Source organism: Pseudonaja textilis, chromosome 3 (assembly GCF_049901715.1).
Source record: "Pseudonaja textilis isolate UNSWEBS1 chromosome 3, rPseTex1.2, whole genome shotgun sequence".
NCBI classification, from domain to species: domain Eukaryota; kingdom Metazoa; phylum Chordata; class Lepidosauria; order Squamata; family Elapidae; genus Pseudonaja; species Pseudonaja textilis.
In genome coordinates this window covers 124,989,440-125,061,528 of record NC_141992.1, presented here as the reverse complement: position 1 = coordinate 125,061,528, position 72,089 = coordinate 124,989,440, and the positions used below count along the sequence as shown (strand labels likewise).

The 72,089-nt window shown below is 37.8% G+C and overlaps 1 long non-coding RNA gene across 1 annotated transcript; it reads right to left on the bottom strand.

The window, feature by feature from the left end:
• Window positions 1-17,774: 17,774 nt before the first annotated feature.
• Window positions 17,775-62,639, bottom strand: LOC148126313 (uncharacterized). The gene is made up of 4 exons (XR_015743083.1): window positions 62,065-62,639; window positions 61,804-61,941; window positions 24,240-24,285; window positions 17,775-18,430 (listed from the first exon to the last, which is right to left on the bottom strand). It is a non-coding gene; the product is annotated as an uncharacterized LOC148126313 (long non-coding RNA).
• Between the last annotated feature and the right edge of the window lie 9,450 nt (window positions 62,640-72,089).

Sequence of the window (72,089 nt, the reverse complement as noted above, 5' to 3'; positions counted from 1 at the left end):
TTGGTCTTAATGCAAATGGTACCCATCTGGCTTTAACCCTGACTGGAGCTACGTTGTGGTTTAAACTAAATGACATAGGGGTCCCACGGTACTTGCCTAAAGTTCCGTCGAATATGTCATGGAATTCTTCCATTAGGCTTTTTTCCCAGTTGGTCATGGTAACGTTGTTGATTCCTGTCACTTCGATTCCGAGCGGTTTGAACCTTTCCAAACCGAGTAGGTTGGGGCGATCTCTGTCTACGATGGTTAATGTGAGAACTTCGGTGTGCCTTTTAAAGTTCATTGTGAAATGTCCCAGTCCCACTACTGGTATTTTGTTGCCTTGGTAGTCTTTGATGATCAGGCTTTGCTTTTCAAGTTCTCTTCATTTAATGTCGGGTATCAAACTTTTTATTGTGTTCCATGACACCATTGATAAGTACGATCCAGAGTCTACTTCCATTTCACATGGCTTGCCTTCAATCAGGACATTGATTCGAACCTTCCTGGTGTTTGTTGTTCTGGCCATCCCAATTGTGATAGTTTGGTGCATTTCTTCCCTTTCATCCAGCCATTGACTTTTTCCGTCTCGGCTCCAATGTTTTCCAGTTGATCTATCTGTGTTCCTGGGGTGTCGGTGGGGGGTAATTGCCTTGCCTTCTTGGATTATAGCTCTTTTTGTTTCGGCATACCCTCGCAATGTGCCCCTGTTTCTCACAATGCCAGCAGGTGGCATCCAGGAATCTACACTCTGATCTTGGGTGCTTTCCGCTGTAACCTGCACACTGGAACTTGGCTTTTCTACTTCGTCTCTCTCTCCGGTTCCTTTCCGAGAAAAGCCTGTTTACTTCCTCGTCTTCGTCTTCTGAATCGGAGGGTGATTCGATGTCTTCATGGTGTGAAGTTGCGGCAGCGTGCTTCGGGGTTCCTTCTGTCTTTTTCTCTTTGTTTGTGCTTGGGCTGCCTGTTGTATTCATCTGCTTCATTTTTGCTGCAGATTTCTTTGCGGCTTCAGTGGCGGTTGCTTCTGTGATGGCTTCATTCGCAGTGATGTTGGGTCTGTTTAGCAGTTTGCTCTGTAGGGTTGCATCTCGTAGTCCTAGGACTATGCAATCCCTCATGGCTTTGTCCATGTTGAGGAACTCGCATGCCCCCCCAATGTCTCTTAATGCTGCTACGAAGTCCCCAATGCTCTCGCCTTCTAGTTGGTCGCGCTTGTAAAACTCGTGCCTTCTAATGAGGTTGGATACGGCTGGTGCATAGTGATTTCTCAGCATTCGATTTAGGTCTGGCCATGCCATCTGTTTAACATCGTTTGGTCTTGCTAATGCCTTGGCCATTTTGAAAACAGTCAGACCGCAATGCGTTAGGAATACAGCACTCTTCCTGTGGTGGGTGATTCCTTGCAGTTCGTTGCTTTCTAAAAACATCAGGAACCTGTCGATGTATGATTCCAAGTCTTCTTCGGCTGGGTTGAACGGTGCGGGTGGTGAATTCTTGCCGGCCATCTCGTGGCTCCTCGACTATCGTTGCTACGTGCTTACGGTCCTTGTCTCTTTGAATCCCACCTTCGTCACCAGTTTTCTGTCACCAACAAAAGAGACTCGCAGACCGGAGTTGAATTCAGCTCTTTTAATAATAACCAGTAACTTCAACTGTAGTCAAGCTGCGGCAGCCCCTTTTATAGCAGCTGCTCGCGGCTCGCAACCAATGGCATCTATTCAAACTTCCCGCCACTTAGGCAACCAATTAGATACTCGCGTTATAAGCCAATAGCTCATTGTGTTTATTAGCCAATAGGAACATCAACTTAGAAGTCTCTATTTGAATACACTACAAAACCGAACAGAGAACGCTAAGAAGAGATGGTTAATTAATCTAGAATATATTCCTAAACAAAGCCCTTTCATCATGGGTGAGTCACCTGGGTTCAAAAATGTCTTTTTTGAAGGATGGAAATCATACTTTCCCAATTCAATGGTAAACCTTCAACACAGAAAATGCTATTTCCTCAGCAAATTTTTGGTGGAAAACAAAATTAATTGATATATTTTGATAGACACAACACACCTAAAACACATCTATAAATATTTTTAAAAGGTATGGGGGATGGCTTAGCATTTGATTCTCATACCCTTAGATGATTAGGCAATATTTATATTGAATGATATTGTTACCTCACCCAGTATCAAAGTAAAAAACTTTTTTTGCCAAAATTAAAAAAAAAATCAACATTCCTTGCATTAGATCATGTGCTTTTCTGTGGAGCCTTTGGTGCTCTCTGAGCTTGTTGCACTGATGATGATACCTAGTTTGGTAATGAAATGTCAAAAAGAAAAGCATCAAGCTCAGAGAATGCCAAGGACCCAACAGTTCAATCCTGAGCAAATATTCTCTTCTATCAGTAATGTGCATTCTGCATTTTGTACTTTGTTTGGCTTAAAGTGACCTAATACCAAACACATTTTTAGGAGATCCAGTGTTTATATTTAAGTTGACCTCGGAGAGTTTTGAAAAATAGATGCTGTGAGTACCATTTTTAAACATTTCCACCTGTTCATACTACATGGTTTGCCAGTGTCACTCATTGTAGGATCTCCCTGCAGAAATTGTAAAACGAATGTTCAAATATTCAAAACAGGCTTAAGCTCTTTCTGCCATGTTGATTCAACAGGAAGTGATGGCATGCTCTGAAAACTGAGCATTAACTGCCTTGAATTTACTAAAATTAATCTCAATCATAGCAAATACAGCGGCTTGAAATATTTTCAATTAAAATCAGTTCCATTTGATATAAATTACTATTATTACACAGTGAAAGAAACACTGAAAAGGCTTCCTAGGTTGTTTTATTCATGCTGCTCTTACTGTCAGTTCTCCTCTAACTGCAATTTCATAAAATTGCCTTTAGTTATTTAAAATTTTATCAGGAAGTTTCTTTTTAAAAACAAGGAGGAGTAAAGCTAATGTATAAATCTTTCATTTGAAAAACAGCCCAGTGAAGCTACTGGATCATATCATCCGCAGAGTCAAGGGGTATGCTTTATCATTTAAACCAGCAGTAAAACTGATAAACTGAAATTAATCATTTATATGGCATTGACTTTGCTAAAAATATACTAATAATAAATGAATAAATTCAACTATTAGTATTTATTAATGTATTAATATTAATAAATATGTTTAAAGCAACTTAATAGACAATAACTTCAGGAACTCTCTTTACTCATTTCAATTATTTATGTTAAACACTACATATTTGCTTTTTTGATAATCTGTTTCTTTTCCCCACAGTGCTGTAACGAGATATGATACTTATCTGAAGAACAGGAGCAAGAGATTCAACCAAGGCAATGATCAGATAAAATAAATCTGAATCCAATGCAGGAAAGTAAGTTGAAGATGCATTTCAGATCCTCCTTAATTCTCTTGAATGTACAAGAGGGATTGAGAAAGCAAGTTAAATGTGCAAGTTAGTGTTACTTGTATTTAGTGAAACATTTAGATCAGTTATATGGTTTTTAGAATAAAAAATGGCTTTACAATAAAGAATAAAGAGAAAAGAGAAAGCAAAACAAAAAATAAACAGAAAATAGAAAATCAAGCAAAATTTATAATATATGTAGAAATCAGCTCAATTTGTAAACAGCATTGAAATGCTATGTTTGATAGAGAATTAGTTGCAAGGCAAAGATTAAAGATATAACATTAATGTAAGATGTTACATTCAGAATTGCAGTGTCACTCCCTCTATAAAAAATGAAGGGGGGATATCAGTTATTTAGTTATTCATAAAATGTCAGATTCCAAATTTGTAGCAGAATCAGATTGAGTGATCCCTTAACCATTACACCAAAGTGGCTCTCAATAAAGTTGTTATAGTTTATATTTTTAGTTTGAGCTCATCACAGAGTGTACATTGAATAGCAGTCAAGATTATACTTTTATTGTAAATGCTGAAAATATGATATCTTCATTTTTTTAAAAAAGCAAAAAACAAAGCAAGAATTTTCCATGATGTCAGAAGGTTTAGACATACTAACTTTCTAATTGTGTTTAGAATAATTGTGGAACTTGATCACTCGAATTTCCATCAAGGAATATAAAATAAAGTCCATGCTCATTAATATAACTTAAAGTCAGGAAAGTTAATCTCCATTATTTAATCCTAATCTAAAACTTGGAGCCCACCCTTCCCATATATATATATTTATCAATCTGTATAAAATACATTAACCATATTAAAATGGAAAACCCTCTATGTGTGTGTGTGTGTGTGTGTGTGTGCGCGCGCACGCATGCGCGTGTGTGTGTGTGTGTACATGCATGAATATATCAAAGTATTCTATTATAACAAAAAAATTGGAATCAAACATGTACATCAAGCACCATCTATCTACCAATTATGCTCCCAATATCCTTGGTTTATGTTATTCAATAAATATTATTTAAAAGTGTAATGGGAATTAAGACTCAATTTAGGAGACATCAAAGTTCTGATATATGTAGTCTTGCATATTGAAAACTTCTTTAATTTGATTCTTTTTTTCCCATTAGGAAAAAAATAAAATCCAGCCACGAACATATGCTATAAAAGTATTCTAAACAACTTTTCTATTTCTGGAGTAGTTATTAAAAAATAAAGTCTCAAAACTTGTATAAATTGAAAATTATTTAATAAAATTATATTTAAATTGCATGTGTAAAAAATAGAACATATTGTTCTTGCAATGGCATGAATGGATATTGCAATATTTCCCTATATTACAGATACTTATCCAATCAATTAAGAATTGAAATACTAAGAAATAATCAAGCTGGGAATAAGTCTGATATGAAATTAAAAATAAACCAACATTATATTCCTGTTGTGAAGGATTTAAAAGTTGCCATAAACTGTTATATATAATGTCCTAGCACTCTCCATGCATTCAAATTAAAATTAGCTGTAAAAGTGTTATGATTTGACAAAGTTTCCAAGCCTTTATTAAATTCTGTTTCTATGAATATGAAATTTCATATATATTTCAAAAAAAATATTACTACACACTTAGTTTGAAACCTTTCCCATTATAGAAAACTACAAATATAAAGATTGCCATTTTATTTGGCAGTGAAGATTTGATTTGTCCACATAATTTTCATTAGTATCCCCTGAATACTTCCCCAGATACCTCTCCAGATGTTAATTCATAAGGTGACCAACTTTTTACAATGAAAAGGACACAAATAAATTGAAAAAAACAAAACAAAAAACAAAGCCACCTGTGTACAGTGCACTCTTGTGTGCGGCACACTCTTGTGCATGGTGCACTCTTGTGCATGGAGCACTCTCTCAAAACAATTCTCCTGTGTGGAGCGCATGTGTCTCATTATCGTGTCTCGCCACACTGTACTGAGCCTTGACGAATCGTCATGTCAAATACAAATACATCACATCACACACAACGGATCGGATCGGCATCGATCAAATACAGAGATTTACAGATTAGTCTTCAAATATAAAAAAGGGGGACATGTAGGAGGACACTTTTTGAGGGAGGACAGAACTCAGAAAAGGAGGACTGTTCTCCTTAAAGGAGGACAGTTGGTCACCTTATAATTCAGAGGAAGTTCCAGGCAGGTGAGAGGGAAGTTGGTCAATGACTCCAAGCAGCTACCTGAGAACAATTTGGCTAAAGCTGAAGTTGCAGCAAGACAGCCCTGAGGCTTCAGATGGGGAAAGCAAGCAGCTGCAGCAGGTAAGTAATGAGGAAGAGGAACTGACTTCTGTGTCTGATCCAAGAACACACCGGGCAGAGAAAAGGCAGAAGCAGGGAAGGTCAGCCATATTATTTGTGAGGAGGCAGCCTCGCCCTCTCCAGGCTGCACCAGAAGCTGGCTATTTAGCATAGTAGACAGATGGAAATGATGCTGGGAACAATGTGTTCATTTTCTTGCTATGTGTTCTTACCTTGAACTTTGGATTGTGTCTCTTCAGTTATGGCTTTACCCTGCCTTGCCTTGCCTTTGCCTGTGGACTTGTCTTGTCTTGTAGACTTGCCTTTGTCTTGGGACTGGCCTTGTCTTTGCTTTGTGAACTAGTGTTGGCTTCATTTAAGTAGCCTGGAAAAAATGTGTGTCTGTGTGTGTGTGTGTGTGTGTGTTTATGAGCAGGACAGCACACAGCATCACATTGCTAATTCTATTTTCATTTTTTTAAGCTGAATACTTACGAACGTTTCCCTTGTATTGTTATTCTGCATGTTTGTATATGTGTATCCTATCAAATAAAAATATTGAGCAAATTTGACAAGGAGGGGAGGAGGAGGAGAATGGGGAGGAGGAAATCATAAGCTTACCTTAAATTTAGAGGGAAAAGGTGATTCAGCCTGACAACTTTCATTAAATATTAACACTTGTTTCATTCATTTCTGTCCTCCATTGTTTTCAGAAGGGAATAGAAAACCCAGTTTTCAATTCCAACTTACATTTGGAAATGTTTCTGGGCACCCATATTTATGCTGCTGTCTCTTTAACGTATCCCTTAAGTTCAGTGCCCATCATAGATGCTTACTCTTCTGAAACAATACCATATGATTTGAAAAGCCTTTTAAATGTTTTTATACAAATTCCATCTGTGTCAGTTTTTTGGTTCTTAAGGTTTCTAAAGCAAGAACAACTGAAAAAAAAAGAGGCTGGTATAACTTAGTAATGCAGATAATTGAACTATCTGACATACAGCTTATTGTGCATATGTTCCTCAGTTTCTCTTAGAATGGACATAATCATTCTTGTTGCATTCAAATATTGCTTTGCAATCTCAGTTACATCCTCATGAGGCAGATTGCTGTAAAGAGTTGTTTCTTATTAATTAATAAGGATATCTTTTACTCATTGTTTCATGATATCCACAGTGAAACTCTTTGATAGGCAAAGTGAATAAAGAATAATAAAAGTTAAATTACTTATTTGTAATGCTATCTAGCTAGTTTGCACTTCAGAAGTCCCAATGGAGAAGAAGAATCACATGTCTGTCTTTAATCCTTCTTTTCATTCTTTTCAATTATTAAAACGACAATTTATTTAATTTTGTTTAGTTGATTAGCTGATATTTCACATTAAAAATAATCTGTGTTGTGATCCATCTTATTTGTTTTAAGTTTATTTTGTTGATATAAGACTGACTAACAGATCAGAAGCTACATTTTGTTTCATGTGATAGTTCTTTCACATTTATTGTTCTGTGAATATATTAAAAGTAAAATCCAGGTAATTAATTAATATCACTTTCTTGTGAGATTAATAACTTTTCCCTCTGTCTACTTGCAAGGCAGAAGACTTTGACAAATAGGGCAGTAGAGATTCTTTGTAATAAGATAACAAGATGCTTCTTTTAAAGTTGTTTATGTGTTTGGATGGATTAATACCTATTTTAAAGAGGAATGATTTCCTCAATCTTTCTTTGAGACTGATGTAGCCCAAAGGTCTTTGCATAAAACTTATTGACTGAATGGTAATAAAAGCATGCATCTTCTAGACAAATTTTGCTAGTGGCTGATGTCCTTTGACACATGTGTAAATATGAAAAATATGATTGACCACTTATACTTCCTTATACTGAATATAAGGAAGATATAACTATTTTGAGCAAATTAAGTTTTGTGAAGATCACTAAACAATATGATAATTTGAGTCTTCTTAACAAACATTTATCAAGACTGAGCCTTCTTTATGCAAAACTTGGGCTCTGTTCCTGACCAATGGCCTACCCATAGGTAGTAAACTTTACTGGTAAAGTTCCAAAATATATTGCGCTAGTGAAAAAGTAATATCTAGCATACCAATTGGGAGGGGAGAATCATATTTAAGGCACATATTATTCTATTGCTAATAATAGTAATCTAGGAGAGAGCCTTATTAATTGTGGAAAAACCACCATACTGTTTTTGAAGCTATGCTTAAACACCTTCAATCATTCAGTTTCATAAACTTTTTTTTTTAAAGGACACACTCATTGTTTAACTAAATTACATTGACCTTATAAGTTTAAAATCAACTTTTTGTTCACCTTTAGAGAAAAAACGTGGTAGAAATTGTTCCATTCATCCATAGATTACAAGTTACTTTGTTTAAGTGCTGCATGTAGACAACTGCATAGGTTAGATATCATGCTAGCAACCATCCTTCTGAAGGTATCTCAGTTCAGAAAGTAGTGAAACATGACTCTATTCTAGCCCCATTTCAGCATTTCAATGGTTACCTCTTTAACCACAGCATAATTTCACTTACAAAGCCTAATGATAGACAATTGTGGTTCCCCCCCCCCCCCTTCAAGATGATGATGTGGTCATTCTCTCTCTCTAAATCAGGCTAGCTTTAAAAGAAGTACACAGGCCCTCCTTTAGTATAAGCAAGATAGATTCATAAACTAGGTTAATACTGAAACCATAAAGGGTTTTAAGGGACAGAAACCACAAACATTAATGGTAGATTAATGGGGGTTTCTTTTCAAGATGGCTGTGCACATAGATGTTGTGGCTAACTGCTCCTTCTTTCAGTGTATGGTGTGTATGATTCTGTGTGTGTTTTGGATCCTTTCCTTGACTGAATCCTGTGGGGCAAGGAGCATCTATAGTTGGCAAGTCTTGTTAAAAATTGGACTGAAATGTGAAAAGGCTATTACAGACTAGTTTATATATTCTCATAACATACCAAAGGAGGCAGCTAGGCCCCTGGGGGAACCATGGATCACTATCCCTGTAGGAAGGAGGAAGAGGCGGAGAAAGAGGAACAGGAAGAGGAGGAGAGGATGCCATGCTGGGATTTTCTTTAGGCTGAGTAAGTTTCCACACAAGCCTTCAATTCCAAGTATATTTCTTACCAATGCAAGATCTCTGACTAACAAAATGAATGAATTAAGGCTACAGATTGCAAAGATTAAATTCATCAAGAACTGCTGTATTTTGCTAATCACAGAAACTTGGCTTCATTCACTCATTCCAGATGCAGCTGTTGATCTGGAAGGCTACATAGCTCACAGGCAGGACAGGAGTAGAGATTCTGGCAAGATCAAAGGGGGAGGTTTAAGCTTTTACGTGAATAAAAGCTGGTGTATCAATAAAAAGACTGTAGATAGCCACTGCTCCATAGATCTGGAGTATATGACTCTTAAATGTAGACCCATATATCTTCTGCGGGAATTCAGCATGGTTTTGATTACTGCAGTCTATGTCCCACCTGATGCCAATACTACCATAGCTTTGGGATTCTTATGTAACATTGTTAATAATCATCAGAATAAGTATCCTGATGCTGTGCATATCATAGCGGGGGACTTTAATCAAGCTGATTTATAAGAAGTGCTCCCTAAATTCTATCAGCATGTTAAGTGTGCTTCTAGAGGAGCAAACATATTGGACAAAGAATATACCAACATTAAACATGACTATAAGGTTATACAATTACCACATTTGGGACAATCAGACCATATGTCACTGCTTTTATCAACAGCATACATCCCTCTTAGGAGACGGGTTCTCCCTATAATAAAGACAGTGAAATCTTGGCCAGAAGATGCTTCTCAACAACTTCAGGATTGTTTTGAGAGCACAAATTGGGACATCTTTTACCACCCTGACCTAGAGGTGCACACTGCAACTGTTTTGTGCTATATCAAACACTGCACAAATACTATCACTGTGGATAAACATATGAGGATCTATCCCAATCAGAAACCCTGGATGACCAAGAAAGTCCAGGGCTTCTTGCATGACAGGACCAAGGCCTTTAGGTCCAGTGATGAGGCAAGATACAGTGTTGCCAGAGCTAATCTGAAGAAAGGTATTTGGAAGGCCAAGACTGAGTATAAGAGGAAGATTGAGGATAATTTTTATAGCAATAACATGAGGCAGGTTTGGCGAGGGATTCAACAAATTACAAACTATCAACCAACAAATGTCATCCCTGCTGAGGGGAATACTGGCAGATGAACTGAATTATTTATTTGCTCACTTTGAAGTGGAGACATCAGAGACAGATAAAATACAACCACCATCCAATTGTAGCCCCCACCTCATGTGGAGGAACAGGAGGTGAGGAGCATTCTGAGGGCTATGGACCCTAGAAAGGCTGCCGGTCCTGATGGTATCACTGGCCAAGTGCTTAAAGACTGTGCTGATCAGTTGGCTGGAGTCTTTACCAGGATTTTCAATCGGTCTTTATCCCAGGCCACTATTCCATCTTGTTTGAAGGCTTCCACCATTGTTCCGCTGCCAAAGAAGTTCCCTATCAATAACCTCAATGATTACAGACCAGTGGCACTCACTCCTATAATTATGAAGTGCTTTGAGAAATTGGTCTGCTGGCACATCATTTCTGGTCTTCTGCCTACATTTGATAAACACCAGTTTGAATACAGAAAAAATAGATCTACAGAAGATGCTATAGCCATCACTCTTCACACTGCTCTGACTCATCTAGAATGGGGGGGGGGGGTATGTGAGGATGCTTTTCGTGGATTTTAGTTCTGCATTTAACACAATTCTTCCACACTAGTGTCTAAACTTCTGGACCTTGGGCTTTCTAATTCAATCTGCTTTTGGATTATGGATTTCATATCTGACCACTCACAAAGGTTCAGATTAGGTAATCATACCTCTTCAGCCCTTATTCTTAACACTGGTACACCACAGGGTTGCGTGTTGAGTCCTTTACTCTATACTCTTTATGTGCATGACTGCATGCCCACTCACGCTAGTAATACTATTGTTCAATTTGCAGATGATACAACAGTGGTGACTCATCTCTGGGGGGATGAGTCTGCCTACCAAGATGAAGTGGACCAGTTGCTTTCATGGTGTGGAGACAATAACTTGGTCCTCAACACCAATAAGACCAAGGAGCTTATAGTGGACTATAGAAGGAACAGTTCAGACATCCAGCCCTTGCTTATAAATGGAGACCGAGTGGAGCAAGTGGCCAGTTTTAAGTTTCTGGGTGTTACCCTAAAAGCGGACCTGACCTGGGGTGCCCACATTGCAGCTCTGGTCAAAAGGGCCTAGCAGAGATTATACTACCTGAGACTTCTCAGAAAACAACAACTGAATGAAAAACTGCTGGTGACCTTCTACTGATACACCATAGAGAGCATTTTAACATACTGCACCTCTGTATGGTTTACCAATTGCACAGTGGCAGATAGGAAAGCACTCCAGAAGGTTAATGTCACTGCCCAGAAGATCATTGGTTGCCCTCTCCCCTCTTTGGAAGAGCCTTATAACTCCCGCTGCCTTAAGAAAGTTCAAAACATTCTCAAAAAACCATCTCATCCTGGGAACCCATTTTTTGAACTATTACCATCTGGCAGATGGTACAGAATAATAAAAACAAGGACAAATAGGCTGAAAAACCATCTTCTATCCCAGGGCAGTAGCTCTTTTGAATTCTGCTGTATAGTGCAGTGTTGATGTAGTGTCGGGGATTTTCGGTTCAATGTGTGAAGGGTGAAAGATATGTATTTATGTTTATTTTCACGGTAATGGTCATGACGTGCACTGAAGATGGTGTTTGATTTTGTCGTATGAGGTGCAATGACAATAAAAGTAAACTAAACTAGAAAAAGAAAATAACTTAGATATAACTTTCCTCATTTAAATATCTTGAGGTTGTATCCCAATCCTCTGAAAATTGGTACAAATCTCTTTGTGAAAAGAACATCAGTATTAATATTGTGTTGTGGTCTTTTGTTTTTTGCTTTGTTTGAGATTTGTTGTTGCTTTATTTGAGATTTGGTTTGGTTTTATCTCCCACCCACCACCACCTGAAATAGGCAGTAACATGCATGCTGCTATAAAACCGAAAGCCATCTCCCAGATGCCATATGGCTCTCAGGTATGTGCATATAATTCAAAGCATTTAAATATAATCTAATCCAAATTCCCCCACTCCCACCCACCCCCCAAAAACCCCTACAGCTCCAAGTATTTTGCTGCATTCCAAATGCAGCACTTCATTTAGAAACAGGGATAAGCCTCCTTATCTGCATAAACCAGCTTCACTTGTCCAGTGATGTAACTTGCTGTTATGTGACTTATTACTATTATTATTTTTTCCTGTTTATGGAAATCCAAATTCAGAATGATCTCTAACAATGAGGTTTTTCATGTAAAAACTTCCTAGTCATGGAATATCAGGAGCTGGGTTATAATTGGGTAGCATGTGTTTGATACAATTGTCCAGGTAAATTTGGCAACCAGTGTTGGCAGAATATAAACAGAAAAAACTATTATGTGAGCAAATTTCCTAGTAGTTGATATCACTTGTCCATCACATTGTAGAGCTTTTCCATGACATTCTTTAATGCCTTGCCATGTGTAATACTGGAGGTTTTAGTGTGTAAACCATTTCTTTTGTCCTGCAAGATTCTAAAACTCTCACACACATTTTTTCTATAGCAGTTTATTATCCACTCTAGTAACTATTCCTGGTCATAGAAATTCTGCCTCTTCTGAGGACAAACAGTCTCTGTTCCAATAGGGGTTCCATGCTTGATCAGATATGGCAACTGAAACCCCAAAACTGGGATCTTCATATAATTTGCACCTTTAAATGTTTTAACATTGAATAATATAAAAGAAAGAGACCATACTTTAGTAAGCAATGTTTCATAGGTGGAAGAAGAAGAAGAACAAAAGAAAGGGAGGGACTTTTCTAGGAGTCTTCTTTAAGAAGTGGGAAATTCAAAGACTCTGCTTCACTGGTGAGTTTTTATCAGCACAGAGAGTGGATCAAATTATTTTTATTTCATATGATGAGGAAGGAGCAGAGAATATTGAGAAACGCCCTTTGTTTCCTAGGCTAATCAATGGTGGAGTTTAGCAGAGTGTCCTAATCTAGAACTGGAAAGTCTGTGACTTTCCACCCAGCTACATTGATGGAATACTCTTTTTAAGCCTACTATCATTTATTAGTTTTATCCAAAGGACTAGTACTTCTCCTTTGGCCTGATGGGAATAAATGTCTTTGTTGTCTCTTCAGATTATGAAAATGAGGGAGAAGGATTAGATCTTGGACCTAATCTTGTTTTTTGAGGTCCTGGGAGGGATCTCCCATTTCTAGATTGCCACAATAATATACTTCAATAAGAAAATTGTGAATGGGTTTGCAGAAGTAGCTCAGTAAACTTTTCAGCAATATAGGAAAGGGAAGAAGATAAGGTGTTGGGTTGTTGTTGGGTTTTTTTTTTTTTTTTGATCCAGGAAAGAACTCAGAGCTCTCCTGTAGCACAGATGTTCATCTGTAAAGAATACCTTTTTTCCTATCTTCATGGCTCTAAACATACTAGCTAAGGATAAATTATTCATGAAATATATTATATACACATGCAATCGCTCATCATAAACATTGCATTATTTTCATTCTCATCATTCATTTGCATGAGATCCATCCAATCTATTTGCCCTGCATTGATATATAAGTTAAATTATTATGTAAAATAAAAGATGTATTATCTCACATAGAGGGCAATTCTTCACTGGGAGAAAAATTACTCTCCCTCTAATCAACAAAATACAGCATACTTCCCCCTCCCCCTTTGAATAATAACTTTGAATCCAAGGATAAATGAAAGCAAAAGCTTGTAGTTTTTCTCAAATTCATGCCTTTAGAACTTGCTTGACTATTACTATTGATCATTCTGAGAGAGTGTTAAGAACCATTTCTATTTAAAATTCAATTCTAAGTCTACTTCAGAGTACAGCGACTGAAACAAGGAAGATAAATTTTCAAGTGGGCTGCTAGAAGGCTCTGTCCTAAAATGTACATTCTTCAATGTTTCCATAAATGATTTTGATGAAGGTAGTGCAAAATTGCAAGTCACAAAACAGTTGAGTAGGCTATCTAACATGAGAGAAGACAGAATACTTTGAAATGAATTTAGTAGGTTAGAACAGTAGAGTATAGCCATTGATGTAGGAGATGACCAGACTGAGCTTGAGGAAGGGGTCAAATGCATCATAATACATGCGTGCATCCACAAGAAATGTAAATCCAGCCCACCTTAAATGCCTTTCTTATCTCCCATTAATTTCCCTTCTTATCTCCCATTAATTTCCCTTGAGTAGCTCAGATTCTTGTAGAGAGCTTAAGTTTTCAATAAATCCAATTACCATTTGAACTGCCTGATTCTCCTGATTTCCCTCAACAATCAATGTTACATTGGACAGAAAGAATATAGATAGGTAAATAAAACAGATGCAGCACACACACACACACACACACACACACACACACACACACACACCAGCATATGAATCTGATGGAGAGACATAATTTGCCACCAGTATTATAAAGCAGTGGTGGCACAATGGGCAGAATGCAGTACTGCAAGCTAACTCACTGCTCACTGCCAGGAGTTTGATGTTGACTAGTTCAATGTTGATTCAGCCCTGCATCCTTCCAAGGTTGGTAAAATGAGGACCCAGATTGTTGGGGAAAATATGCTGATTCTATAAACCAGTTAGAGAGGACTGTAAAGCACTATGAAGCAGAATATAAGTCTAAGTGCTATTGCTATAATACAAGATTTAAATATCTATATATATATGCATTAACAGAAGCCCATTAATCCAAGTCATGATAATAAACCATTACTCCTTACCCCATGCCATGCAGTTACAATCACATGAGAGAAAACACAAAGCCATATTCACTAGCACTATTCTCAACTGCATATTGACATTATATCTGGTCATTCAGTTCCTATTCCTTCAATATGGAGAACACTTTTCCTCAGGGATCCTATTCTATTTTGATAATATCCAGTGACATTTAGAACTTCAATAGTTTTGGGGATGGAGTGGGGAGACAGAACTGATGTCCCCATATATTTATAGTGTAATACTAAAGTAAATTGTTTATTTGTGAAAGTCAGATTTTAAGCAAAATACGGAGAATTTGTATTCTATCAAACAACGCATTGATGAATCTGAGCGCTGAGCAGTATGGTAAAAGATTGTGGGAAAATAAAAGCAAACCTGATTATTATGGGTACAGAAAATAGAACATTAAGAATGATGGTGGATATTTTCCAATATCTGAAAAGGCGATTGAGCAAATATCTCTACTTGAAACATAAAAATTAGGTAGGAACTTTAGTACAATAGATTTTGATTAAATGTTAGGAAAAACTTCTTAACGAGATAGGTTCTTCAACCATGAAAGACTAATGTAGTTGCATTCTGCACTGTAAATAACATTAAGAGGGAGATGGACTAGATCATAAGTCACCAACCAGTGGGCCGCAGCCCACTGGTAGGCCGTGAGAAAATTTTGGTTGGCCGCAGAGAAATCTCACCCCCAGAACACCCCCACAAAGCAATTAATCCAGGCTGTGCAGAAACACAAGGCCTCCCTGCCCACATGGCCTCCCTGCCCACTCACTCTTTACCCGGTAAACTTGCCTGCTTAATTGCTATTTTTACTTTTTCCAACCATCATCTGTTCTGCTGTGCTGGGAGATTTAGATGAGCTAGGAAGCAGAAAATTGTTGGATTTCTTGCTTTCTAGCTAGTCTTTAGATCTTCGGCTCAGCACAGCCGAACCTCATTTAGGACTGAAGTTTTGCTTGCAAGCAAATTCAGTGCAGACTCACGGCAAGCAAATTTGAGAGACTGAGCTAGCCGATGGCAGATAGATAAAGCAACTCATTCTGCCTGCTTTGCCTGATTTTGGGTAAAAGTTGCTCTTTTTAAAAAATAAAAAAAATCAATATTTACATGCATGGTGTGTTGTGAATTAATATTGTGAATTAGCTTGCTAGTAAATTTTATGACTTTGCTTACAAGCAAATTTTATGTGACAGACTGAGCTAGCCAATGGCAGATAGATAGATCTCTGAATGAATCTGTGATTCTGTGAGCAACTCAATCTGCCTGCCTGCTTTCCCTGATTTTGGGTAAAAGTTGCTCTTTTTTATAAAAAAATCAATATTTAGATAATTACTTATAATATTTACATACAAGCCATGCCCAGCCAGTCACATGACCACCAAGCCACACCCACAAATTAGGCCACCCACAGAACTGGTTAGCGGTCCCTGGGATCTAAAATTATGAGTTTGGTGGTCCCTGAGGTCCAAAAGTTTGGCGACCCATGGACTAGATAACCTGAAATGTATATTTACATCCATTTATATTCTGAAATTTAGCAGGCCTAAAAATAACCCAAGCCTAATTATGATGTGAGGGAAAACATTACCATGATTCATGAAGCTATTTCTTAGTATTATTAGTATATATTAATATATTGTTATATTAGTATATTACTATTTCTTAGTATCTGTTAAGCAAAAGATTGTAGGGAGAATCCTCACCTTTCAGTATAAAAAAGTCCCCATATTAGCAAAGAAATGTCCTCTCATTCCTAGAAGAGAGAAGGCTTCCTTGAAGTAAAACCACTCAAGGGGCCGGCTCCTGTGAATGGATATTTAGTTTCACAAACTATTCCATTAATGAACTAAGTACCTTCAGCTACTGTCTCTAGACAAGACTGGAATTGATCATATTAACAAGCAGAGAAACAAAGACATCTAAAATCTGCATTTCCTACCCAGCTCCAAGGACAGGGCATGACCTCCCATCCACTATGGGAGTCATGGAACCATAATTGCAGCGGTGAAATGCTACCAGTTTGGCTGAACCGGTAATAAAAAAAGCTCCGATGATCAGCTAAAAGAGAAAGAAGAGAAAAGTGTGGGATCGGCCTTCCCACCCACCCCTGCACTTTTCTGTTCTTTCTTCTCTCAGTTGATTGGCGTGGCAGAGCTTCAGCTGGTGTTTGGAAAGTTGTGCACATGCACAAAGTGCACGATCACCAAACCGGTAGGGTAACTGGTAGAATTCCACCACTGAATAATTAGAATACTAAAAGGGCACACTCAAGTGCAGATTAAAATACATTACACAATGAACATCTAAATCATAAAGCCCTAGAATCACATAAAAAAAAACATCCACTCACCAGACTATTTTGTCAGCTGTCTCAGAACCGATTGCTTTGTCACAGACCTCCTTTACAACTGCAGCTTGCCTCCGGTATCTTTCTCCCAGGTTTGAACTGGACCAGATTTTGCTTCCAACAGGAATTATTACAAAATAATTTGATTATATCCCATAGATTCTGGTCCTCTAATCCAGAAACTTTATTACAAAGAAGACATAGTTCAAAAGTGTTTTAGGAGAGAGAATGTATGAGTAGCAAAGCCTGAGAGTAGTATCAGAAGGGGAATCAGCATCAGCCTAGAGTTTCTACTTTCCAACAAGTAATCTAATTCTAACCTTCTTGAATTCTGTTAAGCCTTATCTAGTGTCAAAATAGTAGTAACCATTAGTTGACTAGATTCCTGTTCATAGACATGAACATGTGGCCTGTGCCTGACTGAGGAAACAAAAAGATGATCAACATTTTTTTTTACAGAAGTTCCATTTGAGTTTTGTGGCAAATCTCCTATAGCCAATCTACCACCCACTGTTACTTAGGGAGAGATGTGTTGTTGGTATATTTTGATATTGCATATTTTTATGTTATTAAAATATGTTAATTCAATGCATAATCAACTTTAGATAAAATGAATGTTATAAATATGCTGCCCTTTGAGGGCAGAAAAACGTAGATTCCATGAAAGTAGTTTATTATTTTACAGTAGAATAACTGAATCCTGAAAGACTATCAGTTTCTCACTATGCCATTTCATACCAAACAAAACCAAGACAAATTTATTTTGAGTTTTTTTTTTTAATGCTTTTCATTTTCTCCTGACTAAATTTTAGTTTTTCCTCTCTTAATGTTTATTGCTGTTTTCCTCCTTCCCAAGGCCAGATGTATATTTGTGTGGCAAATCTAGGCAACATACTAAAAAGCAGAGACATCCCCCTGCCAACAAAAATGTGTATAGTCAAGACTATGGTTTTCCCAGTTGCAATGTATGGCTGTTAAAGTTGAACCATAAGAAATGCTGAGCATCAAAGAATTGAGGCCTTTAAACTATGGTGCTGGAGAAGACTCCTGCGAGTCCCTTGGACTGCAAGGAGATTAAACTGGTCAGTCATAGAGGTCAACCCTGACTGCTCTAGAAGGCCAGATCCTGAAGATGAAACTCAAATACTTAAGCCACCTAATGAGAAGGAAGGGGTCACTGAAGAAGAGCCTAATGCTGGGAATGATTGAGGGGTATAGAAGAAGGAGACGACAGAGAATGAGGTGGCTGTGAGCTTAAATGGACTTTGGGGGATGGTAGAGGACAAGAAGCCCTAAAGGAACGTTGTCCATGGGGTTCCGATGGGTCGGAAACAACTTTGTGACTAAGAAAAAACAAATACATACACACACATTCTTTGCTACTGTTTCTTTGATTTCATCTGGATTTCAGATTGTTGGCCATTTGTATACATAATATGGTGCTTGAAGAAATCACCTGCAAAAAGAAATAGGAAATGGGGAGTGAGGGACTTTAACTTACGTCCACATTTTTACAAGCCAACAGAGAAAGTTTCAGTTTTGGCTCTTCCTCAAACATACCTGATGTTGGAAAATATCTGTTTTATTGCATTAACAGTTTTTTTAAAAAATTCTACATATCTGTGAAGCTCTCTTTAAAGCATATTCTGATGCATGAAGTGTCCTAGTGATCAATTAGACCTGCTAAAGTTATGCTCAACAGGTCTCTCACCCTCAGTACCCAGGGAAAATAATTTTACAAAGTTCTGTTTATAAGAATTCAGTATTTTGATTAATTTCCTGTTCCACTCTGTTAAGAAAGAAAGAAAGAAAGAAAGAAAGAAAGAAAGAAAGAAAGAAAGAAAGAAAGAAAGAAAGAAAGAATGAATTGCTACAAGGTCTTTCCAAAGCATGACCATAAGAGCAGTATAATATTTTTCTTTCTGTCTCTGAATATGTGTTAGTGTATATACACATGCACATTATATATGCTATATGCCTTTTTTATAAGCTTTATTTCTAATTTTGGCAGATTGGACTTTGTTTTTCCTAGGGGATGGGGAAAAATACTGGAGGATAATTTTGATCCCTTTTTCACTAAAATTACAGTGTGAGGGAGAACATTAAAAAAAAAAAGAAAAAAAATTATTCGGAATATATAAATTCCAAATTAAACTCTTAAATTCAAGAGGGCAACTGAGAAATTACCATCAGCTCCCTTTTTTGTTACCTTGGAGGCAACCAAGATCTTCCTACTAAAGTTTGATGCCAAGATGAAAAATTTTGTCAAGATTTTATGTATTTAATTGTTCATCAAATTTATGTAGCTACCCAGCTCATGACCTTGTTTTTTTAAAAAAATCTGAATTTTCCTATTATTTTTGGTATAAAATTACAATAAATGGGTAAGCTAAATTTATAAAATAATTAAAGCTCTTTAAAAATGGAGGGGAAAATAAACATCTTCCATCGGTTGCATTATGTTATTCTTATACTTTGTGTCAGATTGAATGCATACATTTATTTATCTACTTATTAGAATATAATTGCCCAACACAAACATTACTGTACATAAGAACTACTGCCCACCTAGCAATTTGAAAATATACAAATGAGGAGATAAAAAGGTACCACTTTGGTGGAAAGGTAACATTTTGTGTCCCTTTGGCTTACAGTCACGGGTGGGATTCTACCAGTTCACACCTATTTGCTAGAACGGGTTGTTAACATTCTAAGCAGTTTGGAGAACTGGTTGTTAGAAGAAATTACTGGCCTAATCCTGCAAGGAAGGCAGGAAGGAAACATTCTGGTGTTGCTTACAGAAACTGCCTCTCTGTTAACCTTTATTACATTCTTGGCAAGACTAGATTTCCTGTCTCAGGAAATCTCTGGAGTTTATTTCCCCTCCTTTGCTGGTACTTTGCTTGTGTGGAGTGACCATTCAAAGTTACAGTGGCACTGAAAAAAGTGACTTATGACTATTTTTCACACTTACAACTGTTGCAGCATCCCCACAGTCATGAGAGGCCGGGCAAGGAGACGGTGCCTCGATGTGATTGTTATTGAGTTGGCGACGCCCAGCCAATAACATGACCACCAAGCCATGCCCACCAACTAAGCCACGCCCACAGAACCGATTGTTAAAAAATTTCAATCCCACCGTTGCTTACAGTCATTCTGGCCACATGATCATAGAAATGTCTTCAGACAATGCTGCCCCACTCAGCTAAGAAACAGAGTTGAGCCTCAGCCCCTAGAGTTAGACCTAACTGGACAGGGGAAACTTTTACCTTTAGGACGTCAACCTGTTCTTACAGTCTTATGTGATCAAATAGTCAGCAGCATTATCATTTCTGACAATGGTACCAATTAGACAGAAAATAGCAATGGGAAGCTTTGTTATGTTTTTTGTTTTTCTAAAGGGTGGCAGGAACAAATAAGCAATAAGAGAGGTTGACATTCTTTTTCCACACCATCTGAAGTATGCTTGAAATCTGGGTTCCAGGTATATAAATAACACTCATGCTGACATTGAAAATCACCCAGAGAGTACTGCACATCAACTGTCACCAACTTTTCTTACGAGGACCAGCAATGGTAGTGACAGTGGAGGGAAAGAAGGGATGGTTTCCAACATGCGCCAGGTGCTTGCACAAATGGAGCTTTGCATACTCATCTGGTCACCCACTGCTTGCGCAACCTGGTTTCCCAAAAGCCGTGAACCAGTACTAGGCTGCAGACTGGTGGTTGGGGACTCCTGCTGTCCATCATTATGGGACTATATATAAGTCTATGTCTGTTGCTATTATTTCACACTTTTTTATTGATGAATGGCATCAAAATCAAGCAGGAATGATCTTTTAGCATGATGCTGCTTTATATTGGTGTGATTTTCAGACAATGGAAGAAATAATATAAAAAGTGGCATTGCAGAACTTCTTGTACCTCATGTGATTAGTTCTGTAAGCACCTCTGTTAATTAGAGAAAAGCAAAAATCAGATTATTTTTAAGGATTAATCTGTTGCTAATTAGGCAAAAAACAAATAGACAGCTTGATGGAACACTCTTGGGAGAAGGCTTGCTCACTACCTTAGGAGGGATGTCTAAATCTAATATCTTTCTTAATAAATAAAAGGATGAAATATGAACAGATCTTTCTCATAAAATAGGATTCTCCTTCTCTCCCTTGCAGCCTGCATCTTTCAGCTTTCGTAGATCTCTGAATCTGAGGAACTGAATGCTATCCTCTCAGTAAATGAACAATAGAACCTATCTCTACATGAGAAAAAGGCCATTTTTTTAAAAAAAAAAGTGATGAAATCTGTACCACAAACCTTTTATTCATTTTGGTAAGGCGGGATTCCTGATTACCAATCAGATTATGAATGTATGTATCTGAGAAGAGATTCAGAACCTTTGAGAATCTTTATGGTAATGTATTAATAACTTTTCAAAATTTTCAAGATTTCAAGATTTGGATATGCAGAACCCTGTTGAACTTGCTTACCCACTCATATCTTCTACTGAAGTTTAGCTTTATGTGTGAGACAAGCCTAGTACATTAAACAAAAGTGACTAAACTAAAAAAACTTCTAAAGTCCTTTTTAACTCAACCCTGAAAAGAAAGATGACAACTGGTTTTTCTTGTTCTGTTTAATCAGATTCAATTCTAGGAAGCTGTCTGGGCATATTCCTGCAGTTTTCTTGGCAAGGTGGTTTGCCATTGCTTTCTTCCTAGAGCTAAGAGAAAATGACTGGGCCAAGGTCAACCAACAGACTCTGTTCCTAAGGTGCTACTAAAATGCAAAGTTTTCTGGTTTCTAACCTGATGCCTTAACCACTTGTTAACATGATGACTAGTTGATAAAAAAAATATGAGTCAACAATTCAACTTCTCTAGTACAATAACTACCAATAATAATATACCACTTAGATGCTGCAGGATAGCTGGTAAAATCTGGTGAATTAATGCATGGTTAAAATGGAATAATTGGAAGTACAGGTAAAATTCAAAAAATTAGAATATCGTGCAAAAGTTCATTTATTTCAGTAAAGCAACTTAAAAGGTGAAGCTAATATATGAGATAGACTCATTACATGCACAGCAAGATAGTTCAAGCTGTGATGTGTCATAATTGTGATCATTATGGCTTACAGCTCATTAAAACCCCAAATCCACAATCTCAGAAAATTAGAATATTACATGCAAACAATAAAGCAAGGATTGTACATAGAACAATATCAGACCTCTGAAAAATATAAGCATGCATATATACTCAGTACTTGGTTTGGGCCCCTTTTGCAGCAATTGCTGCCTCAATGCGGTGTGGCATGGAAGCTATCAGCCTGTGGCACTGCTGAGGTGTTATGGAAGACCAGGATGCTTCAATAGCGGCCTTCAGCTCTTCTGCATTGTTCGGTCTCATGTCTCTCATCTTTCTCGGCAATCCCCCATAGATTCTCTATGGGGTTCAGTTCAGGTGAGTTTTCTGGCCAATCAAGCACAGTATTCCCACGGTCATTGAACCAGGTTTTGGTGCTTTTGGCAGTGTGGGCAGGTGCCAAGTCCTGCTGGAAAAGGAAGTCAGCATCCCCATAAAGCTCATCTGTGGAAGGAAGCATGAAGTGCTCCAAAATTTTCTGGTAGACAGCTGCGTTGACTCTGGACTTAATGAAGCACAGTGGACCAACACCAGCAGATGACATGGCTCCCCAAATTAACACAGATTGTGGAAACCTTACACTGGACTTCGAGCATCTTGCAGTGTGTGCCTCTCCATTCTTCCTCCAGACTCTGGGTCCTTGATTTCCAAATGAGATGCAAAAGTTGCTCTCATCAGAAAAGAGGACTTTGGACCACTGAGCAACAGACCAGGTCTGTTTTTCTTTAGCCCAGGTAAGATGCTTCTGACGTTGTTTGTTGTTCAGGAGTGGCTTGACAAGAGGAATACGACATTTGAAGCCCATGTCCAGGATCCATCTGTGTATCGTGGCTCTTGATGCACTGACTCCAGCCTCAGTCCACTCCTTGTGAAAGTCCCCAACATTTTTGAATGGCCTTTTCCTGACAATCCTCTCCAGGCTGCAATCATCCCTGCTGCTTGTGCACCTTTTTCTTCCACACTTTCCCTTCCACATAACTTTCTATTAATGTGCTTTGATATAGCACTTTGGGAACATCCAACTTCTTTTACAATTACCTTTTGAGGCTTTCCCTCCTTATGGAGGGTGTCAGTGATGGTTTTCTGCACAACTGTCAGGTCAGCAGTCTTTCCCATGATTGTGATTCCTACTGAACCAGACAGAGACCATTTAAAGGCTCAGGAACCCTTTGCAGGTGTTATGGCTTAATTAGCTGATTAGAGTGGGACCCTTTGAGCCTAGAATATTTAACCTTTTCACAATATTCTAATTTTCTGAGATTGTGGATTTGGGGTTTTCATGAGCTGTACGCCATAATTAATTATGACACATCATGGCTTGAACTATCTTGCTTTGTATGTAATGAGTCTATTTCATATATTAGGTTCACCTTTTAAGTTGAATTACTGAAATAAATGAACTTTTGCACGATAGTCTAATTTTTTGAGTTTCACCTGTATAACCATGCCTGCCTGCCTTTCTGTCCCTGGCTTCCATAAATTCCACTACAGCAGGGGTCCCCAACCACCAGTCCGCGGACCAGTACCGGTCCGTGGAACAATTTCTACCGGGTCGCTGGTTTGCTGGGTATCGCCATCTTGTTTTGATGAAAAAGTGCTTCTGGTGAGCTTTTCCGGGTAGAAAGTGGCATTTAGGTGCTGAAAGAATCCTCGCACCTTAGTTTCATGGAGGAGGGGGCGGCTTCGAACAAAACTAAGGCGCGAGGATTCTTTCAGCATGCATGGCAAGGCGAGCTGAGCGACCGTCCCGAAGCCGTCGCGAAGCCGATCGACACAGGTACAAAGGAGGAGTTGAAGGTGGCAGGGAGAAGCGGGGAACAGCTGGCTGGCCGGTTGCTCAGCTCGCCTTGCCATGCGTGCTGATGCCGGTACCGGGCCGCAGATGATTTTGTGATGCCGGTACCGGGCCGCAGCACAAAAAAGGTTGGGGACCACTGCACTACAGGACTGAGGAAAACTGTAATCTCATCTGCTTGAACACAACTGCAGCTTCATTTCACTTGGGAGACTATTTCCTAAGAATGTGTAATTCAGAGGCAGCTTCCCTTCACCCCTCTAACAGAATACATGGAGGCCAGGGAGGAGAAAGGAGTGGGATCACATGTGGAGCTGCTTTCTCTTACCATTTTCAATCCTTCTGGATGTTCATCGGAAGGCTTGACGGTGCAGCTGGGATTACAGAGCCAAGAAAAGAAAACAAAAGGAAAGATTTCAATTCGGCTGACTCACAATTCCTTTGACATAATTCCAAACATATTTGTTGTTTTTGAAATGTAGTGGTGTTCTGGGCTTTCTTAAAGTATAGTCACCTTTTATGGATTAACTTGAAATTCTTTATGAAGCACATCTGAAGTTTAGAACATTTCCCTACAGTCTGCCAGCTGAATAGCAGCATATGGTCTTCTCATACAAATATTAATTCTTCATTCATCACTGTACTAAGGGACTATAATATCAACATCTCAAAAATTCATATATAAGCAAAATAATTCTGCCCCTCCTTTGGGATAAGGAGAAGTCTTGAACAAAAGCCACCCCATCCATCAGGATAGTTAAACTTAATCTTTTGGGGATCACTTGCCAAATCATTAAATAAGATTAAAAATTCAGCCCACACTACACAAAGGACTTTCTGCTGTCTTACATACTGTATGCCTCTGTGTATATGTTTTGTATGTAGAAAGTGGTGGTAGTTCTGAGTGTAATTGGAATATATAAGAGAAGTTAGAGTTTTAGAATAAACGAATTCATTCAGTTTTCCTACAAAACTAAATGAAGGGGAAATAGACTGTCCCCTCCACCATCTCACAAAACGTTATTGGAAACCTGCAAACATAAGCCAAAAGAAGGTAGCTTCCATATCAGCCTGCTAATTTTATAAAGAGGTGCCTAATTTTTAAAAGCTGCTGATCAAACTGAAACATTAGTTTGAGGGAGTTGGAGAGATGGACCTCTGGAACTATACTAAGGCCTTGGCAATGGAAAATAGTGGCATGTTTCTCCATAGCATTTCCCGATCAGAAAACAGAGGGACTCTGAATAAATGAGATGCAACAGCAAATATGCAAATTATGATTTCAACTCTGTCATGTTAATCAAACATGGCAGAACCACATTATGTTGCTAGATGAAGTTGCATGTTTTTATTAGATAGTTAGATTTCATTGAGATACAGACAGATAAAATTGAAATAATGATAACAATATTTTTCCTCCTTTTGAGAGAGATCAAAGACACCCCAACCTGCAGTTTATTGTATTTGACATCTTAAAAAAAACCTGAATACTTACATGATTGAATCATTCTCTCAGTTCCATTAGTTTTATATCCATTAAAATTAGCAATTCATAACTCCAGCCAGACAAAATATCCAGAAAACTAGACAGAACACTATAAACTTGACGTTGAAAAATTAACCAGAAGAATATATTAGAGAACAAAATCTGTGCATCGCTAAAGTTAATGTTGTGTCAAGAAGTTCCCATCTGGTACAGATTGAATATTTTATATTGCCAACTGGGCACCAAAGAGATAGGGAGAATGGCCTCTAAATGATCATTCCTATCTGAAACATCCCATTTGCCCCATTGCTTAATAGAAATGTAGCTTTCAAACTGTGTCCTGGGAAAACATGAAGTTCCTCAGTGAAAGGCATTGCCCTCTTCTTTTAATATACAGCTAAAAGGGGTATTTTGAATGTATCCACCTAAGACAGTGATAACCTTTTTGGATTTTATTGTTATCCAGCTGACATTGAATCTGTTCATTAGAAAATGTCCCCACATCCTCTTGTGATGTACAAAACTAAAAAAAAAAGTTTGCTGTTTATTATATTTATATACCATCCATCCAGGAAATCTAAACAACTTCATTCTTCAGTATATTAGAACCTTAACTTTTCCATAGATGCATCCTGGTAAAAGATTTATAGGATGATTTCTATAGGAGTGGAACTTTGATGGAATTAGTTGCTAAAAAGATTGACATTAGTATCACTTCCTTCTCCCTTTATCAAAATCAAATTGAAAATGGAATTCAAATATAGTTTTAATTTGAAGTTCAGGGAAGTATATTCTCATAATAATCTTGTTAAATTGGTAAGCGTGAAAGATGTATAATATAGATTCCTAACATTCCTTCTCCCATAACTGGAACATTGACTGGGAATTATAATCATAAGAGTTCCATCTGAAGGACACCAAGGTGGAAAAGGCTATTTTAACACCTGAATTAACAATTAAAGTAACAATAAAAACAGTGGCATCATACACTGTATCTCAACAATACATTCATTTGTAATGACACAAAATAAGAAAGAAGTTGGGGGAGGGAGAATCCCATCTCCTTACTTGAAAATATAGAATAATCGCTGTCAAATAAGAAACATTATGGGAAAACCAACTTTAAATACAAGTCTGTAATGAATTATTCCACATAAAATGTTCTTACAAATACATTACCAAACACAATATCAATCCACTGGATGAGGGATCTCTGTTGTAAATATAATTTGCCTTTAAATACTTGTCTCCTCCAAATTAGTAAATATTTACTCATTTATTTGTTTTATTTGTGAAAGATAAGCCACTAAACATGTTTTTTCAAGAGTTAAAACATGTTTCCCCTTTATTAAAAAGTGAAATCAATATTTTTTTCTTCATTGGTATAAAATAATAATACTTTATTTGTGGTCACAGACCAAAACACAAGTACAACAAAAGAAGAATATGGGAAAATTAATCATGAATAATTGGTCACCAAAAACTTGACTAAGGGGAATTACAGCATTCTCCTCTGATGGTTACAGCTCTTTAAAAAGATTTGGAAACCAAAGAAGTGATATATGAGGAGCCATCTCCTAGACAATATAAGAACAAATTACTAACATTGGGTCTAGAAGGGTCTGTTTCAAGGAGAGACAGTAACTTAGATCTGCCTGCGTTATACATAGGGCAATATAAAAGGACATGCTCCGCAGTTTCAACCTCAGCTCTGTCACAGGGGCATAGCTGCTCGTTAATCGGGAGCCTCTTAAATCGCCCATCCAGTAGTGCTGAGGACAAGACATTAAAGCGAGCTAGGGAGAAAGCTCTTCTATACTTGGGAATGGTTAGAGTGTAAAAATAGGAAGCCATCCTCAGTCCGTAATTATTAAATTGGCTGAAGATCAGAGGGGAGAAAGTTTTGTTAGCTCTGGCTCGTAGATATTGCAAGTCAATGTCCACAAGCCATTGGACTACCCTAAATTGGGCGTCCTTAAGGCCATAATCTCCCAGGACATCCCCCGTAAAACCTAGCAGATGTAATTTCTTCATCATCTCCCTCTCCCAATGAGAAATATGAGAGTCAGCAAACGCCAGGGAGAGGTAGCTACCAGGAACTGCCAGAAAAAGCACCCAAAACCACCATTTAAAGGTGTTAATCCACACCATACATTCGACTGATTGAGTGCCCAGTTCCAAGTACATTGGAGCAAAACCAACACAAGGAGGAAGACCCAGAAGTTTTCTAAAAAATACAGCCTGGGTTCTTTCAATACAATCCTTGAAGCCCCGTATCCATATGAGAATTCTGTAAAGAGTTTCAGCCAAAATTTTGGCTTTCTAAATACGCAGAGCAGAAAGAATAAACTGGCCTCCTTGGGTATAAAAAAATCTTAAAATCTGCTGGTGACTACAGGAGGCTGAGTTTAGCACCTGGGTTCGATGTCTAGTCCAAGCACCGGTGTTCTGAAATTGAACACCTAAATACTTAAAATGGAAAACCTGCTTAACAGCATTACCATTGATAGCCCAGTTATACAATTTCTGGGCTCTAGAGAACACCAATATTTTGGATTTATCATAATTAATAGACAAGTGGTTCTTAGCACAGTAGGACCCGAATGCAGAAAGTAATCTTTTCAGACCTGGCCTTGACAATGAAAGGAGGGCCGCATCGTCAGTATAAAGGAGAAGCGGGATCTTCATAGTTGACAACTTTGGGGTGTGAGATTCAATATGTCCAATGTGAAAGGTCAAGTCAGATAAGAATAAATTAAACAAAAGAGGAGCCAGAACACAATCCTGCCTTACTCCGTTCTTAATCAGGGTGGGATTTGAAAGTTCTCCCTGCAGACCATACCTCACCTGATTAGAGGTCTGGTTGTACAAGGATCTAATTAGGAACAGAAGACATCTATTGATAGAACTTTTGAGCAGTTTTGACCACAACAGTCCCCTACGGACTGAGTCAAATGCTGACTTTAGGTCAATAAAAGCAGTAAAAAGTTTGCCACCTGGTATGGTAATATATTTATCGACCAAGTGTGCTGAGACAATGCAGTGGTCCAGTGTGGCACAGCCCGCTTTAAACCCAATCTGTTCAGCACCAATAATATTGGACTCCTCAACCCAGGTGAGGAGTCTATGTTGGAGATATTTAGCATACAGTTTCCCAATGATGGAGAGCAGGCTTATGGGGCAATAGTCGGCTGAATTGTTCCTATTTCCTCATTTAAAAACTAGAACAATAATTGCTAATTTCCAGGAGGTAGGGATCTTGCCAGAAGTATTGATATGTGTGAAGAGTCTTACTAAGAGAGAATCCACCACTCGGGACTGGATTTTAGCAGACCAGGGAGTATAGCATCAGGGGCTTTGCTTGACTTGAGTTCGGAGATAAGCTCAGTAATCTCAGCATGAGTCATGGGTTACCAGTCAGGAACTGCAGGAGGTGCCATGGACCAAGCACAGTCGAACTTGTTGACACCTGGAAAATTGTCAAGAAATGGTTTTCTCAAGCTCTGTTGGAAATACAGCAGAGAAGGAGTTCTTGATGACCCGGCAAGGAGCTGGCAATAATTTGCCAAAATAATCGAGTGTTCTTCTGCTGGATGGAGAGGAGAAGTAGATCCCACTTCTCTCTCGCTTTAGCTTTTTTTTCTTAGTACTTAGTCCTTTATACTCCCGCTTCAAGCGGTAGTAGTCCTCTGGTGGGCATTTATCCCCTCGATTAAGATGGAGCAGGTAAACCTGATCAATCTGGTTCCTGAGCATCAGACACTCTTTGTCAAACCAAGTATTACTTCTTGAATGATATGGACCACTCAGCCTACGGACGGCTCCTAGCTCCCTTTGAACACTATTAATTAGTGATTCAAAGGCTGAGATTGTCCCTGGGCCACTACTTGTTAGGGCCTGATTGTATAGGCTGACACACTCCGGAGATGATAAAAAGGAGTTGAACTTTCTTTCAGTATTAGAAGACCATTTGATCCTCCTTGTATATGAGGCCACATAGGGATCTAATATCTGGGGACCCCAGGGAGATGTATATTTGAGGAAAGCCCAATGATTGTAACCAGGGGGTAGTGGTCGCTCTCCATAAGGCAGTTCACATAAAAAGCACGGACTGCCTTTCTAAGAAGCTGGGATACCAGCACAAAATCAATAACACTACTTCCACGTGAGGAACTAAAAGTAAACTCACCAGCTAGATCACCTAGGGTACTCCCATTAAGAATTATCTTTTTATGTTGAGCTGCTAAAAGGGCTAACTGAATGCCAGAAAAAATTGTTAATTCATCCTTAGAATGTCTGGCTGAAATCAGGTGTCCTATGGCCTGGAGGGTTTCTTGGGAGTAGAGTGCCTCAATCGATGGGGGAACTTGCACTCCCAATCGGGCATTAAAGTTGTCCCCTATAAGGATGTACAGCGCTGGGAATTTAGTTTCCATACAAGTAATGTAATTCTCCAGCACGCCCCATTGAGCCTTACTATCAGCATGCGTCATCATCAGGGGAAGATAAACATTGAACACTAACAGTTTGTTGCATCCTCTCTTAATTAGGAGCACCATAGCTAAAGAGCCACAGGAGGTCAGCTCCACTGTTCCCACTTTCAAAGAAATAGAGACCAAGCAAGCTAGACCACCCTTAGGCCTTCCTGTCATAGATTGTCTGGTGGCAGCCAAAGAAATGACCGTAAACCCTGTAAGGGATATCTTATTGCATGCCCAGGTCTCTGAAGCAGGACCACATCAAATGAATATAGTTGGTGAATTCTGTGGTACCACACCTTCTCCCCCAACTTGCTATGTTCCATGAAAGGCACTTAAGTGTGCAGTGGGGAGGGGCGGTTGCCAGATTTAATTGTCATTCTGTGTGATTAATGTTTTCCAGAATGCCGTTCATATCCAAAAAGATACACCCGTTGTTAAGTGGCAGGGTCATCCTCTTAGGAGGCAAAGGCAGGGAAGGAGGGAGGGGAGGCAAGCCTTGTTCATGGGGCTGTAGAGCTCTAAGTGCACTCCAGTTAGTACTTGTGGCATTAATTGGTTGCTTAGCTGGCAAGTATTCAGAAGCATCAACAGATGGAGTTTGAAGTAGCCCTGGATCTTCAAATTATGAATTAGACATTCTGGAGAGAGCGCCAAGGGAGCTTCCATTGGTAAATCAGTATAGACTCCCTGGAGTCCAAGGGAATCCTTATCAGGTAGTGAAAGACTCCAGAGCTTGGATTTAACTGTATCCAGATGCTTTATGATTTGGGCCCTTTCTGGTTGTGGAAGTGCACAAAAGGAGTCGAAGAGTTGTGTCTCCTCCTGGTTCCAGAAATTGTCTTGACATAAGTCAGTCTCATAAATAGATGGAATCCCAGAGGCACTGACCTGGGGCTTATTTACTAAGGAACCATGGGTGCTCTGGGCTGGTGTCACTTCCTTTGGGGCCATTTCTTCCCAGCTGATCAAGTCGAAGGAAGCTTCCTGGTGAGATGTTACTCGCTACAGGGGTTGATTTGACCGGTTGTAGGAGGAACAGTCAGGCTACCATCTGAGAGGATGCCAACTGGAGGTTTTGCGGGAATAGGTGTATAATTGATGTAGTATCCAAGATGGCATTCAAGGTTGGCACACTAATACGTGCTGCTGAGGATCTTTTGGGGGATCTCCTGCCACTCACAAATTGTTGATTACTCAAGAGTGGCTTAATCAATATATCCTTGAAGACTCTTCTTGGCAGAATGCCAAAGGATCTAAACAGGGATCCTCTTCTGAAAAATAGTTTTGGGGTGTTAGAGTTGTCAAAACTGAGTAGCACTCTAGTGCAGTGTTCAGGAGAGGGTAAAAGTTTAACCTTCTTCAAATCATCAGCTTTTAGCCCCAATAACTGTAATATATGACCCCTCTCCAGCTGTGTTGAACCCCAGTGAGATAAGTTGACATTAATAGGATTAATGATGAGGGCCACCTGTTTTGACTGTAAGACCAGGTGACTGTTTGCATCAAAAGATGTAAAGTTTGAACTATTGGTAGGATTACGTTGGCCAGTGCTTTTGCCGCCAGAACCCTGCTGCCGCATCAGGCTGCTGAGCGGTCAGCCCAGGGCACCCACTGGTAGTCCAGAAAACTAAGTAGTTTAAAGTACTTATTATTTTATCAAGCTGGAGCTGAATGCTCGCTGTAGTTTCTGCGACCAAGAAACATTGCTGAGCCAAAAGTTCTGTATGGGTGGGCTCATTTAAGGATTGATTGGGGGCCATACTTTTAGATAAGCCTTTGTTCTCAACTCGGGGGGGGGGGGGCGACGCCCTCAACCGTCAGAAGATCGTGACAACTGATAGCAGCCAGACAAAAGGGAGCAGGAGCTTTCAAACTGAGAGGCCGAGAGGCCGAGCTAAAACAAAGTCCTCAATCTTGGATTGCTGCAGAGAAGGTTGAGGAACCGGGTCAATCAGAGATCTGCTCCTTTTCCTTGTCTTCATTATATTAAGTAGCACAATAAAGGAGGAGCTGTGTAATATAGCATAGAGTCTAGTCACTGAAACAAGTCCTTAATCCACCGGAAAAGGAATCAGGAGTGGAGAAGAAATGAGTCCTAATACAAACAGTGGCAGAGTTCCTCACAAGTATACCAAGGATCCTGCCCTCCCGAGAGAGCAGGAACATGAGTCAATAAAAATGATAAAATAATAAAAATAGTGGATAAAAATAGAATAAATTAGATACGAGAAATCACATCAAAGCTAGGCATTGCTGGATTTCCAACTGAAGGAGTAAGATGTGTAGAACAACAACAACAAAGAAGCAGCAGCAAGGCCCTCCTATAGCTCAGGCCCAGCTCGGGCTTTTTTTATAAATTCAGCTAAACCATAGCTGAAATATAACTAAAAGTGGATTAGTAATCACACTGCAAAAATTTCAAAAATGTAAAGGGTTTAAAAATAAATAAAAATTTGAAGACTAAGATATGATAGAAAAATAGCCTTAAAAGCAGGTAATAATTCGAATAGGCTAACTTAATCTTAGTTAAGCAGAGAAGCCTACTTGCCTGCTGCTGTCCAGGGAAGCTTCTTTCCAGGTAGTGCCTCTTGAATTGTGCATGTAAGAATCTCTTTCCTTTTCTCTCCTGACAAAGTTTGAATGTGGTCAAAGAAGGTTCTTTGCAGTTTGTTTGCAGTGGCAACTTGATATCTGTGTGGGTTGGTTTGAAGAAACGGTTGCTTGAACTACAGCCGAAGATGAATCAGCAAAGGAAGAAAAAGACCAAAAGAGTGCTGAGGAAGACAGGCTCCTAATAACCAGCCTGTTTCAGCAGACAAGAGCTTGAGTTTTTTCAGCTCCAAGATGTTTATCCTCCTCTCCGCTATAAAATCTACAGAAAACATGGTAAAATGTGGATCTAAGCTAAGGCCTCAAGGCAACTTTTCTGTAAAACATTTTGATGCGTAGAATTTTAGAACAATTAGTTTTTGTTAATTGATGTCTGTAGAAACTATGTTAATTCCAACAGGTATCTGGAAAAGGGTTATTGCTTTCTTGTAGTGACTTCAGTAAATCTGTAAAATATTTTCCAACTGTTCTATGTGACTTACTGTGATGGAAAAGTTAAAATTTTCTTTGACTTTTCACAAACCTGGACTGCTACTAACCTCAAGAAATGTTGAGTATTTCCAAGAGAGGAATGGAGAATTAGCATATGTCTGAATGAGTGGAAATAGTGTTGTGGCATGAACAAAGGACTGGACAATAGACCACTCCCATAAAACCTCTCTGGATAAGAAGAGAATGGAAGATCATCCACTAATGCTCATGATAACTGCTGCTCATGAGAAGACCATGAGAAAATGGTTTAAGCACTGGGAGGTGGATCATGAGGACTTTTGTTATAATTCTTTGGAAATAATTATATTAAATAAACAGCACCTTTGTGAGAACTAAACTTTTTATCTTGTCATAAAATAAATTTGAGACTTATGATTTTAGAAATTGGATACTATTTTGAAAGACAGATCTACACCTGAAGGTTCAATTAAATTGATTTATTGCAAAAACTTATGCATAGGAATCTTCTCAACTAATGGTCAGCACCTGCTTAAAATTGGATAAGGGTCATTGACACTCAAAGGGGTTAGACTGAGAGCTGGTATTCAGCAGGTTTTGACCAGTTCTGGAGAACTGGTAGCGGAAATTTTGAGTAATTCAAAAAAACGGCAAATACTACCTCTGACTGGCCCAGCCCCCATTTATTCTCTGCCTCCCAAGTCCCAGCTGATTGGCTGGGTCTTCTTTTGTTGCCCTGCAGAGGAGAACGGAACTGGAAAGCAGGTTAGTGGAGTGAGGAGGGAATGGAGATTTTACAATATCCTTCCCCTGCCACACCCACCTAGCCGTGCCCATAGAACAGGTAGTAAAAAATTTTTGAATCCCACCACTGGTTAGACTTAGTTTCCTTATGGCTACTTAGGGATATTAGGCTGACTCCTCTTTTCACTCCATTCCCAGGTTCTAGAGGAGACTAAAGATTCCAGGTATACAGTTGTGCTCATACCCTGGCAGAATTTATAATTTCTTGGTCATTTTTCAGAGAAAATGAATGATAATACAAAAACTTTTTTTTCACTCATGGTTAGTGTAAGGCTGAGGCCATTTATTATCAATCAACTGTGTTTACTCTTTTTAAATCATAATGACAACAGAAACTACCCAAATGAGTCTGATCAAAAGTTTACATATCCTGGTGAATTTGGCCTGATAAAATGCACACAGGTTGGCACAAAGGGGTTTAAATGGCTATTAAAGGTAACCATCCTCACCTGTGATCTGTTTGCTTATAATTAGTGTGTGTATATAAAAGGTAAGTGGGTTCCTGGACTCCTGACAGTCCAGGAACCCACTTCATCATTGGCTACAGCAGAATAAAGTGAAGGTTCTGGAGTGGCCATCTCAGTCTCCTGACCTCAATATCATTGAGCCACTCTGGGGTGATGTGCAGTTCATACAAGACAGCCCAAGAATTTACAGGAACTGGAGGCTTTTTGCCAGAAAGAATGGGCGCCTTTACCATCTGAGAAGATAAAGAGCCTCATCCACACATACCACAAAGGACTTCAAGCTGTCCATGATGTTAAAGGGGGAAATACACTGTATTAAGAACTGGGGTGTAAACTTTTGATCAGGGTCTTTTGGGTAGTTTCTGTTGTCATTATATAAAAAGAGTAAACACAGTTGATTGATAATAAATGGCTTCAACCATACACTAACCATGAGTGAAAGAGAAGTTATCATTCATATTCTCTGAAAAATGGCCAAGAAATCATAAATTCTGCCAGGGTATGTAAACTTATGAGCACAACTGTAAAAGGAAGAAGAAAAGAAAGAACATTGAGACAAAGTGGCAGGAAATGTTGGGACACTTGAAATACTCCAGGAGAATATGGATAAAATATTTGAAGAATATGAATAAAAACTAGCAGCTACAATATCAGCAATGATGTCTGCCTCTATTAATAGACTATATTCAAAATATATTTAAAAAAGAAATGGCAGATGTTATAACAAATGTGAAGAAAAATAGGCTGGAAGATCTATAGGACAAAGAGCTAACACAAAAATAATCAGATGCAGAAATAATATAAATTAACTGTTGAAATACTGGGAAATTGTGGATTATAAAACAAGATTACAGACAAAGTGGAAATACATATGACAAACCAAAAGAATGACCTGCATAATGACTACTTATTGGATATATAAAACAGGTTTGCTTGGAGAAGATTTTGAGATGAAAAAGTGAAAATCTGAAGAGAGATCAAATCCTACGACAACATCTCAATGGATTAAAGATCAAAATTTCTGGAAGCAAAAGGAAAGGGTACAAAGTTAGAAAGATAGATAGAATTCTTTATTGGCCAAGTGTGATTGGACATACAATGAATTTGTCTTGGTGGAAATGCTCTCAGTGTATATAAAAGAAAAGATACATTCATCAAGAGTCAAGAACTTAATAATAATCATTGGGTACAATAATCAATCAAATCATACTAGGAAACAGTCAATATAAATCGTAAGGAAACAAGTGACAAAGTTACAATCATACAGCCACAAGTGGGAGGGGATGGGTGATAAGGAGTGATGAGAAGATTAATAGTAATAGTGCCGACTTTGTAAATAGTTGGACAGTGTTGAGGGAATTATTTGTTTAGCACAGTGATGGCATTCAGGAAAAAACTGTCCTTGTGTCTAGTTGTTCTGATGTGCAGTGCTCTATAGCATCATTTTGAGGGTAGGAATTGAAACAGTTTATGTCTGGGATGTGAGGGGTCTGTAAATATTTTCACAGTCCTCTTTTTGACTCTTGCAGTATACCAGTCCTCAGCTGAAGGCAGGTTTATAGTAAATGTTTTTTTTCCGGTATTCCCAATTACTCTCTGAAGTCTGTGTCTGTCTTGTTGGGTTGCAGAATCAAACCAGACAATTATAGAGGTGCAGATGACAGAGTCAATAATTCCTCTGTAGAACTCAGCTCCTTGGGCAGTTTGACCTTTCTGAGTTGGTGCAGAAATAACATTCTTTGTTGTGCTTTTGTGATGACGTTTTTGATGTTAGGTGTCCATTTTAGGTCTTGTGATATGATAGAACCTAGAAATTTGAAGGTCTCTACTGTTGATACTGTGTTGTCTAGTATTGTAAGAGGTGGTAGTATGGGAGGGTTTCTCCTAAAGTCTACCATCATTTCTACAGTTTTGATTGTGTTCAATTCCAGATTGTTCCAGTTACACCACAAGGCAAGTTGTACAACCTCCCATCTGTATGTGGATTCGTCATTGTCTCGAATGAGACCAATCACTGTTGTATCATCTGCAAACTTCAGTATCTTAACAGATGGATCATTTGAGATGCAGTCATTGGTATATAGGGAGAAAGCACACAGCCTTGGGAGGGCCCTATGGTAATTGTACAGGTATCAGATGTGATTCTGCCTAGTTTCACCTGCTGCTTCCTATCTGTTAGGAAGCTTGTTCATCAGATCAAACTTAAGCTAAGAATTGTTTCTATGAAATTTCAGGAACCAGTATGGGCTTTTTACTGACACCAGGACTGAAATGTTAACGATTTATTGATTTGTGTAGGATTAAAATGTGGGTTATTGGAAGTTCCTCATGATTTTTTAGTGAAGATCAGAAGTCATTTCCTTAAACTAATAGTTCTCCCCCTTATTTTTCCCCCTTTTTCTTTAAAAGATGTGTGCCCTTTCTATTGTTTTTTTCCCTAATTTTCCTTTTGGAATTTTGTTTCTATTATCTTTTGTTATTGTTTAAACCGTTGCTAGAATCAGTCCTTGGCATCTCTAATAAGTTTTAAGAAAATATCTCACTCTGAAAATTTGGAGAACAATTATCACTGGTATACATAGACCAATTGTCTAATGTTGTGTGAATAATTGTCTTTTGTTAAAGATTTTTTAAAAATAAAATGTCTTGATGATGTTGAAAAGAAAACATTGAATCTGAATAAAAAATGTAACGTGTAAAGGGATATTTTCCTTTCTTACACTAAAACTGTTAATTGTAAAATGAAGATATGTGAAACTGAATCACAGGTTGCTCACAAATTTATGGCTTGTGAAGCTGATGAGGAAGTTTTCTCTGTATCAACAACCCCTTAAGTTATAAAGGTTTATTTTTAGCTGGTACCCAGAGAAAAATTAAATGTCTACAATTCCTGGATGTTCTGGAAGACAAGAAGTTATAAGTCATGCTCAAGTGCATATTTGTGCTTTAACAACAACAATAGAGTCCTGTGCATGTTTAAAAGCAAGTTCTACTGAATTGACAGGATTTATTTTTGAGTAATGAGTCAAGTTAAATCTTGGAAAGCGTTTATTATAGAAATCTCTCTTAGCAGTACAGAAAGCTTCCCCTGAACAGGAAAGAGGGGAGAAATGAAGAGGGGAGAAATGACTTCAGTAATGCAGTCATTACTTCAGTAATGCAGTTGTACAGCATTTTTTTTAATGCATCAACAATTGATTTCATTCTTTGACCCCATTTCAGATGTGGCCAATCTGACAATACATTTTATAAACAAGAGGAATACATCCCAATGATAAGCAGAATAGGAAAAAAAATCTTTAAAAACTGAATGGGTGGAAGGTATTCCTAATGTGGATTAAACACATACCAAATTGAAGAATTAAAACTTATAGTTTTCGAATTACAAATGTAGCGTCTTACTACTACACCACACTAACTCTCCAACATGAAAGAAGTAACTAACTTCTTATATTCTTTTTTTTTTCTTTATATATATAAATTTTATTGAATTTACAATTAAAAAATAACATAACATTACATATGCAACAGAGAGAAAAAAAGAAGAAAGAAGAGAAAGAGAGAGGAAAAGAAAAAAAAAACGCTCGGTCTTGCGGCCGAAAAAGGAGAAAAAGAAATATAAAAGAGAGAAAAAAAAACAAAGAGACGGAAGAAAAAAGAAAATACGTTAAAACCAGACAGATATTCTTTTTGACAGTCTGCAAGATCCAATTCTCCTACCTTACTTTAAATATACACATCTTATCACTATTTATGCTTAAATTACCCATTATTCCTTGAACAGTTTATCTCTGATATAACCAATTATACCACGCATTCCAATTATTATCAAATGCTGAAGACTCTTTATTTTTAAGAGCTATGGTTAAATTGTCCATTTCTGCGCAGTCACATATTTTCTGAATGACCAATTGATCTGTAGGTAAACAGGATGATTTCCAGCACTGGGCAAATGCTAATCTGGCCGCAGTTAGAATATGAATTATTATATATTTCGTCTTTTTAGGAAAATGTTTATCAGAGATCCCTAGTAGGAAGAACTCTGGTTTGTATTCGATTTGTTCTTTGGTTATCTCCTCCAGCCATTTTCTAATTTTTTGCCAGTATTTCTGGGCTTCTTTACAGGTCCACCACATATGAAAGTAGGTTCCATCTATGTTTTTACATTTCCAACATTTTGGACTAGAGTTTGGGTTCATTTTCGCTAACCTCGAAGGGGATAAGTGCCATCTATATAACATTTTATACATATTTTCTTTGTACGCTGCAGATTTCGTAATCTTAATGATTCTATTCCAGATCTTTTCCCATTCTGTTAATGTAATGCTTCTTCCAATATTCCTACTCCACATTATCATGTTCCCTTTCACTATCTCTTGCTCTAATTCTACCTCCAATAAATATTTATAAAATTTAGAGATATTCTTTTTATTTGATCCTAATAAGATTTTATCTAAGTGTTGTAATTTGCTATAGATTCCAAACTCTTTGATATCTTGTTTGTATCTACTATGGATTTGTATATATAACCACTGATCAATTTTAAATCCCTGTTCCTGTAAGTCCTGTCGAGTTCTTAATTTTCCTAAAGGGTCTAATAAATCTTTATATTTAGTCGTTTTTGTTATATCCAAATTGTTGGGATGAACCATTGCCTCCATTGTTGAAAGCCAAATCGGAATTTTTAAATAATGTTTTTTACATATTTTTTTCCAATTAGTTAATAGTGAATCTCTAATAAGATGTCTATGAAAGTACGCCTGTTTAGTTTTCCCCACATCCCATAGAAATGCGTGCCATCCTCTCTGAAGGTCGTGCCCTTCCAAGACTAGAGTTCTTTTGTTCCGTAAATTGACCCAGTCTTTTAACCATAATAAGTTGGCTGCCCAATAATATAATTCCCAGTTTGGAAGCGCTAGCCCACCTCTACTTTTTGCATCTTGTAAGGCCTTAATACTGATTCTAGCTTTTTCCCTTGCCAAATAAATTTAAGAGTTACCTTATTTATATCATCAAAAAAATTTTTTGGTAATTTTATTGGGATTGTCTGGAATAAGTAAAGGAGTTTTGGTAGGATGTTCATTTTGATTGTGGCAATCCTGCCCAGTAGAGAAAGCTGCAACTTATTCCAAGATTCTAGATCTTTCTTAATTTGCTGTAACAGTTTATCATAATTATTCTCTTTGAGTGATTTACTATGTGGTATTAACCATATGCCTAAATATTTGACCTTTTTTGTTGCCTGTATCCCCATGGTTTTTTCTAATTCTTTCCTCTGGTTCTCTGTTAGATTTTTAGTCAGTAATTTCGTCTTATTTCTGTTAATCTTTAATCCTGCTACTGAGCCATATTGTTCTAGTTCTTTTATTAGATTATGTCCTTTTTCCATGGGATCCTCTAGGAAGAAAACCATATCATCTGCAAACGCCTGTAATTTATATTCCTCTGCTTTGACCCTAACTCCTTGGATTTCAGAATTTTGTCTTATCCGCGTTAACAATGATTCTAAAGCAAATATAAATAAGAGGGGTGAGAGGGCAACCCTGTCTAACGCCCTTTTCAATTCTTAGTGGGCCTGTTTGTTCACCATTAATTAGTATATTGGCTTGTTGGGTATTGTAAATTGTTGTGATAATATTCTCGAATTTAGTGCCCAGATTCATGTTATAGATTTTTTGTATTAAAAAGTGCCAATGTAAGTTATCGAATGCTTCTCCGCATCTAGAAACATGAGTGTAAATTGTTTCTCTGGATGAGCTTCATAATATTCTAAGACGTCAATAACGGTTCTTAAATTGTTTTTAATTTGGCGGAATGGAAGGAAACCATTTTGGTCTTCATGAATGTATAAATTTAAAACTTGTTTTACTCTATTCGCTATAATTGAGGTAAATAATTTATAATCGGCGTTTAAAAGTGAGATTGGTCTATAATTGTTGATATATCTGGCATCCACATCCTCCTTCGGAATTAACGCAATCAACGCCTCCCTCCATGAGTCTGGCATTTTGGCAGCCAAAAGTACTTCGTTAAACACTTCCAGCATCAGAGGCCCTACTAAATCTATTGTGGCTTTATACAATTCTACTGGGATCCCATCTGGACCAGGGGATTTATTATTACATTGATTTTCCATTGCAGATTTTAACTCAGACCATGTAATATCCTTATTTAGTAATGCTTTGTCTCCTTCCCCTATTGTTTTATCATTCGTATTCTCCAGATAAGTTCTTATTTTATCCTCATTGATTTCTTCTTTTTTATATAATCTTTGAAAATAGTTTAATATAATATCCTTTTTCTTCTCAATCTCATGTTGTGGGATGCCTTTCTCGTCTATTAATTGGTGTATCAATCTCTTTTCTTTTTCTTTTTTAAGTTTATAAGATAGCCATCTTCCTGGTTTATTGGCGTGTTCAAAATAATTTTGTTTGGACCTTCTCAAGCTAACTTCTATTTTATCTTGTTCAATTAAATTCAGCTTATGTTTGGCTAGTATTAACTGATTTTGTAGTCCTTGGATCTTAGGGGTTTTTTGTAATTGTATTTCTAAGTCTTGGATTTGTTGTTGTAACACGTTTTGTTGGGCATAAATTCTCTTGTTTCTCATAGCATTATAGGAAATTGTTGTGCCTCTTATAATTGCTTTCATAGTATCCCAAATGTTCTGTTTTGAAGTTGTTTCATTATTATTATCTTTTAGAAAATAGTTTAGCTCCTCTTTCAGTTTATTAATATACTCTTCTTCGTTTACAATTTGGTTGTTTAGTGTCCATCTTTTTTTTATTCGTCTCCTATCTCTCCAAATTAGCTGTATTGGGTTATGGTCAGCCCATTCATTCGGTAGGATTTTGATTTCTTTTATTTCATTAGCCAAGTCCAAATCCATCCAAGCCATATCTATTCTGGTCCAAGTCTTATGTGGGTTAGAATAGTATGTAAATTGTTTTCCTTCAAGATTCCGTTCCCTCCATAGATCTTTTAAATTTAGCTCTCTCAACATTTCCTTACATGCCGCAGAAAGTTCCCTTTTCCCCTTCTTGTTTTTCCCCATATTACTATGGTCTTTCTGGTAGTCTGCAATGGAGTTAAAATCGCCAATCAAGCAAATGTTTCTTTTTTCAAAGCCTACTATTTTTTGGTGAAGGTGTTTAAAAAATTTCCCCTGGTCATCATTTGGGGCATAGATTGCTACAAGTAAAAATGTGATGTGGTTTATCCAAACTTGTATAACCAGAGTTCTTCCTTCGGGATCCGACCAGATTAATTCTGCCTTTACATCTTGTTTTACATAAATTGCAATTCCTTTTTTCTTGTGTTTGTCGGCCGGTGCTGTAAAAGTTTACCTAATTTTGGACAAATTAGATGTCTTTCGTCATTTTTCGAAATATGTGTCTCTTGAAGACATATTATATCTGCGTTATGTTGAATAAGTTTTGAGAATATCCTTTTTCTTTTTGATAATGAATTTAATCCGTTTATATTGATGGAGAGCAACTTCTTCCCCTCCACCATTTATCTACTTCTGCTTAGATTTTTGCCTAGTAATGATTCGGTTCTCTTGTTGTTGTTGTTGTGGGATTTGCTCTTCTCTCCCATGTTGTGGATTATCACTTCCTGAAATTGGAGAAAGTCGTTCCTTTTGGGTTCTGTGATAATATCGGACCTCCTGTGGTCTTGTTTTAGGTTCTTCTTTGGTGGGTTGACTATTCTTATCTGTGAGCTGTTGATGAAAAACTTGGGCCTGTTCTATCGATTCTATTTTGATTTTCCTCTCTTTCCATGTAATTAACATCCCTTCCGGGATTAACCATTTAAAATGGATTCCTTCTTTATTTAAATCATTAGCTAAAAATTTATAATCTTGTCTTATCATCCTCACTCTCTTTGGAATTTGTTTTAAAATCCTAATTTCTCTGCCTTTATATGATATTGTTTCCTCCCTAGACATTTTCAAAATTAAATCCCTCAGACATCTCCTAGAGAAGCGGATATGAATTTCTCTTGGACAGTTGTTACGCCTGGCGTAGCTTGTGCTAACCCTATATACCTCATCAAACTCTTTAATTAGATCATCTTTTTCCTTTCCTAGCCATTCAGCCAATATTTCTGCCATCAAATGTTCCAATTCTTCATTTTTGGCTTCCGCCACATTCTGGAATCTTAAATACGCCATTGCTTTGTCCATCTCGAGGTGGACCAGAGAGTCTTCCGTTTCTCTAAGTACATTTTTAAATTCCTCATCCATCCTTTCCAAGTTAGTCTCCATGCGTGTTGTTCTACTCTCTATATCTTTTATTTTCACTTCGTTTCTCTCCATGGCCTGCTGTAGAGACCCTATCTTACCCTCCACCTTCGATATATCCGCTTTCATTTCAGCCTTCAGTTTCCCCATCTCATCTTTCAATTCGCTTATATCTGCTCTAGTTTCCTTGTGATTTTTAATCATCATTTCTTGCATTTTAGATATAGCTTCCTGCAAGGCTAATATGGAAGTTTGTATATTAATATTGGGGACATTGGGCTGCTTTTCCCCTATTAAAGACTCCTCAATAGTTTTTTGAGATGTTGGTGGGGTGGCTGTCAACGTAGTCGATAGAGTCGGGATAGCCTTCTTTCCTGTTTTTAAGGCCATGGTTGTTGTGGATGTCATCTCTCTAAGTATTTGTTTTTGTTGATGCACAATTTTAAATATATTATCCCAAATCACCATTCAGTATTTGGGTCCTGTACTTGAAAGACTATTCACGTATTTCAATTTTATATCTCACTCCACAGTCTTTTCCCCTATATCATAAATAGATATCTGCAACAATATTCTAGTCTATGTAATAAGAAAATTGGTCAGCAATAGTACATCAATTAACACTTTAAGGGCTTAATCTTAAATGTCATTAGTAGTCTAAATAATTTATAAATAGATTATATCAACAAAGTTTATCCCTTTTTACTATTAATACTTACAACAGTAAACTCTTAACTCTTTGATAATAGTGTATCCTCCTCTTCCCCCCAAGTAAGTAAAATTATGTAAAGTATTTAGGAGATACAATAGGGAGGCAAGGGGCAAGATAATAAGAGAAGGGGTAGAAGAGAGATTACCACAGCTTCAGAAAATCAACAAACAAACAACAAGGAAGTCATCTTAAAGAGAAAATAGTGCCCACTTAGTAAACTTAAGTAGTACCACGTAATAAAGAAAGCAAATTGGGTGAGCTAAAGTTCCATCTTCCAGCTAGAGGTTTCTTTTCAGCCTTCCAATCAGCAAATGGTGAAATGTGCTGACTAATCTGCAGTCCCAAAACCGTCTTTCCCAGCCTACTGTTCGCCTCTGCCTTCTTCCTCTTGCTGCTGCTTCTTTCTTTGCTTTCCAACTTTTAAATCCACATACAAATCTTCCAAAGTCCAATATAATGCTCAATTTATCTTCTCCCCAATATTAAGTAGATGTAATAGTCATGTTGTGCTCAGATCTGAGGATTCATAAGACTCAATCAATGTCAATATTCTTTCACCTCCATCGCCTCCCTCTTCTCAAATAGAGTCAAAAAGAAAGGTCCAAGAATCAAATAAAGCCCCTCACCAGTTCCGGACCTCCGATCTCCAGGTTTTAGCAATCTCCCTCTTTCCCCAGAGCTTCCCCTTCACAGGGTAAAACTGTGTTTTCCTTCGCTCTCCATTATAATCTTTCCATTTTCCCAATTGCTTTTCTGGCCGCTCTCCGCCGAACTTCCAAGAGGTGCTTATCACAACCAGGAGAGAAGAATTTATGCTATCATTCTTCTGTCATTCTACTCCCTTCAGACTTCAAAGAATCCAAGATATAAACCGTTTCTCTGTTCCTGTTACTCGATCTCGCAGGCTGTCACTGCTTTGCTTATTCACTCAAGTGGCAGACCGGATTGGAAGCCGCCATAAAATGACAGCTTACTCTTTAGCGCCGAGCTCGGGAGCTTCCCTCTTCACTGTCGGGGAGTTGCCTTCCCCCCTCTGCAGCTCGAGGATCTCCACGTTGACACGAACCTCTCCGGGGTTCATGTATCCCTGGGGGATCGCTCCTGATGCCAGAAAAGGTGTTCGAAGCCTGCACCAGACTTCTTCACCTCCGTTCTCCTGTCCTGCCACTCTGCTTCCCAACTTCTTATATTCTTAGGGACTTTTTTCAGGCTTCCATCCCACTCTTTCCAATGCATCTCTTCAGAATTATTAATTTGTTGTTGGGAGAGCAGAATGGTGGTGAAAAGATTGAGTAAAATGGAATATCTTGAGGAATTATTAAACAGGAGCTCTCAACTCTATGTTTATTTCGTAAGTTGTAGTCACAGCTGTCATAATATCTTTTTTTTTTTTTTGCATCCCCAAAGTTAATTGACAAGTTTCAAGAGATCTGAAGAACCTTGGGCATTTGCAACAACTCAGGAATAGTACAACTGAGTCAACTGACTTCTGACTCACTGAGATTCAGCAAAAAATGCTGCAGAAGATAGTTAGCAAATATAATATTAAACGTGAAAGTTAAATATCACCTATTATTAATAAGTCTGCTTTTACCAATCCACTGGATTTCCAGCTTCCCTTTCTTCTGGCTAGCATGAATATTTTATACAGTGTCTTCATATTGTATCCACATTTTTTTTAAAAAAAATCTTAATAATACTCCCTAACATCCACTGCCAGAAATCATCATTTTCACCTTCTTTTTTAATTGAATAGCTGGTATTTGCTGCAAAAATAAAGTGAGATACTGATGGGGTGAGAATGTAGCTGGACACTAGATTTGGCACTTTCTTATAAGTTTGCTGCTAGGGAGAATTGGTTGATTTATGGGAAATGCCAAGAAAGGCAGCAGAGAGATTGGGTGAATGTTTCTGATGGTTGACTGTATGAAGCACAAAAAATGCTAATTGAGCTTGGACTCTTTAACAGATCTTACAACCTGTACAGCATCTCATGATAACTAAACACTAAACTGCATACTGATTAGTCAGAACTAGTTTTTTTTTATCATTCTATCATATATACATATACATTCATCATCCATCCACACACACACACACACACACACACACACAAACACACAGGAATGGAATGTTGGATTTTTATCAATTGCAAAGGCACTTCTGATATTATCATTTGAATTTTGTGCAACAACTTACAGGTTGTTTCTAACAGTCTACACATCCTTGACTTATTAAGTGTAATATAAACAGAAAGTCCCATTTTCTAAGTATGGATCCTTAGCCTGAACAGCTGCATTTATACAGACACACAATAGGAGAAAATAATCAGTTGGGTTGAAAAAAAATCTAGAAAAAATACGGACACATATTTGCAAAATACCACAACTTTTGAGATTCATCTGTGGAAAGGTTATGAAGGAGGGAATAGTTGATCTTTAAACTGCTTTGAAATTGAATGGTAAAGGTCCTCTACTGAATTTTTTTTCTGACATATATATTACCTTCCTGAAGTCTCTCCATCTCTTCTTGTCCCTGTGTTTGTGTATATATTGAGATTACATCCTTATGGAATATAATACTAGTGTTTGTTTTCTAGCCTTTTATCTCTGTAGATAAGATAATTTAAACTTCAGCCAAGTCTGCTTTTAATTGAAGCTTCATAAGAAAATGTGTTTCCCTTTGATACAAAACATTCAAAGTCACTAAGAAAGGCTTAGACATGATTATCCAAAAAAAGCCAACTTTTAATCCCATTAATAAAGGGGGATTCTATCAATATAGGCAACTCAAATTTACGGTGTCTTCCTTCTGTGGCCATTATTAAAGACTAATGGTGTAATATTTTTTAAATAATAAAATAAGGTCTTTGATCTACTAATATACGAGACTGACTTTTCATAGGCTTTAGATTTATATCTAAATAATGTAAATCCATGCATCTCATGATTTTTCTAGTTCTTTTTATAAAACTACTCAGATGTTGTCCTATTTTATAATATTTTCAATAATCCTGAATGCCTATGTCATATGATATAGCAATAGCCCTTAGACTTATATACTGCTTCACAGTGCTTTTACAGCCCTCTCTAAGGAGTTTACAGAGTCAGGCTATTGCTCCCAACAATCTGGGTCCTCATTTTACCCACCTTGGAAGGATGGAAGGCTGAGTCGACCTTGAGCCTGGTAAGATTTAAACTGACAAATTGCAGACAGCCGGCAGTCAGTAGAAGTAGCCTGCAGTACTGCATTCTAACCACTGCACCACCATGGCTCTAAATATCAAGTCTTTTCCTATATTATTCTCAATATAGCTCTCAAATAAGTGAAGAAGAGTTGTCTGTTGTTTCAAAATTCCAAATCATAACTATTACCATTTCATTATGAAGTTAAGGTTGTATCATCAAAATGTTCTCATTGCTCTGCGTAGCATTCATAATCTACATACTAGTACATACTACTAAAACTCTCCTATTAGTTAGTTAGTTTATTTATTTGTTTGCAACCTTCAGTTGGGTGAAATTGGGAATTACAGGGTGAGAATTATTGAACTCAAATGAGCCCATGACTAATGTGTGAATGAAAGTTGCAGATGCTAAAAGAACACTGCACCTTTCATGTAGTCTTGGAAGGATGAAGGACCTTGGGGATATATCAGGAGGAGGAGGAGGAGTACAGTCTTCCTTGAAGTCAACAGCTTCTTTGTTTCTCTTTCCCTCACCAAGTGTTAAGCAGTTCTGCTGGTTAGCTGAAGAAGAATGATTTCCGATGCTCTCTGCCAATTTCCCACAAGCAATATCAACAGGGAAGCTACTTTGCCCATATATAATTGTTCTGTTTCTGTGTTAGGTAAGAAAATATCTCTGAAAGAATGTACCAATAGGTCATGGGTTATCTAATAATCTTTAAAATTTACCATAGTTAATTTTAAACAAATAAACTGGGAAAGCTGGCAGGAAGTTGGAAGTCATTCCCACAACTCCAATTAATCAGTATGTGACAAAGTCTGATGGGACATGGAGGTTGGCTGCTTGGAACAGAGGCTAAAATCTGAAAACTCTTAAAACAGTGGGCAGTAAGAAAAGGATGAGTGAGAAATTCAGTTGCTTTCTTGTGAGGTAGGATTGGCTGGGGGTGCCAGCAGTTGAGCGGTGAGTCCTTCTCCTCCAAAAAGGGAAAGGATCCTTGGGGACACATCAAGATGGTAAGTGGGGGTGAAGTGTTTCTCAAGGTCTATAGCTTCCTTGGTTCCCCACCTCTCAGCGAAGTGGCACAATTCTGTCACACCCCCATCAGAGTCTGAATCTGAGGACGAAGTCAAGCAGCTGATAGGGAGCAGGAGAGAGCTTACTTGGCTGTGGAGGAAATTGAGGAAGGGCAAAGTCAGGCTTGACAGAGCAGGAAAGAGGTAGAACAAGGGAGAGTGGGTTCAGAGGAAGACCAAGCCCCACCCCCTCTTCATCCTAAGGCACACAGGAAAGAATGGAGAAAAGAACAACATAGGTTGCATGGCTTATGAAGGTGGAAAGGGCCCTGATTCCCTTCACAAGGCGCACCTGGGAAAGGAGTTTAAAGGGAAGGCAGTTTGGGAGGGGCGTTTGTTGGAAACAAATATTGAGTTTATCTCATATTGGCTGCTGTTATGTGCATTCCTGGCATCCTCCCAACTGCTTTGATTTACTGCCATGTTACCTCACTTCTTGAACTCCTTATCTTGCCCTGCTGAATTTATTACCTTATTTTGTTTTGCTGAATTCATAGTTTAAAGTTTTCTGTTTATAATGTTTTGGACTGGAATATTTGTAGTCAAAGGCTGTGGCAGGTTCCTGGGAGAGTTTTTCTCCAGACCAGAAGGGACATTGGAGGTAAAGTTGGAGCTAATAGAAAGACCCCTACTTATTACTCTGGCTGTGTTGCCTTTGTGCCGCACCCCAGGTCATCACAGGTTCAGCGGAAGTTGAAGAGGTATGATTTCTAACACTTTCTGGCAGCTTCTCACAATCAATCAATTAATGGGAAGCTTTTTTGCTCAACCATAGTCATTCTGTTTTTCTCTTTAGATAAGAAAACATCTCTGAAAGGATGTCCCAGGGGGTCATGGGTTGTCTAGTGAATCTTTAAAATTTACCAGAGTTAATTTTGAACAAATAAGCCTACCATATTTCTTAATTTGTTTGTTTAGAAGAATTATATATTGCCTTCTCTATTTGCAATTCTGAGTTCCTTACAAAAGTATAGTAAAATATTAATAAAAACACTATTAATACAAAATGAGCATAAAACAAAAAGCCAGTAGTAGAATTAAAATGTCTTGGAAAAATGAATATGGTTTGTAACCCTCCTAAACTATAGCAGGAATAGTTTTCCCCAAAATAATATAACTTCAAAATAGGAGGGTTGTCTTAGAGTTATATGAAATATAGGAATACACACAAAAAAAAATTATCTTTTTCTGTATAATCTGTTATGGGAATAGGGGCCATTTTAAATTAAGGGTCATCTTCTTTGGGGAAATCATGCTATATAAGTTTAACAAATTGTTCCCTTGAGAAAAAGAACAACAGTATTATAAATAGATCTGAAAGAACTACTTTTTTCAATATAATGTACAGAACAGACTTAGTGATGCATCATGCAGACAAATATTGCAGAATACTACTTTTTCAAGGCTGCCAAAAGATAATTAAAGGTTAACCATGCAGAACAAATATTTCCCAACATTTTTAAAATATTTTCACGTTATCATCTTATTTATTTTTATTATATCATTCTATAATTAGACTGAAAAATTGAAGCTTTGTTTTTTTTTATCGACAATTAGAATCTTACAACATAAGGAAGGGAAGAAAAATGAATAGTGAACATCTTTGGAAGAAATAACCTAGGAATATCTTGGATCTTTTTTTTTTAAAAAAAATGTTCCATCCATTTGACTGCTAAATAACAAATGTTTTCCTTTTTTTATTTTCATATGGCACCCTGTCAGCTAATATAATCTAATGCCAGGATTCAAAATGGTCACTGAATTTTAATGCGTACCTGTAATATAACTCTGATTGGTACACATCCCTTCCAAACATGTACTTTTTGCAAATACTAAATTATAAAATAACAAATGTTACCGTACTCTTTTCTTTTCATGCTAAAATGGAATCTGTTTGGTCAGTTCAAGGTCTTCACTGCAGAGAGATTGAATACTCACAGCAGTTATGTAGAGTAGAGATCCCCAATCCCTGGATGGCAGACTGGCCCAGGTATGCAGCCAGCCATGAAAGCGAGCAAAGCCCCATCCACATATACACAGGACCCAGTTAGCCTAGCCAAGCATGTGTCCCTCCAGTCTGTGGGAAAAAAATGTTCTCCATGGAACCTGCCTCTGGTACCCAAAAGGTTGGGAGCTGCTGATGTAGAGGTAATCCTGCAGCAAAGTTAGTGTTTCCATATTTACTATGCAAAAAATGGATTTGTATTTTTCTGTGGGGGTTTTTGTGTGTGTGTGTGTGTGTGTGTGCCCATAGTATCAGGAAGGCCTAGTTAAGATTTGAAGATTTTGAAGATTTTTTTTTTGAAGATTTTGCTGGAATATTACCATTTACTACAGAAGAAAGAGAAAGTATTCACTGCATTTCAGGACTAGAACTATTTCATTGAAAAAGTGGACTTTTAGTCTTAAAAGTTTGTTTTAAGAAATAGATAGTTTTTAAGTTGCTATGCAGTGGACAAAGTAGTTTCAGACCATCATTTGGAGACAAAGGGGTAGGAATTTAGCAATCATTACTTAAACACTTTAAAAAGACCAGTTAATTTAAACAGATGGAAATAATTTTCAACAGAATTCTCCCAGAAATTTAGAGTAAACTTGGGAACAATATTCATATATGACTATAAAAGTCTACTTTACTCAGCAAAAAAAAACAGTTTAAAAAAATCATTGTCCTTGGCATAACCCAGTTGCTAGGAAGCAAACAGTTCAGCTATTTTTTTCTAGTCTCTGGATGACCTGCTACAACTAGGGTTTTTTTTTTTTTTAGGCACTAAAAAAAATCTCTTTGGTGTCATAATTTCCATGTTTTTGCATATTTTTAAATTCAGAATTACACATCCCTAAGGGAAGCATAGTGGCACAGATAATAGAGAATGGTTACAACTTACTATTCAAATAGCCTTACTAAAGCATTCTAACTGCCTCGCTGCCTAAGACAAAGCTGTGTACAGGGCAACCCTGGAGTCTTGCGCTGCACAGTAAATCAAACGTTTTGGAGATTAGGAGGTCCCATAATTTAATAGACGTTCCATAGAAGTGATTTACTCATTGTCAACTTTAAATAACACATAATTGATTAAATGGCACTCCTGGTCTGCTTACTAAAGGAAGACTTGCCTACTAAATTACTCACTCTCTATTGTCTTGAAAGAGCTATCTTGTTAGATTCATTGACATTCAGTGTTGCTTTGCCTGGAAGCCTTGTATTCTACAAAAGTGCAGTAGCTTTAGACTATCAGGTTTTTTGTTGGTTTCTTAAATAATTGATTATATATTGTTCAATGATAAATGTGGTGAACTGAAGTATAGCATGTGCCACCAATGTGCAAAAACCAAAGCCTAGATTTTGCTGAGTATCTTTTCCATTCCACAAATGCAATTTATCATGCCAATGTTAAAGAATGGATTAAAACATAAGTTTAACAGTAAAGGCACACTAAAAAGAATATGGCTTACATTGATCTGGCCAATCATCCATCAGATTTCTCCCTGTCTGTGCTTTGCGGTAATGGATTCATCTCAGGAAGCAATTTGAAACAATTCTTCTGTATAACTTAAAAGAAGTTAATTCCTTTCCTATATTTTGTTTGTGTTCCGAATTGGTATTATAAGAGTCATCCCGCAATTACAAATCTAATCTCTTTTTTTTTGCTTTTCCTTGTGGACCATAATATAGACAAAGGAGAGACTCATTTTCTAGTTAAATCTGGAAGAAGAAAAGCAAACAGAATAAAACAAAGTTAGATTAAAATTACTATTTATTCTTGGAAGTTCACTGGGTGCTCAAAACTGATGCAGGCAAGATAGGATTTTTTTTTCGGGGGGAGGGGGTGTCATGGGCTATATTTGGACTTTGAATGATATGCCAAGATCCTTCATCCAAAAGAAAATGTGTGAGACCAGGACAAAAGGAAAGGATGATTTAATTTAATTGTAGCAATTCCTTGGCAGCTTTTCATGGGCTTCAGATTGTTCAGTCTTGTTTAAGAATTTTAGATTTAGATCAAAATGTCATGCAAAGCTGAATGGCATAAACATGCAGGCTCAATCCATCAAGCTGTTTGTTTAGAAGACTATTAAATACATAATAAGTCTCTAGAAGCAATACAAATTTTATATACAGGTTAATTTTTCACTAGAATTTTCAAAGCCCCAAACCATGGGGATAAAAACTGTTAGATTTTAAGATACCAGGTGGTTGTCATTGCATAATATATATCCATGATGCTTACTTGACCATTAAAAATTGTGTTAATTTACATGTAGCACATTCTCTTAAAACAGCTAGCAAGAGATTCCCTCCTTATGTGGAACTAGATTTTTGATTTAGGGGAAATAAAAGTGTCCATAAAGAGATTTGTTTTGTGGGGGATAGAAAAGACAAAATAGAAAAAGGAAAGAAGCACAGTTCGGACTAAATAAATGAAGTTTGTCACCAGAGTAAATAGTAAATAATGCTAGGTGAAACTCAGAAGACATTAAATCATCTCAGTAATGACCTTGACGAGATCAATACATCAGGCTCTATGTAGCATGAAAACTCAAGAAGAAAGAATCACACCGGTATCAGAAATATAACCTTAATCTGAGTAAAAATGTTATCTTACAAGCTGTAGAAATAAACTCCCAAACAGGTTTATAATAAGCCAATTAAGATAGAGCAGGGCTGTCAAACTCACAGCCAGATGTGTCATGAATTAGCCACATCCATGTCTGGTTTAGTGAAGGGGGAGAAAGTCATGATAGGTCACATGACAATGGCCATGACAATGTGAGTTTGACATCCCTGAGGTAGAGTCTTTGATGCTTTCTTCTCACTCAGACTTTACTGATTGTTTTCAAACCTATTGAATACCTTTCTCCTGGGGTGACTCCTACAATTTCTTACACACTATGCCAAACATTTTATGTAAGGCATTAAGGCTGGGCTACTAGTTATAGAATATAGACATCATGGGTGACCACTAAATGGATTTAGAGTTTTAGGTATCCTTTACTGCCACCTAATGGTTGCCCAGATTTTTTTCCCCAGCCCAGATCTGTACGAAGGGAAGTTCAAGACAAGAGTACTAATGTTCATTCTTAAAAATAATTACAGATTCTTAGAACTTCTGGTGAGGGATGTAGGAAGTTTTTCCTCCCTTTGGAATAAACTGCAATATGATTATTAGAATATTGATTTTGGAAAGTTACAGACTAAGGGTCCAGATTTGATTTGAAATAAAATTTTGAAATCAATTATAAGTTTACTTTTCATGAGAGAATACTATTGTTTTGAATTCTTTAAAAAATAGTAGAATGGGGCTTTGAAGATTGGACATTGGAAAGAATGAAAACAGAATTAAATAATACTATTAAAGAACATTTGGATTTGGCTTTCTAATATAGAATGAGTAAAATACTTTTTATATAGAATATATTAAAGTATATCTGTGAATGATGGACTCAGAAGTTAATTTTAAAATTGTCTGCCATTATGAATAGATTTAAGGATGATTAGTGGACAAGATTTGAATATCATATGTCTGATGTAATAATGGTTAAAAGGGATACAAACACACACAAAAAAACCCCAAACAAACCCAAATAATGTCCTAGATAACTTTCTTACATTGGATTTACAAAAACGTTTGCTAAAAGTTTTGAAGGATTTTGTGAAAAGCAACAAACAAAAAAATGAAAAGAAATCAAGGACAGTATTTGAACAGTTTAAAGATAAAGATTGTTAAAAGTAAAAAAAGAAGGAATATAAAGTTAGTTTACTTGATCAAGGTTAAAATAGATATGCTGTTTTCTCTTAATAGGCTTTTCAAATCAAAATCAAATCAACCTTTACTGTCAGAGTACAACATATGTACAATGAGATTGGCTGAGCCCTCCAACACAACTCACAGTGAAGAAAGAAAGTCCCCAACCCACTGAATCATCAAGACTGAATGATAAGGCTTTAAAGATTGCTTATGGATAAAATATGAGTCATGATAAGATTTTTTTTTTGTATTTTAAGAGGACAATGTAAGTTATTAAAATTGTTAATGCTTGCTGTTATGAAGGGGGAAGTCATTTCTTTATATATTATTTTTTCTTATTTTTACTATATGTAAAAATATGTACTACATTTTTACTATATTTTCTGTTTTTATTTTTTTCTTCTCTGCTCTTTCTATTTTTTATCTTTATTTTTTTTTCTTGGTTTGTATTAGTTATCTTTTGTAATTATAATGTTTCATAAAATTATTATAGAATAATTACAGATTTTTGAAGAAGGGTATAATATATTTAACATCACTGGACTATGTTGGAATAAAAATAGTGGGTTCATCCTGACATGTGAACAGAACCTCTGAGCTTGATTACAAGTCTGATTGCTCACTTATAATTTTTTTAATGAAAGACAGTCTACTTAAGACAAACAGTATAAGAGAAACCTTGAAAAACTGACACCACCATGAACCACCCCACTTGTTAAAAAGATGCTGAGGTTTCACAGACTGTTTTCTTCATCTCATTTATAGATTGGTCCATTGAAAGTTTTCAAGTTCTAATCAGGGGTAGGCTGCTGGCTCTTAATTAGATTTATAATACAACATTCAATTATCTTGGGGGGGGGGGACTTGAAAATTCAATCAGTGAAATAAAACTTGCATACTGGTAGAGAGACTGTAGCAATAACACAACGCTATTCTTGTTTGTTCCATCAGGTTTCTCATCTGGAGTATCTAATATCAACAAAATGTGAACATAAAGGAACCTTTACGTCAAAATTTGGGGGTAGCATGGATAGATTTATTTTATTTATTTGTCAAGCAAGTATTAGATAATAGGTATAAGCATGGTTATGCATAGATGAAATGGATACAAATAAAAAAGAAACAATAGGACAGGGACGATAAGCACATTGGTGCACTTATGCACGCTCCCTACAGACCTCTTAGGAAAGGGGTGAGGTCAATAGTAGACAGTCTAAGATTAAAGTTTTTGGGGTTTGGGGAAGAAACCACAGAGTCAGGTAGAGTATTTCAGATATTGACCACTCTGTTGCTAAAGTCCTATTTCCTGCAATCAAGTTTGGTGCAGTTTACCTTGGGTTTGTATCTATTGGGTGCTCTTGTATTGTTGTGGTTGAAGTTGAAGTATTCATTGACAGGTAGGACATTGCAGTAGATAATTTTATGTATTATACTTAGATCAAACCAAAGGCGGTGTAGTTCTAGGTTGTCTTGGTCTAAAATTTCAAGTCTGGTGGCATAAGGTATTCTGCTATGAGTAGAGGAGTGGAGAACTCTTCTCATGAAATATTTCTGGACTTTCTCGACTGTATTAATATCCGTTATGTAATGCAGATTCCAGACTGATGAGCTGTATTCAAGCAAATGTTTTGTATGCTCTAGTTAGTAGTGTGATATTACCGGGGAAAAAACTACACAGGATTAGGTTAACAACTCTTAATGCCTTTTTTGGCTACGTCGTTACAATGGGTTCTAGCACTTAGATCATTAGAGATGAGTACTCCAAGGTCCTTGACATAGTTGGGGTCATCAACAAGGTCTTGATTATTCAGCTTGTATTTTATTTTTTGATTTTATTTTTTTTTGCTGTTATGTAAGACAGAGCATTGGTTTGTTGAGATTTGAAGTTGCCATTTGTTTGAACATTCTGATACATAGTTGAGGTCATTTTGAAGGGTAGCAGTTTTGTCAGCAGTGTTGAATAGCTTTACATCATCAGCGAAGAGAATGCAGTTGCTCTTAATATGATCACAGAGGTCACTTATGTAAAATATAAAGAGAGTTGGTCCTAGAACGCTGCCTTGGGTGATAGATAGATGATAGATAGATAGATAGATAGATAGATAGATAGATAGATAGATAGATAGATAGATAGATAGATAGATAGGCAGACAATACTAAATATTTTTATTGAGAAATCCTGTTCAACTGAGATCGTTCTCACATGATAGATAGATAGTCAGTCAGTATCTATGTTTGTATGGTTCATGATATATGATCCACATGCCCATGATTCAATTAGGCTATCTGTTTATGTGTGTGTGTGTGTGTGTGTGTGTGCATTCATTGAATATGTATCATTATTCAATTTGTGTGTGTGTGTGTAAACAATAAATATGGGTAGATTTATATTTGTTTCTTATGAATGAATCAAGAAGAATGAATGGACTTATGACAAGGCAATATCATGTCATGGAGTCAAAATGGGAGCTAAAAGGAGTAAAGTAAATGGTATTCTACCATTCAGCCTGAACAGGCTATTAAGTTCTATATAAACCAGATGAGATTATGAATGCTGGCTTTCTGCTGAACTCTCTATATGTGCTTTATTCAACTTTTAGTTGAGGTGAACAAAAAGATTTGAATGGAGTCTCTCTTTGTTTACTTGAACATAAATAAAACTGTACACACCAATCCTTTCATCTGCAGTCATACAGAGAGTTATTTTCTCAGTATGAAGGGAGAGTGGGTAGAAACCTTCTTCATAACTTCTTTTCAGTATAAAAATAACTGGGATTGAGAAAGAGAAGTTCAATTTTCCTTGTGTGAGGTGGATGAGACAGTGTAGGGTAGACACCAAAAATGAAAATTAGTTCATTTTCAGTTTACTGTGTTTCTCTAGGTTGTCACTGAGAATTATTGTGAGTTATCAAATCATTAGATATTCTGGAAATCATACTCTATGAATACAATCCTCATTTTATGATGAGGTGAAGGGGCTTCTGTTGATAAATGAAATTTGGGGCTTTGTCAACAGACATGTATGTGCCATAAGGGTCTCCCAAGGCAAACAGGCCATGATAGATACCCCAGACTAACATTGATCACATCTGCCAACCCACATTGGATCACTGTATCAGATTATTCCTTCCACATGCCAGTACAACCTCAAAAATGGCCCTCATTCCCCAGAGGCCCTAGGGCAAATACCCACAACAGTGGAAAAACCTGCCCGAAGGCAGATGGAACTAAGAATCCCAGAGTTAAATCAGACTTACTTTGGACTTTGGACATAGGAATGGTCAACATTTGAACAATGAAAACAGCTCTACTAGAAGAATTGCTGGTTGAACTAAACAATATGTATTAGGATATCATTGGATTATGTGATGATGAAAAGGCAAAAAATTAGTTAAACTTTAGTTGGACTGGGCATTTATTCTAAACTAGAGGTACCAAAGATGGATGATGTGGCAGAATTGGTTTTCTCATCCAACCAAAAGCTGAAAGACCCTGTAGTAAAATCAGACAGAGTAGCCCAATGTATCATTCCATTGAACAAACAATACAAGTTTCAAATCATTCAAGCTTATGTGAAACAATAAACTACAGTGATGGTGAGGTAGAAGAGTTTTATGATGATGTCGTCCACCTTCAAGACAAAGAAAAATGCTGATACAAAATACTAATGGGGACTTTATTACAAGAATAGGAAGAACAATACCTGGGGAAAAAGTGATTGGTTCATGTGGGAGTGGTGAACAAGATAATAGTGGCAACAGACTAGTACATTTTGCTGAAGGACAGAAACTTTATATCATGAACTCATTTTAGAAGAAAAAAGCTAGCAGAAATAGGACATGGAAAAGTCCATCAGGTTACAGAAGTGAAATTGACTACATCATGTCAAGTAATTAAATCATATCCAGCAATTTTAATGTCATCAATTGTTTTAACATTGGAAATGATCATAGAATAGTACGAGCTAAAGTGAAGATATACTGTAAAAAAAGATGTCATGAAAAACAAAAATAAAGAGTGATAAGCTGTTAGAGGAAAACAGCAATTTTAAGATTAATCTATCAATTCACTTTGCTCTATTGCAAGATTTGGAAGAGATGAACATTACAGACCAAAGTGAACTAATAGTCAAAAATATCCTTGAATCTACTACATCTATAATACCACCAGAAAAACACTTGGTACAGTCAACATTCTCTGGTGAAACTATTGATTTAATGAAAACATAATGGACAATGAAGAATATCGGCAATTTGACTAATAAACTGGAGTTCATTGAATTTCACAAGACCATAAGAAAATGTATCTATTTCTTTTTCGATCCATCATGTAAAATCTTTTTCCTTTAAAATAGTATTATTTAGCATCCATTTTGATCTTTTTGGGGGAGTCTAGGAGCAGTGAAGCAGAGGTCACCAGGGAGCCTGTGCTCAGTGCGCATGTGCATAAGGCTGCTTGAAGGAAAGAGCAGCTGAAGCAGCATGGGCAACTCGGGAGTAAGGCTGGAAGGTGATGGCCCCTCCCATAAGGGATACAAGCCAGCCTTTGGGGTTGGCTTCTTTGCAGGGGCAAAGAAGTTCTTTATGCTCAGAGTCCTCATTGAAACCCTGCTTATTCTGGTTTGTTTTTTGAAACTTCTGGCTTTGGATATTTATCTGCAATTAGTTTCTTGTTCTTGGCAGACTTTCACAACCTTGAAAGGGCTTGCTCTTATCTGGGACAATTAGTTTTGAATGACCCTTGGCTGTGATTGCACAGAATTCACAGTGTTGTATTGAAAAGGTTTGCCTTTATACATACATTGTGTTTGTTTGATCTGAACAAGGCTTGGGTCAGAACAATCCAGAAAGAAACATGTCAGTTTAATGTGAAGATTGAAAAAGATAATTGAATAAGACAAAGGGATTAATAGAGCAAAAAATAAGCTTATAAATACAAGAAGGTTTTTGCACTAAAACATAAAGATAACTCTTTGTGTAGAACAAGACAGGAAATGTTAGTAATAATTGGAAAATTCTATTCAGAGCTACACAAAAATCAAGACCACTCAAAAGTAACAACATCCATGAAAGAGGAAATGCCAGATGGAGGAAGTATCAAGTGCTAAAAAATCAATGAAAATTGAAAAGCTTCAGGAAATTACTATTATGATTGAAATACTGAAGCTGGTGATCACAGTTTATACAACATAGCAAAACTATACTCAAGATGCCTCAGAGAAGAAAAAATATCTGATGCATGCAAAAATGCTAAAATGATTCTTGTATACAAGAAAGTAGCCCAAGATGATTTAAAGAACTATTGCCCAATAAGCCTTCTTTCAATCATCCACAAGGTTTTCACCAAGATAACAGGAAAAAGAATATTAAGAACATTAAAAGATGCACAGCCAAAGAAGCAGACAGGATTCATATCCAGGTTATTCATCAAGTCATTGAAAGGCATAATGCCTCTGTGCATGGTATTCATTGACTACAAAAAGGCTTTTGACTCAATATTCCAGCAAGCAATAATTAAGGCATTGCTTAACCAAGGCATAGCACTGCTTACATAAACTTACTGCAATCAGTACATGAAAAAACAATGTCAACAATTTACTTGAATGATCTTAAAGTGGAAATGACCCTAGAATGAGGTGTATGACAAGGCAATACAATATTATCTATTCTTTTCTCATCCTGCCTTGAAAAAGTGTTTCACAAACTAGACCGGGTAGAAAGTAGCATAAAAGGAACATTGGCTTACCTGAATGTTCATTTTCTATGTGGAGTGAATCCAGATAGGATGGGGTTAACTCTGTTTGAACCAGTTGGACTGAGTCTGCTCATATTCAAGCTCCACCACTTTGCTGAAGCCACTCCCCAGTTTTCAATGAAGCATCAAGGCAGACGAGATGTGATTCCACGAGTGTATATAAACAAACATTAATGCAACTCCCTAGCCCACCCCAGACCAGACGAACCAGGGTGGGGCTGGACTCACTCCACATAGACAGAAAATGAACATTCAGGTAAGCCAATGTTCCTTTTCCTGTCTATGGTTACATGAGTCCAGATAGGATGGGACCTACCCAAGCCTGCTAATTCCAGGGAGGGCAATAGTCTGGTCCTACTTACATCAGTGTTCATGTACACTTTACAGGACTCTTCTGCCGAAAGCGGCATCTGCCACAGTGAAAGCATCAATGCATTAATGATGGGTAAAAGGAGATGGAGAAGACCACTCTCGAGAGAGTGGGAAGGAGTAGGACAAAAATTGGGAAGGACAAGTTCCTGTGCTCTATGAAATCTGGACTTGATTTTAGGTATAAAGGAGAGATCCAACCACAACACCACTCTGTCTGCATGGAAAACACACAAACCCTCCTTGACAGAAAGAGCAGCTAACTCCGATATCCTCCTAGCCAAGGTAATGACTATGAGGAATGCCACCTTGAGAGAGAGGAAATACAAGGTTATGGATTTAAGTGGTTCAAAAGATGAAGACATTAAGGCTTTTAGAACTTTGGGAAGATCCCAAGTGGAAAATCTGTGAACCACTGGTGGCCTTATGTTGGAAGCCCCTTTTAAAAATTTATGAATGGTCTGATTGAGAGATAGAGAACCTTTATGATGCAAAAACAAAACTGAGGAAATGGCTGCTACCTGTCTATGCAAGGTGTTAGCAGAGAGTCCCTTGTCGAGACCCTCCTTAAAAAGTCCAAATATTGGCCACAGAAGCCAAAATGGGGGAAATCTTGGGTTTCAAACACCACTGGCAGAAAACTTTCCAAGTGGCTTGGTAAATTCTGTTAGTGGAAGGTCTTCTGGCTGCTAGGATGGTCTGGATGGCCTTCTCAGAAATCTTTTTCTTCCTCAACGTGCTCCACTCAACCACCATGTGGTCAGTTGGAACCACTGAGGGTCTGGGTGTGAGACTTCTCCTTGGAGAACAGACTTTGAGAGGAGGGATTCTCCAAGGTATGGAGCACGAGAGGTTCACCAGGTCCGCAAACCAAGGACATCTGGGCCAGTATGGAACTAGGAACAATACCTCCTCCTCCTCCTCCAAGATCTTCCAAATCACCGCTGGTAACAACAGAAGAGGAGCGAAAGCATACAGCAGCCTCCGAGGCCAATGGCACCTCAGGACATTGGTCCCTTCTGTTCTCTGGAGTGCGAACCTGGTGAAGAATCTGGGAAGTTGGGCATTGGTCAGAGAGGCAAACAGGTCCACAACTGGAAGTCTGAATATCTGAATCAGCTCCTGAAACAGAAGAGGGGGAAATACTCCACTCTGAGGGGTCAATTTTTGCTCTACTTAGCCAATCAGCTTGTGTATTATCCCCCTCGGAGATGTGTTCCTTTCTAATAGAAAGCAGATTCTTTTCTGCCCAAAATCCCAGACACTCAGCCTCTAACATAAGAGCTTTGGATCTGGTACCTCCCTATCTATTAATGTGAGCCTTGGTGGTGGTATTGTCCATCAAGACAAGGCCATGGGAGTGAAATATGTGTGACCTAAATTGTTTAAGAGCAAATATGTCTGCTCTTAATTCTAGCCAATTAATACTCTTCCCTTTTTCTATTCGAGACCACAGGCCCTGTGCCAAATTTGAGTCTAGATGGGCTTCCCAGCTGGAGAGACTGGCATCCGTGGTGATGACTATACAGGAAGGTTCTTTAAATGGTTGTCCAACATGTAAGGCTGGAGAAGACCACCACAACAATGACCTCTTGATTGGTGTAGGGACAGAAACCCTGATAGCCGAATGACTCCTGCCAACCTGTAGGGAGCTGGTTAGCTTGGGCCCCATGGTGAAGAAACGCCTCTCGTTGGCTGACAGTGAAGAGGAAGTACCGGGGCTTCCATCTGTTTTTGTATAACATTGAGGAATAATCTAGGGACAGGCACCATTTCTGGTCTTACAGCTGGTTCATCAAAAAGTTGATCAGGTGGCACCATGCCATCACCCTCTGTTTTACCAACATTAGCCCCAGGCCCCAGCTTTGCAGTTTTCTTGGCTTTGAATAATAAAGCCCTAAACTTCTGTGCATCAAAAATGTCAGTAAAGGAAGGTCTTTGAGGCGCCATATCCTCATCCTCTGAGAAATCAGATTATTTTTTCTCATCTTCAAGGGCTCTGCCCGAAATGCTGGGTAGTGAAGGCACTGGGGAATCTCTGTCTCTGAAGGAGCAAGTTTCTCTGGCCTGAAAGGACCTGTCTGGTTTTGATTGATCTGAGGCTTCAGAGATATTTCCTTTAGATGCTTTAAGAGCCTCTACCTCTCCCCTTCTGATAGCCTTGGCAATAATGGCTTCCAAATGAGCTGGAACATCCTCTTCTTCTTCCTCAGAATTGTAAGGTTCAGGAACAGGTCTGGCCCTTTTAGGGGGAGGAAGAAGCAGCTCCTCCACAATTGAAGGCTCCCTATCATACCTCTCAAGGTCTCGCAAAGTAGTTGGATCCCCAACTGCAGAAGAATTATCAGGGGACCAAATACCAGGGCGAGGTGGCCCAGTAGAGGTAGAAGGCCCTACTTCCAGTTGTAAAACTGGGGGTTGTGCAGATTAACCTGATCCAGCATCAGAAGGTGGAGATTTCCTGTCCTTCCCCCCAGCCACATAGTGGCATTTCTCCAACCTTTTTCCAGAAGCCTTTGGTTCTTTCTGGACCTTTCAGCTCTGGCTTCAGGGGCCTTCCTCTTCTGTCTGCTCCTGGATTTTCCTTTGGAAGTGGAAGGGTTGGGCTCCCTTTCTTATTCTTTATCAGCCATCTCACCTGGAGAATAAATTAATTCACAAGAAAGAAGGAGGGAAAGGAGTGAGGAGTATTAATAAATGCAATCACAAAGGAATAATGCAATAAAAAGCCATGCCAAAAAAAAAAAATTAATCAGCTTACCTGGTTAGCTGGCTTAGCAAGCCTGTAAAAGGCAACTGCTGGGCTGCCAGTCTCCCACCAGGTTTTGGACCTGCAAACAGGTCAGAAGGGCACCCACACGATTCCTCAGCGCTGGAGATGTTCCACCAACCGTTTTAACTCAGCACTGGCAATGTGGCCGATAAAGCCCTTCAACTGGGGGTAAACCCTGCCAGCTGAGATTGGACTGATGTCTGAACAAGTGGCTACTTTGCTTCCTCCAAGGTTTTCACATCTCTCTACCAGGTCCTAAAGCCTCTGCTGCAGGCTGCTGCACTGTGCATTTTGCAGCCAAGGTGATCCAAACAGCAAGCCAGAAAAGTGAAAGAGAAACCTCAAGCGGTTTCTGCTGCTGCCATGCTACCGTGCCAATCAGCTGGCTGCCCTTATCAGGACAATTGCCTGGAGCCTTTCCACGTGGTCTTGGCTCCCGGCACTGAGCCTGGAGCCCTTCACATGATCTGCAAGTCCTGGAAGCTGAAATTAGCTCACTCACCAGTCTCCAGCAGATTCCAAGCCTCAAAGGTCAGTTTAAAACTTTTTTTTTCCTTTTTACAACCTGGAGTCCTGGCTAAGACTGAGTTGTAAACTGGGGAGTGGCTTCAGCAAATGGGTGGAGCTTGAATTTGAGCAGACTCAGTCCAACTGGTTTAAGCAGAGTTAACCCCATCCTATCTATACAGTAGACAGGAAAAAAATCAGTGGCAACTATTTAAATCACTTTATATTTGCAGATAATCTTGTTCTCTTTTCACAGGACCCAGAAGAGTTACAAAGACAAATACAAGAGTTGTACAAAGCAGGAGAACCATTTGGCTTAAAAATAAATCTAAAAAAGAGCCAGATTATGTTTAATAAATTCACCAAAGTAAGAAAAAAATTATATCTGGAGAAGATGTAGATGTAGTAGACCACTACATATATCTTGGCCAACAAATTTTAGTGGAAGATTATACAATAAAGGAAATTGAATGTTAAATATGTTGGCAAGCATTTGGCAAGCTAAGCATAATTTTGAAGAACAGCTTCTACCTATGCCTGAAGAGAAATTTTTTTGATCAATGTATACTACCTGCTCTAACACATTCCAGTTCAACATGGACACTAGCCTCACAATTGATAAAAAAAAGCCTTGAGTGGTGCAAAGAACCATGGAAAGATGCATGTTTGGCATTAAAAGACAAGATAGAAAGACCTGCACATGGATTAGAGAATAAACGAAAGTATACAATATCACCAAGAGAGTAAAAGAATTGACATGGAAATGGGCTAGTCACATAGCAAGAAGAACTGATGGCAGGTGGACTAAGGCTGTCATAGAATGGATCCCACTTGATAAAAAGCATCCACAAAAGAGATCTAAAACAAGATGGACATCAGCAAGTATTGTGGGCTCAATTGGCAAAAGAAAGCTCAGGACTGTATTGGTTGGAAACATGCGGAAGAGGCCTTCGTCCACAGTGGATAGACAATGGCTAAAATGATGATGATGATGATTGATGATGATGGTGGTGGTGGTGGTGGTGAAGATGATGATAATGATGATGAAAACAAATATGTTTATTGTTCAACTATTCATGTTCCCAATCTGGATGGATATATATGCATATATTAATATCAAAAACTGAGTTTGGACAGTTAAGCATAGAAAATATCTGTTTTCTTTCCTTAAATGATTAAAAAAATAAATATTGAGAAAACATTGGTATGAATAAGAAGTCAAAATCTTGTAATAGCTCCCTCAAAATATTATAATTGAACCATGTTCTATACTCTCTTCAAGATATATAATCATAAATCAATCATCTAGGATCTGAAGAGTTCATCTGATGTCAGCAATTCTGGTACCAACCTCTGAAAAGCTTTTACTGACAACTGGGACTGAGTTGGCTTTAATGAATATGAAATTATTCATATTAAAAAAATCTTTTATTTAGTTTTTGATTCCAGAAAACATTTCCTTTAAATACCTGGAGTTGAATCACATGCACATTGATCATGTTATCAAAGATGGCATTCAAAATGTCCTTTGTATGTCTGCTTTCTTGCCCTGCCCCAATAGATTTTAGATATTGGCTATCCTATTGGGCATGGATGGTAAACAAGCAGAAAGGGTTTTTTTAGTGCCTTTTAATATAGAATCAATTCACTTTCACAGAAAGATTGGAGAAAAAAAATGAAAGAGAGAAGAGAGAATCTATTTCTCACATACTGGATGCCATCCAATGAAGGTAGGAATTCTTAAATTATAGAATTGGTCGACAACATAGATGATAATCAGTCTAGAGATATATTGAAGATAGCACTCATAGTGGCTACTAAATTCATGGTCAGAATACTACAGGATTAAAGACTGTTGCTGTGAAACAACAGAGAAGAGACCTGTTGCTCTTATACTTTGCTTACAGGCTTCCTATTTAATTGATATTTTAATTTTTTTAAAATAAGCCTTTAATCTGTGATAGCAAGGCAATTCTTATTCTGTTCTTTAGACAAGTTTGTAGCTTCTTCTAATCTTAAAATGTCTTTCACAAACTACTTCTTAAAAATATTTTCTCTGGTACCTAGTGCTACTTTTGTATGAAAGTTGAATCAGACAAAACTGTACATGTTCTGCACCATTAGCTCACTTCTATGGGAATAGAGAAGAATATTTATAGCTCAGAGCTGAACTGTGAAGTTCTTAGTGTTCCAGTCCAAAATTATCATCATCAACAATGGTTAAGAATTCCCTTTAAAAAAAGATGCAAAATTTCAAGTTGAGTCCTGTGATAAAGATCTAAATATGCTATAACTCAAGGGTATCAAATTCAAGGCCCAGGGGTCAGATCCTGCCCATGGGGTACTTAGATCTAGCCTGCTGGGCTACACTGGAAACAGCAAAGGACCAGCCCATGATGCCTGTATCAGCAAAAAGGGAGCTTTGGAGGGCCGCATGCTCCCTTTTTGCTGGCAGAGGGTAACAAGAGGCTATCACAGCCAAAAATGGAGTTTGGGAGCCATTTTCTCTGACAGAGCAATCGAGCCACCCCAGGCATCTCAGACATGAATGATGGTGAGCTGGCCACACCCACTCTGCCATGCCCACTCCACCCCCAAGGTCAAACACAACCCTGATGCGGCCCTCAATGAAATCAAGTTTGACACCCCTGGACTAACTATAGTTAATATGCCAGCTGCACATCCTTTCCTGATGCAATATAAAGCATTGTGTAGGACTGTCGTTGCACTTAACCCACAAGTTGCAGCTAGTAAAAAGAAAGCCGTCGGATTGCTGAGTGGAATTTCGGGTTATTCTAAAGCAACTTTAGCAAGTTGCCTATTAGCTGCTGAGCCAGATTAAAGGCTTTGTTGTTGCTGCATAAAGCTCTAAGCAACTTGAGACCAGGTGACATAAATTGGATAATTGCAATAATCATAAGAGGAAGCCCTGCTATTTATGTCATGACCTTTTGTTTGCTTCTGTCTGGGGCATCTAATCATTGGAACATTTCCGTTCCTGGCATTTTTGGACATACCAATCTTGATAATGTATTAGATATTTCCTAAAGATCTTGCTGCTCATTCAGACAGTTATTTGTATAACTGTGGCATGTGAATGTTTTTTATCTTAAAACATTAAAATATATAGTATCTGTGCTTTAATTGATGAAATTTCCTAGAGCAACCCTACTGGTTAAAGAAACAATATGTAAATATTTTGATTTTAGCACAAAATAAGGGAAAGTATGGTCTGAAACCAGAATAATTCAGAAGCAGAAGAAATAGTATTCTCAATGAATGTTAAGTAAATAGAAGTGTGGCTATGAAAGGTGATCAAATAGTCCCCTTGAAGAAGTTGGAATCAGTAAAAGAAATCAGAATCAGGGGCTCTTAGAAAGAAATACATGTAGGGGTCTTGGTCCTTTTTTGCCAACTATCAGTGATACAATCTCATATCTAAAATAATTGTGCCCAATGCAGGTTCTGAGAACTTCGAATAATCAGCATGTCAATTGCATGAATATTGCACTGATATATCACATAGAATGCATTTGATGATATTGCTTGTTTAGTTTAGTTTACTAATATATGGTCCTAGACTAAACATATCCTTGTTGGTGACTGTGACTGCCAAAAGAAGTGGTTGGGGAGGGGAAGAATGTGAGACAGCCAAAAAAAGCAGCCGGTGGACAAAATTCTTGTGGTAAGCAAAAAGGGAACAGGAGCCAAGTGGATCTCTTCCAAAGAGTAGAAAAAAGAAATGAAACTTGGAGTAGAGTTTGGAGTAGACACAGATAGCACTCACATGGGAAAGAAACAAAGCAATGTCATCTTCATGGGCATGGCACAATAAAGGATTTAATCTAGGGGGGAGGAGGCTGCCTGAGGTGATAAAAGCAAATAAGAGACAAAAATGTAAGTTAAGGAATGGAGCAAAACTACTCAGGAGTAAGCAAGGCTCAGGAAAAGCCTTTTCTCCTTGCTGCATTTGGGCTAGGTGGGATTTCTGTTTCTCCAACTAATAAGTGGAGAGAGGCAGCTTTAGGGACTGCAAATAATTCAAAATTATTGGTTGGCATTTTGGCCAAGGCGGATAAAGAAAGAGTGACAGTTTTATTAGTGATGAAATTGCCCAGAGAATCCGCTGAGGGAAGATCAAGGTTTGAAAAGCCAAGAGGAGGAAAAAGCAGACCAGTTCAAATGGGCCATCCTGGAGAAGAATCAATCCGAGAGGGATTAAGCAGTAATAAAAAAAGGAGAGTGAGGAAAACAACTGTTTGAGACTTTTGCAGAGACAGTTATCGTTATTTCATTTTGTTAAGGAATGGGGCAAAGCTGGGTTATTTAAATAGGTATTGTGCCTTAGAAATGCATGTATCTTTCAGAAAACAATTGGGTACAAACTTCTAGCTCTTAGTATCCTCTTTGCCAGAAACAAAAAGAAACATCCCATTGAGATTAAGAGTTTATAATTGTCTGGGATTGACAGCTATATAAATTTGTGTAATTTATTTATTAAATTTATATGACACCCATCACTTACAATTACACACAGACACAGAAAAATATGTTGCCATGTGGGAAGGTGTATATTTGTGTGTGTAAAAAGTAAATGAAAAGGGAAAAGGAGTACCTGCAGATTTTACTCCACTAGCTGTAGCTGACTATAGCTCATCTTTATTTCTTTAAGCCATTGAGACAGTGCTGTATCAAAGATGTTTCTGCAGTCATGTGGCCAGCATGACATCAAGCTACAATGTAAAACAAATAGTGACAATGTAACCTGGTTACTATCCCACCACTCATACCCATTTATCTACTTGCATTTACATGCTTTCAAATTGTGTGTATATATCAGAGTTTATTGAGAGGTTCTTGTCTGCTTAAAAAAGAAGGTTGGATATTTTTTTCCCCACAGGAATCTCAAGGAAAGAGAGCAGGGATAGGATTCAAAAATCCCAGCAACTGGTTCTTTGCCCAGTTGCTGGGTGGGCATGGATATGGTGGGAATGGCCTACTGGAACTTCCAGGAGGGCCGTTTTTTGTCTTCCCCAGAGTCCGGAGGCTTCCCTCAGGCCTCTGGGAGGGCGAAAACAGCCTCCCTGGGCTCTGGAGGCCCTCCAGAAGCCAGAAACAGGGCTGTTTTTGGACTTCCAGAACTTCTGGGAGGGCTGCTTTTCACCCTCCCAAAGCCTCCACATGGACCCTCCACTTACCTGCATCCAAAACGGGCTATGTGGAGACTCCTGGGAGGGGAGGGACAGGGTGGGAAGGGTCAACCAGTCAGTTCAACTACTGGTTCAGCCAACCAGATGTAAATTTAACATCCGGTTTGCCTGAACCAGCCTGAATCAGCTGAATCCCACCCCAGAAGGAGAGGGATTACCCTTAGAGTTTTCTTTTCCAGATGGAAATCTGGCAGCAGATGTTTGTTCAAATGAAAGTGTGTACAGTACAAGCTAGAGGGATCCTATTTGGGAGATCTCTAGGGAGATTCACTCCAGAAAACACTGTGTATTTAAATGACCTACCAGACTGTCTTTATTTAGAGGCTGCATTTAAAAGCAACATATGCATAACTATTAAACAAAATATTTAATCATACAGTATTGACTCAGCTTCAGAACTTTTGGTGAAAACAGTTTCTAGCTTTATTTCCAACAGGCATCAGCCCTGGTGGTGGGATCAAGTGAAATATCTATTTGCTAGAAATTTTACAAATAAACAATGCTCTTTTTCCCCTGGAACTTTCATTGTATGCTGAAATGATAGCCACGGTTTTCTCTGGGTTGACTCTTAATTTTGCAGGTTTGTTGGTTTTGTGCTTGAATTTGGCAGAGAATCACACTGATGATGCCCAGAGATTTGCTGTTGAATATCATAAGCAGCATATTGAGCATATTCAAGGCTGTAAAACAGGGTTGGACTTATTTTTCATGGGAGACCACTAGGAGATCCCAGAACTGTAGACTATTTGAAAGAAAGCAATGACATTTGATGGCCAAGAAAATGTCCTCTGAGTTTCTTGAAGTTATTAGGATTCAAAAATGAACATTGGGAGATGTTCCTAAGATTAACAAAAGGGAGATGTTCCTAAGATTAACAAAAGGCAGACATAAGTCAAAATAGATGCTAGGAGTAGTAGGATTCATGAAAGGTGTTGATTAGAAGTAGTCCTCATTTAACAACTGACTTGTTTAGCAGAGCTGAAGGACAGGGATGAGCCACGCCTCCCACGACATCCCACCTGACCCTGGGTGAAATGGTTGTTAAATTATTTGAATCCCACCACTGGCTCCACGCACATCTTTTTTTTCAGGTTGCAGCCCATTGTATTCATTTGTGTACGAATCATAGAAAATGGAGGCTACATTTCCATACAAAAGTATGGAGGAAGAAATGAAGAAGAAATTACTTATCTGTGTGCAGGGTGGCAAGAATCACTTGAGACAACCCCACTTTTATTCAGCACGTTAAAATTATTACCTCCCCCGCCTGCTTCTTGCATTTGCTGAAGTAGGCCATTGCATACAACAGTAGAGAGAAAAAAATAAGCTAGTTCAGTCCCAAAGGTGCCACAGTACTGCTGCATAAAGATGTTATATCAACCTTTTAATGACATAAACACTGTAACTACCAGAACAAATCATTTGCAAAATTAATATTGATGACACTTGCAACAAGCCTTTACTGCATTCAAATATAATATGCTCTTTCTGCATAATAATTTCATAATGTGTAAAAGCTAAAACATATTTGCCAAGATCTATTACTTGCCTCTATTAATAGTAATGAAGACTATCATAAGAGATTTTTGCTGGCTCCAATCCAGCCAACAGTTACAGACATTCAAATCTCAGAGAGACCAAAGGCTGGGTAAGTTATCACTTGCTTTAGAGGCAGTACTGTCAAACTCATGAACCACGAGCCAGATGCATCACATGCTGACCATGCCCACACCCGGTTTAGTGAAAGGGGAAAAGTCCCAATACATCACGTGACTCCACTATGTCAAGAGTTTGACACCCCTGATTTAGAGAAATCATGGAGGAGAAAAAAAGGGAAACTGTATTAAAGTCATCCAATGATCTCTGTGGTTGTGTGGACAGTTGGATGTGGGTTCAAGCCCAATACCTTAGCTGCCACCCTAGATTAATATTGCATTAAAGATTTTTGAGCCTTTTGCCATAGCACCCTCATCATATTTCATATCTTGGAGTGCATACAACAGACATCTTGAGAATAACTTGTGCTGAATCTAACACTGCATGTAGAATGCTTCTTACAGTTTGTCTCCAGGATACTGATCACTGATTTCTTAATCTCAGAGCTATCTGAAAGCTAAACGAGTATTTCTCCATCCTCCTCTTATCATTTTACCTTCCAAAGAAAATGAAGGGTTGGGTTTTTTTTGCTTCAAAATGTATCACATTATTTTGAATATCTGGAAGTTCAGCAGTACTCGATAATAGGTTAGTGGGTGATGCTCTCTTTTTTGAAAAGGAATCTCATGGCATGTGGAGGCTTAGATGCAATATAGGACAAGGAGTACATGGAGTAAAGTACACTTCGTTATTGCTCAGTTTGAAATCAACAAAGCAAATGCTGATTAACTGATAGAAGCGATACATATTTTCATAGAAAAATAACAATAGATGCATGAAAACGAAAGTGCTACAGAAGTCAGTGAAGGAAAAGATATAACTGCAAAGTATTTTGATTGAATTTAAGTTAGTAAAGGCTTAGGAAATGGGCCGGTTGTTGGTCATTTGGAAAAAAAAAATCACTCTGTAGAATATAGAAACGATCACACTGCTAAGACATTAAGCTCTCTACAATTATTGAACCCCAAGTGGATGCTTAACATTGCCACATTCAGGAACCATCCTGATTATCATATTGCAAGAATAATACACTTTGTTCTTGGGTAGTTGTCTAAGAGCCATGGTTTCTCATAGGTTAGAATGCAGTACTGCAGGCTACTTCTGCTGACTGCCGGCTGACAGTTCAAATCTCACCAGGCTCAAGGTTGATTCAACCTTCCATCCTTCCAAGGTTGGTAAAATGAGGAGCCAGATTGTTGGGAGCAGTATGCTACTCTGTAAACTGCTTAGAGAGGGCTGTAAAAGCACTGTGAAATGGTATATAAGTAAGCACTATTACTATTGCTATTTAGTCAGTTTTATCCCATGTATGTCTGTGTAATTTTGTACCATCAACTAACAGGGCTGATGCTTTTACTGTGATTCTATGAAAGTATCAGCATTATACTTTTTCATAATAAATTGTTTTATGCAATACTTATTGATTTTTATTCCAAAACAATACTGAGAATGAAGAGGATAGTAATATTTTTATAATTTGAAATTCAAACAATAAAGCCTATCTACCATACAGACATCTTAATATCACCTCCCAGTGTTGACACACCTTTTAATTATATTAATTTTTCACCATAAAATATTTCTATCTTTTTCTCTTGCCACTCATTATTACATGAAAAACAAGGCTGACCAATGATGGCTCATAAATCAGTCAACTTTGTAGAGATCCTCCCCACTGCTTCTGTATTAAAGGGAGCCAGTTCAAATTTCATTGCAAAAACCAAATGACTGACTGTATTTTTAGCTAAGAAACACAAAAACTAATTCATACTGCAGTGAGACAAGTTCTTGAGAAATTACATAACTCCATTCTTGTGGCTAGACATAACTTGGCACTTGAGTTGCCATACAGATCTAAACTAGAATGACACATCATTTTGACATATACCTTGTATTGTGTTAGACTATGCATACCTGTACATCCTTTACCTAATGAAAAATGGCAAACAGCTACTGCAAAGGTTGTTTCAGATTCAGTGAATGTTTAGTAACAGAAAGCTATAAAGTGAGCTGTGAAACTTAATTCTGCACTTAACTTTTGGAGCAATCCCAAAGTAGATGCATAGCCATATCTATTACATTCTATTACACCACTCAGGCAGTGAAATGGACTTAAGTATATCACAATAAATCAGGCCTTTAAATTATAAAAGCTTGTTCTAGGTTTTCATAGTCCGTTCCATGAGTGCTGGATAAGCAATACAGGTATCAACAACCTGGATAGGTTGACACTGATGCAAAGTAATAATTTTCCCAATTTCACATTGTTCAAAGTGAACTCTTTGCATTCCACACATGATTGGTTCTCTTTTAGGCATTTACATCTGAGAGATTCTTAGTGGCATTTTTTCTCTTATTCATAGGATTACAGAATACTACTTTTTATTGGGCTAGGTGGAACTCCCCCTCCTTTCATTGTCAAGATTTTGAAAATTATCATATTTGTTTACTAAGAGATCAGGTAATGCTGTAAATTAGGGGTGTCAAACTCACAACGATACGTTGTTATCACATGATATATTGTAATTTTTTTCCTTCGCTAAACTGGGGGTGGGCATGGTCAGCATATGGCCATGAGTTTGACACCTCTGCTGTAAAGGTAGCAACTCAGGAATGAAGGGTTAGTGTGAATAAAATTCC